The following is a 72,089-nucleotide window of genomic DNA, read 5'->3' on the forward strand; positions in this document are numbered from 1 at the left end:
CTTATTATGTAATAGACAAGGGGATGCAAGGTTGCTATGAGTGGCATGTTTTTTATTTTGTTTGTTTAGTGTGGATGGAGTATGGGTTAGGGGTGGTGGAGGACCATGTGGATCATGATGTAAGGCTCTAAATTGTGCAATGGAGGAGAGGCGAGTAAATGAAAGTTGCTGGGTTGGGGTGCTTGTGGTAGGTGTTTGTGAAGAGTGAGACAGTAGGGGTAGAGATAGGATGGAATTTGTATTCTTTGTGTAGTCCTGAGGGTGGGAGTGGGTATGACTATAAGTGTAATGTAAGTTTGTGTTGCTTTGATGCGCTGATGTTTGTGGTCTGTATTGTTTTTGTGGAATAGTGAGAAGTGATATTGGTGTAGTTTTTTTTGGTGAGGGATTTGTATGTGAGTAAGTGCTGGTGAGTGGAATTTGAGTGTTAGATGGGGTGTTGATGTGTTTTGGAGATGAATGTACGAGGTGTGTAAGAGGTGATGGATGTGTGTCAGGGGAGTTAATGTTTGTTGTGATGACTGGAAGAGGTAATATGTGAGGTGGAGTGAAATGTGGGGATTGTATGGTTGTGTGTAATTGGTGAAGAGAGGGGAAGAGTGTTTGTAGATGGTGTGTTTGAAGGCAGGGTTTGGGCATTGTTATGGTGACAGGTGGTCTGTGTGGAACACAGCGGATAGTGTTGCTGGTTAGTATGAACAGAGAGTGTGTATCTGGAAGGCTGAGACTGAGAGAAATGTATACTGTAGTTGTGTGTTGTGTGGGTGATGGCAGGTTGTGTTAGTGGGAGTGGACAGAGTAGTGTTTCCTGTGAGAATGAAGGTGTTTGACTGTTGTAGTTGTGGAGGATGTGTGTATATATGTGTTGTATAAAGGGTATTGTGTTGGATGATGGGACAATGCAATCTGTCTGCGGTCAGTTTGTGATGCATGAGTTGGATGTCTTTGTAGAATATGTGTTTGCATGTTGAGGGATGTGTAGGGGCTGGAACCTTTCCTGGTCAAATGAGAATTGGGCAGCATTTCTGGCCCTAGGCCCTAGTCCCTACTTGTCCCAAACAGGCCCAAACAGGCAGCTGCCCTTGTCCTCTCTGCCCTTTGCCTCGACGCCCGGGCTGAGAAGCCCTGAGTCCTAGCCTTTAATAGCCCTACTGGCCAATAAGCAGCTGGTCCTAACCCTAGCCAATCCAATTTCAAGCCCTGATTCAAACAACTAATGGGAGACCCAGCCCTATTCACCAATCATAGCCCTATTCCTGACCACCAATCACAGCCCCAGCCCTAAAACCAGCAACCAATCAGAATCCCAGCCCTATCCACCAATAACAGCCCTAGAACCAACAGCCAATCAGAAACTCAGCCCTAACCACCAATCACAGCCCTAGAACCAACAGCCAATCAGAATCTCAGCCCTATCCACCAATCACAGCCCTAGAACCAACAGCCAATCAGATTATCAGCCCTAGAACCAACAGACAATCAGATTCTCAGCCCTATCCACCAATCATAACCCCAGCCCTGGAGCCAGCAACCAATGGAAAGACCATCTCCCAACAACCTATCACAACTACATATGAAACAACCCATAGGAACTTATATAAGGAGCAAGTTCAATGAAGTCTAGTCCCTTTGGTTAGGGGGAAAGGCAGCTGCTGCTCTATTCAGAATCTCCTTGGATACAGACAGGCTGAATCCACACTTCCAAGCTAGCAGAGTCTACTTTCCAGGTAAGGGAGAGATTGTTTGAGAAACAAACACTGGAATACTGCTGGGCGCGCACTCTGAAATAGAGCTTTTTTAAAGGCAAAAAAACAGGGGGGCAGACAGTTTTTAAGCACAATTTAAATCACAGAAACAGATGAAATTGCAGATATAAAGCATGAGGTTCATGAAGCCTTAAGCCGTGCTCTGCTCACGCGCACCCACCTGTTGAGTTCTCCCTGTAGATGTAATGCATGAGCTTCACGAAGCTATAAGCGGTGCTCTGCTCATAAACACCCATCTGTTGAGTTCTCCCTGCAGATGTAACTCATAAGCTTCATGAAGCAGTAAGCGGTGCTGTGCTCATGCACACCCACATGTTGAGTTCCCCTTGCAGATATAAAGCATGACTTTCATGAAGCCATAAGCAGTGCTCTGTTCATGCACACCCACCTGTTGAGTTCTCCAGGCAGATGTAAGGTGTGAGCTTCATGAAGCCATTAGCGGTGCTCTGCTCATGCGCCCCCACCTGCTGGGTTCCCCCTGCAGACGTAACGCATGAGTGTCATGAAGCCTTAAGTGGTGCTCTGCTCATGATCACCCACCTGTTGAGTTCTCTGTGCAGATGTAAGGCATGAGCTTCGTGAAGCCATTAGTGGTGCTCTGTTCACACGCACCCACCTGTTGAGTTACCCCTGCAGACATAACGCATGAACATCATGAAGCCTTAAGCGGTGTTCTGCTCACACGCACCCACCTGTTGAGTTCTCCTTGCAGATGTAATGCATGCACTTCATGAAGCCTTAAGCGGTGCTCTGCTTACGCGCACCCACCTGTTGAGTTCCCCTTGCAGATGAAACGCATGAGCTTCATGAAGCCATAAGCAGTGATCTGCTCATGAGCACCCACCTGTTGAGGTGTCCCTGTAGATGCAATGCCTAAGCTTCATTAAGCTGTAAGTGGTGCTCTGGTCATGAGCACCCACCTGTTGAGTTCTCCAGGCAGATGTAAGGCGTGAGCTTCATGAAGCCATTAGTGGTGCTCTGCTCATGAGCACCCACCTGTTGAGTTCTCCATGCAGATTTAAGGTGTGAGTTTCATGAATCCGTTAGCCGTGTTCTGCTCATGCACACCCAACTGTTGAGTTCTCCCTGAAAATGTAATGCATGAGCTTCATGAAACCATAAGCGGTGCCCTGCTCATAAACACCCACCTGTTTAGTTCTCCTTCCAGATGTAACGCATAAGTTTCATGAAGCCGAAAGCAGTGCTGTGCTCATGCACACCCACCTGTTGAGTTCCCCTTGCAGATATAAAGCATGAGATTCATGAAGCCGCAAGCAGTGCTCTGCTCATGCACACCCACCTGTTGAGTTCTCCCTGTAGATGTAACGCATGAGCTTCATGAAGCCATAAGTGGTGCTCTGCTCATGAGCACCCACCTGTTGAGTTCTCCTGGCAGATGTAAGGCATGAGCTTCATGAAGCCTTTAGCGGTGCTCTGATCATGAGCACCCACCTGCTGAGTTCCCCCTGCAGATTTAATGCATGAGCTTTGTGAAGCCTTAAGTGGTGCTCTGCTCAGGATCACCCACCTGTTGAGTTATCCGTGCAGATGTAAGGTGTGAGTTTCATGAATCCGTTACCCGTGTTCTGCTCATGCACACCCAACTGTTGAGTTCTCCCTGAAGATGTAATGCATGAGCTTCATGAAGCCATAAGCGGTGCTCTGCTCATGCACACCCACCTTTTGAGTTCCCCTTGTAGATGTAACGCATGAGCTTCATGAAGCTTAAGGGGTGCTCTACTCATGCGCACTCACCTGTTGAGTTCTCCTTGCTGATATAACCCGTGAGCTTCATGAAGCTATAAGCGGTGCTCTGCTCACGTGCACACTGTTGAGTTATCCTTGGAAATTTAATGTGTGAGCTTTATGAAACCTTATGCAGTGCTCTGCTCACGTGCACCCAGCTGTTGAGTTCTCTCTGCAGATGTAACACAGGAGCTTCAAGAAGCTTAAGGCAGTGCTCCTCATGCGCACCCCCTGTTGAGTTCCACTTGCAGATGTTAACGCATGAGCTTCATGAAGCTTTAAAAGGTGCTCTGCTCATGCACACCCACCTGTTGAGTTCTCCTTGCAGATAAAAGGCGTGAGCTTCATGAAGCCTTTAGCGGTGACCTGCTCATGCACACCCACCTGTTGAGTTTTTCTTGAAGATGTAACGTGTGAGTTTCATGAAGCTATAAGCGGTGCTCTGCTCACGTGCACCCACCTTTTGAGTTCTCCTTGCAGATGTAACGCATGAGCTTCATGAAGCCGCAAGCGGTGCTCTGCTCTTACAGTGGCTCTTGCTTCCTTATGCAGGCCCACTTCCCGGCAGGGTACTGACGTTCTTTATAACCTTCATCCTTCCCAAATGACAAGAAGGGTTTTGCATCAAGACTGTGTCACAAATTTGATGCAACCCTGACGCAAAATCATAGTAAATCTGGGCCTAAGTGATTTGCCTAAAATCAAAGAAAGTTAAGCAGATGCCGAGACTCAACACTAGTTGAGTTTATAAACTATAGAGAATAAAGATGAGGTAGGTGCCACTAATGCTCAATCCTTCATCATGCAAACAAAAATTTACCTAACTTGAAAAGGGTTGTAGCAATTTCTATAAAGTGAAGCTTAGGAATCTCTCAAGCCGAGTCCCATTTTCTTTGGCCAATTGCCTGTCTGGACCTGAGCCATCATTAGACATTGCAGAGGCTTCCTGGAAAAGGTCAGGAAACTGGGGGCCTGATTTAGGAAAAGTGGTGCTACACCCAGTGCAGCACCACTTTTTTGTGCTCATTAACGTCCCCCTAATGCCACCATGTCTGTGCCGTATCTAAGATACGGCACACTATGGCGGTAGTCAGGGGAACTAGCATCAAAAATGTTGACACTAGTTAGGAGCTTTGCAGGAGTAGCGCAAAAAATGTTGACGCTAATCCTGTCGTAGTTGACTCTTGCTCTAAACAAGACTTCTGGTTTAGGGATGACAGCACTTTTGTTTGTAGGTGACTAGGTCAATCCTACAACACGTCGCAACTGTCAGCCCAGCCCTCTCGGTTCACAAGCAGTACCTCATCAAGAACCCAGACAGGAGAAGGTGATTTGTGGCAGCCTTTACACATGGACCTGAGTGCGACATCTCAGGGAAGTCATAGTTAAACGGAGATTACCCTTTTTTCACATGAGCAACAAGTCTCAGTCCCACAAAGGCAATGAATGAGCTGCAGTAATGTTTTCAATAGATTTTATTAACAAAACTGCACTCTACTGTAAAATGCAAGTGGTGCAATGATTAGGATAATAAATGTTAGAAATGGGGTTTTTGGTTGGAAGTTAGTTTACCTCCTGTCCAAGCAAAGACCCTCACTCTAGTCAGGGTAAGGGGAATCACCCTCAGTTAACCCCCGCTCACCCCCTTGGTAGTTTGGCACGAGCAGGCAGGTTTAACTTCAGAAGCAATGTGTAAAGTATTTGTACCAACATACACAGTAAGGCAGCAAAAACACTACAAAATGACACAACACAGGTTTAGAAAAATAGGCAATATTTATCTATATAAAACAAGACCAAAACAACAAAAGTCCAACATACACAAGTCAAGTTCTGAATTTTTAAAGAGTAAGAGTCTTAAATCCTTTAGAAAACAGTGAGAACACTGTTAGCATGAAAAAGTACCTGGGTTGCACGAAAATACCATTGCACAGGCGAGTGTGCATTGGAAAGGCCAGCGATGCGTTGATTTCTTACTCACAAGCGAGACCATACGCCGTTCCTCCTCTGGTCGGGTCAGCGTGCATCGTTTTTCCTTTCCGCAAGAGAGCAATGCATTGATCGGACAGGTACCTCGGGTCCAGACAGGCTTTGCGTTGATTTTCCATGCCCAGCGATGTCGTGTTGAAATCCGGTCATACGGTGTCAAGCAAACGTGCTGCGAGGGGGCTTGCGCCGTTAACAGCAGCCGCTGCAGGTGTTGCACATCATTTCTCCAGCCGCGTTGCGTCAAACTACCAACCGCGATGCAGGAGGAGTGTTGATTTTACCCGTGAGGCCAAAGGTGCATTGTTTTTCAGCCGCAAAGCGGGTGGTGTGTCGAATGTTACCACGCACGGCGGTCTTTGCGTGGATTTCTGTCCTTTTCCCCCAGCTGCACCTTTCAAGGGCCCAGAGACAGGTTAGGGCACCATGTGGCAGGCAGGACTCCCAGCAGAAAGCCCAAGTGCTGGCAGAGAGAAGTCTTTGCTGTCCCTGAGACTTCAACAACAGGAGGCAAGCTCAGTTTCAAGCCCTTGGAAATTCTTCACCAGTTGGAAGTCACACAAAAGTCAGTCTTTGTCCTCTCTCAGGCAGAAGCAGCTACTGCAGGCCAACCCAGCAAAGCACAGTCACAGGCAAAGGGGCATTACTCCTCCACCAGCTTCTCCAGCTCTTCTCCTTGGCTGAGGTTCCTCTTGGTTCCAGAAGTAATCTAATTTCCAGGGGTTTGGGTGCTCTTCCAATACCCATTTCTGCCTTTGAAGTAGGCCTACTTCAAAGAGAAGTCTCTGTTGTTTTCAAGAGCCTCACAGAAACACACCAGGAGACTGGAGACTGCATTGTGTGAGGGCAGGCACAGCCCTTTCAGGTGTAAGTGACCACTCCTCCCCTCCCCTCTGCTCAGATGGCTCATCAGGATATGCAGACTACACCCTAGCTCCCTTTGTGTCACTGTCTAGAGGAGAAGTACAAACAGCCCAACTGTTAAACTGACCCAGACAAGGAATCCACAAACAAGCAGAGTCACAGAATGGTTTAAGCAAGAAAATGCCTACTTTTTAAAAGTGGCATTTTCACACACAATCTAAAAACCAACTTCACTAAAAGATTTTGCTAGAAATGGGGTCTTTGGTTGGCAGTCAAGTTACCTCATGTCGAAGCAAGGACCCTCACTCTAGTCAGAGTAAGTCACACACAATCCAAATTATCCTATGCCCACCCTCTGGTAGCTTGGCACTGAGGAGTCAGGCTTAATTTAGAAGGCAATGTGTAAAGTACTTGTACAATAGATCATGCAATAACACAGTATAGCACCACAAAAATACACCACACAGTGTTTAGAAAAATATATGATATTTACCTGCTAAGATGCAGATAAAAACGATCAAAAGGCAAGAAGCATATGTTGAGCTATCACTGTAAAAGTGATATGAAGTGTCTTTAGTCTCTTAAAAACAATAAATGTCTCTTGCAAGTACAAAGTACCTGGTTTGTGTTAAAAATCTCTGCAAGGGACCGCAGAGGACGTGATGCGTGGAAAACGGGGAGGTGTGTGTTGGTTTCACCCTTTCGCACACAGACTTGCGTCATTATTTTTCACACAGGGGAACACTTTACGTCGATTTCCAGCGTGTGGACTTAGTTCCTCTTCAGGTTGCGGGGTTTTTGGATGCCCCGGAGACAATGCGTGGAATCCTGGGCTTGCGGAGTGAAGTCACAGGCGGTGCATCAATCCAGTGGGTGCTGAGTGGAATTTTCTCCTGCACGGCAGGCGCTGCGTCGATTCCTCTCTGGAAGTCGGGCTGCATTGTTTCGGGTCAGCTGTGCATCGATCCAGTGGGCCATGCGTCAAAGTTCCGGTTGCTACGCTGGCACTGCATAGATATTCTCATTGCAAAGTCGGGCTGCGTCATTCCGATTCGGCATGCAGTGAATTTTTCACAGCGATTCAGGCTGTGCGTCATTTTTAGCAGGCTGTGTGTCAAATTTTCGCAGCACAAGGAGTCCAGTTGCAGGAGTGAAGTCTTTTTGGTCCTGAGACTCCAGGGAACAGGAGGAAAGCTCTATCCAATCCCTTGGAGAGCACTTCTCAGCACAGCCAGAGAGCAGCAAGGCAGCAGGGCAATAGCAAGGTAGCAGTCCTTCTCAGAAAAGCGGTCCAGGTGAGTCCTTTGGGCAGCCAGGCAGTTCCTCTTAGGAGGTCTGGTTCAGGGATTCTTCACCAGCAGGTTTCTTGTCCAGAAGTGTCTGTGGGGTAGAGTGTCTACCCCAAGAAGGGTCTAATGTCTGTGGTTTTGGGTGCTCTTCTTATACCCATTTCGGCCCTTGAAGTAGCTTACTTCAAAGGAAAGTCTCACTTGTTTGTGAAATCCTCAGTTGCCCAGGCAAGGCCTCAGACACACACCAGGGGTTGGAGTCTGCATTGTGTGAGGGCAGGCATAGCCCTTTCAGGTGCGAGTGACCACTTCTCCCCTCCCTCCTAGCACAGATGGCTCATCAGGATATGCAGGCTACACCTCATCCCCCTTTGTGACACTGTCTAGAGAGAGGTGCCAACAGCCCAACTGTCAAACTGACCCAGACAGGCAATCCACAAACAGGCAGAGTCAGCGAAATGGTATAGGCAAAAAAATGCTCACTTTCTAAAAGTGGCATTTTTCAAACACACAATCCTAAAATCAACTTTACTAAAAGATGTATTTTTAAATTGTGAGCTCCGAGACCCCAAACTCCCCATGTCCATTCGCTCTCAAAGGGAATCTACACTTTCAAAGGTAGCCCCCATGTTAACGTATGAGAGGGACAGGCCTTGCAACAGTGAAAAACACATTTAGCAATATTTCACTGCCAGGACATATAAAGCACATTACTATATGTCCTACCTTCACCATACACTGCACCCTGCCCTTGGGGCTACCTAGGGCTAACCTTAGGGGGTGCCTTACATGTAAGAAAAGGGAAGGTTTAGGCCTGGCAAGTGGGTATACTTGCCAAGTCGAATTTACAGTTAAAACTGCACACACATACACTACAGTGGCAGGTCTGAGACATGATTACAGAGCTACGTATGTGGGTGGCACAACCAGTGCTGCAGGCCCACTAGTAACATTTGATTTCCAGGCCCTGGCACCTCTAGTGCACTTTACTAGGGACTTAGTAGTAAACCAAATATTCCAATCATGGATAAACCAATTACATACACATTTTGTAAAGGAGCACCTGCACTTTAGCACTGGTTAGCAGTGGTAAAGTGCCCAGAGTAACAAAAACAGCAAAAACAGAGTCCAGCACACATCAACAACCTGGGAAAAGGAGGCAAAAAGTTAAGGGAGACCACGCCAAGGATAAAAAAGTCTAACACGTGTCCCCCCCAGCTGAAAGTGGGGAGTTCTCATCACTAAAGCGGAAGAACCTGGACAGACCATCAGAATTGGCGTGTTCTGTACCAGGACGGTGTTCCATTGTGAAGTCCATACCCTGTAGGAAAATGGACCACCTCAACAGTTTTGGATTCTCACCCCTCATTGGCATTAACCATCTGAGGGGCCTGTGGTCGGTCTGAACTCAGAAGTGAGTCCCAAACAAGTAGGGTCTTAGCTTCTTCAGTGCCCAGACCACAGCAAACATTTCGCATTCTATGGCACTCCACCTAAGTTACCTGGGAAGTAACCTCCTGCTAATGAAGGCTGCAGGTTGATCTAGGCCCTGTTCATTAAGCTGTGAGAGTACTGCTCCAATACCATGCTCGGAGGTGTCTGTTTGCACAACAAACTCTTTGAGGTAGTCAGGTGCCTTCAGCACAGGTGCTTTGCACATGGCAGCCTTCAGGGCATCAAAAGTGTTCTGGCAAGCTTCTGTCTAGATCACTTTCCTGGGTTGCTTCTTCGAAGTCAACTCATTTAAGGGGGTAACAATGGTACCATATTCTTTAACAAACCTCCTGTAGTATCCTGTGAGACCTAAGAAGGCTCTCACTTCCGTCTGAGTCTTGGAATCAGGGGAAAGGGAATGGATGAGATAGAGAAAGAGAAACACATACATAACCTGGCAGAATCAGGATGGCTAGCGTTGGTCTATGAAGAGCAAATATCTCATCTGATGTATTAAGCATTTAGTGAAATAACACCTTTTATGTCACTAATATACTAAAACTACTCTTCACCAAATCCCACAAACTAGTTGTACCTGTCAGTTCCCCCTTTTCCGCTTTTTATTTTTGGCTCTCCACTGTCTCTAGGGATCTTCAAGAAACAATTATAGAACCTGCAACCAGATACAAGGTTTAGCCTTCCATACTATCTACATATATTCCCACCTTGTTAACCCCATGTTAACCTATGAGAGGGACAGGCCTTGCAACAGTGAAAAACGAATTTAGCAATATTTCACTGTCAGGACATATAAAACATATTACTATATGTCCCACCTTAACCATACACAGCACCCTGCACTTGGGGCTACCTAGGGCCTACCTTAGGGGTGCCTTACATGTAAGAAAAGGGAAGGTTTAGGCCTGGCAAGTGGGTACACTTGCCAAGTCGAATTTACAGTTAAAGGTGCACACACAGACACTGCAGTGGCAGGTCTGAGACATGATTACAGAGCTACTCATGTGAGTGGCACAACCAGTGCTGCAAGCCCACTAGTAGCATTTGATTTACAGGCCCTGGCACCTCTAGTGCACTTTACTAGGGGCTTACTAGTAAATCAAATATGCCAATCAGGGATAAACCAATTACATAACATTTTACACAGAGAGCATATGCTCTTTAGCACTGGTTAGCAGTGGTAAAGTGCTCAGAGTGCAAAAGCCAACAGCAACAGGTCAGAACAAAATAGGAGGCAGGAGGTAAAAAGATTAGGGATGACCCTGCATAAGCAAAAAAGTCCAACACTAGGCCACTTGTGGACAGTGGTTAAACATATTCTGGACTCTGGGGTAAAGGAGGGAGAAAGAGAGAATGGCTGATCAGGCAATGTAGAGGTTTGGCCACAACTCGGGAAGTTCACTCAGGGGTCTCCAAAACTGGCTTCCAGCGCAGTCCCTGGTCTGCAAAGCACGGTGGCAGGGTCGCCTTGGGACACACGCTGTTCACAGTGACGCCCAACCAAGCCAGACACTTCAATATACAAAAAGTTACCAATTCAATGCATCCCATGATTGAAGGCACCATGTCTGGGGCACGATGACTTGGGCCGCACAAGGCATCCCTGTTGCACATGAAGAGTTACCAAATCCGTACCTCTCTGGAAGGAAGCACAACATTGGAAACACAATGATTGGAGTCATACTAGACAATTTAGATCACCCGCAAGCAGTTACCAATTTCTGTGCCCTCCTGCTATGGGCACAATGTGTGGTGCGCTATGACCTGAGTTGCACCAGCTTATGCCGATCGCACAGACAAAGTGATTAATGAAGTGCCTTCCTAGATTGAGCCACAACGTCTGGTGCACCTTGGCTTGAGTCGTACCAGACAATTCCTCTAGCACACGAAAAGTTACCAATGCAGTGCCTCCCTAGAATGTAGCACAATGTTTGTTGCACGCTGACTTGAGTTGCACCAGACAATGCTGCTCGCACATAAAAAGTTACCAATGCAGCCCCTCCCTGGAATGCGGCTCAATGCCTGCTACACGATGACTTGAGGCACATCTGACAATTCCACTCACACAAGAAAAGTTACCAATGCAGGGCCTTCCTGGAATGAGGCACAAAGTCTGATGCATGATGACTTGAGTTGCACCAATTCCGAAACCACAATTTGTTCCAATCCCATACCCCCTTGGAATGATCGACAATGTCTGGTGCGCAATAACTTGAGCCACACCAGAAAAAATCATCAGAGAGAGAGAGAGAGATGCGAGTCCAGCACTGCCACATGAGGTAGAATGAGGCACTGCTCTGGGTATGTCTCCAACTCCAGGGGTCGTAACCAGTGACATGGACACCGCACACAATGAGCATGCAATCTAGAGTTGCACGAGAGAAATGCGGCACACTCAACAAAAGCGGGCAATGCAGAGTCCAATAACTGGTGACCCACTTACTACCAACTAGATGCTTTTGTGTGTCATGGCCCTACGGTGAAGGGCCACACTCCTTGAATGCAGGCAGTATTTGAAGGCTCCATTCCAGGCAAATCTAGTCTCTAGGCTCAATTACTTAGTCCTACACTCACACCGCTGCCACCAGTGGAATCCAGCAGATGTGTAGACACGTAGGAGGGCACTGCTCCCCAGATGACACAGATAGAAGGAGTAGGTCCCTTCCAGGAGGGCTCTGATGTCCCTGAGATCTCCACAAAGAACTGGGGGCAAGTCAACAAGACCTTGGAGAGCACACTTCAGAGTGCCACACTTGTTTGCACAGGCCATCCACAATGCAGGAAGGGTGTGCAGTCCCTTCCCAGGGCAGTAAATACTCCTGTGTATAACAGATTCCTTTGGCAGTGTGCACCACGCAGTTCAGGGTCTCCATTCTGCGTTCATGCAAGTGTTTCTCTTAGTTGCTGAAGTATGGTGTCCCTAGTTATATAGAAGTGTGCCTTCGCAATTGGGGGTGGTTCAAAGGATTCTCCTTTGAACCACAGATTCCCCCCCTATATTTCAGTCCTGTTTGCAATGGGGCCAGGGAATGTAGAGCCTAATCTTTAGTGGGGCCATGATGTGGCTCTGAGGGGCCAAGTGTCAAAACCTCTCTCTCCAATCTATCCAAACAGGCCCTCAAATAGCAGAGGTCTGTCGTTCCAGTTTCCCAAGTTTTATAGCTGTCACTGGGAAATGCACAGATGTGTTTTCTCCCAACCTCCAGAGGAATGAAGCTGAATTAAAAAGGCACACAAAACAAGAACATAGAAAAGTCCACTTTCTAGAAGTGAAAAGGTTTGTCATTGGGATTCCAATGATAGCAAACATTATGAGGCTGCTCCACTACAATTCACTATTGCAGCTAGGAATAATTGTAAACACTCCCCCATATTAACCTATGGGCAAAGCAGCTCTCAATGGTAGTGAAAGCATACAAGGGTATTCTTCACTCCCGGGGGCACATGTGCCCTGGCGACACACAAGCCTGCAGGGGCAGGCTGGACACAAGTTTTAAGAACAAAGGTGCAAGTCCTGTGACAGGCACAGTATATAGATGAAAACATCCCTTTGCAAGTGTGCACATACTGGTAAGCTGTACCAGTCTCAGTATATACTTGGAAACACCAATGTGCTAGTGTGCACATCCTGAAAAGTGCCACTTCCTAGTAGATGTAGGAAAGGGTCGGTCGCTTACAGTGGGAAAGTGCCCATGGTCTGAGGGCCACTCAAAGAGAGTCAGCAAAGACTCCTAGAAAAAGCAAAACAGGTTGGGGAACCACTACCACAGTGTGTCAAGTCTACCAGCTGGATAGGTCACACCCTCTGCAAGCCTGTATCAAACACCACCAGGCATGCCCTGAACTGAAACCTTTAAGGGAAAAGGAAAAGAGGAAGGCCAAGAAACAACTGGCATCGAGGCCTCAAGGCCTCAAGGCTGACTACCAGCAGATGGGACATCTAGAGTCAGACTGAAAAAAAGTCCAGGACATAGATGTCTGGAGAGTCGTGGTTGATGGCCTCTTCCCCAGGAGGGGCAGTAGGCATAAATTAGTATGTAAGAATCCCTGGGGTTGGCAACATTTCCCTAATTTTCCTTGTGTTTTTGTGAATTATGTTTTCATACTGTGGTGCATTTTCGGTTTTTGATCCTAAACTTCTGTAGGACTTTTTATTTTTAATGCATTTTTTCACATTTTTACTGCATTTGTCCTAATGATATTTTTAGGGTTGAGCGTGCAAGCGCTCTGTCCCTGTTGTAACCTCTCTGTGAGCTTTTAACCAATCCCATGTCATGCCCATCACTTTAGTTGGCTCAAGGGGTTGCCTTTTAAAATACTCTTGATTTAATTAGTGAAAGGCATGCATACGTCACGGCTTTTACGGTATTTAGCCCTCCTCGAGACCACCGTCCAACTGCTGAAAACATACGAGGCTCCATGTTTTCTGTATGGTTTCTATACTACTTTTTCTCTTTATTGCATAGGCAGAGCGATCTCGCTGGGCAGTAATCAAGCGCTTTTTATGACTACCAATTTAATGCTATTGTTTATCCTAGTGATTCTTCGCGAGTTTAATGTTTTACACAGCGCAATCGCGCTTGTTTTCTTTTTATTACTATGCAAAGGCAAAACCGGACCAGTATTTTTGTTCTGATTAGTCACCTTCACGCTCATGGCCTGGCGCTTTAAATCGGCTCTGTTGGACCTGGCCCATTTACCGGGTTATTCCCCAAACTTTTTATCTTTTTCCTCCTTATTTTTCTGATCCTTGTTGGCTGACATTATAACTCTGAGCACTTTTTCACTGCTAATCAGTGCTAAAGTACATGTGCTCTCCCTTGTAAACTTGGTATGATTGTCTTATACCTAATTGGCATATTTAATTTACCTATAAGTCCCTTGTAAAGTGGTATCCCTATACCCAGGGCCTGTAAATTAAATGCTACTAGTGGGCCTGCAGCGCTACTTGTGCCACCCACTGAAGTAGCCATTCAAACCTGTCTCAGGCCTGCTAGCGCAGGGTCTGTGTGCACAGTTTTCTGCCACAGGGACCTGCCATCTATATTTACTTGTCAGGCCCAGAACTCCCCTTTTACTACATGGAAGTCACCCCTAAGGTACGCCCTAGCTAGCCCTATGGGCAGGGTGCCATGTGTGTAGAAGGCAGGACATGTGCCTAGTAATGTGGCCTGTCCTGGTAGTGACAAACAGCCTAGTTGTTTTCTCACTGCTGGGAGCACTGCCTTCTCATGAGATTGCATTGGAAATGCCCTGCCTTATGTGTAAGGGGTAATGTCTTCTTTATGAGGGGTAGAGTAGGCATGTTTGGTATGGTTGTAATGGTGGTGGTAAGAAATGCTGCTTACTGGTGTAGGTGTATTTTTAGTTACTATTACAGAATTGCCACTTCTAGAAAGTGAGCATTTCTCTGTACTTATGACTCTGGTGTTTTGCAGCTTGACTCCAATCCACGTCTGGGCAGAGTGACAGTTAGGCTTTGTACATACTTTTCAGACAGCCTGTACACAGGGAGGGTGGAGGTCTCAAAGAGGTGTATCTACATTTTGCATGGTCTTCCTGGGCTGCGAGAAGGGAGAGGCGGGGCACCTGCATTTGTAAAGGTTGTGCACTGGCCTCACACAATAGGGTAGTTTACCCCCAACTAATGTTTGGAGCCTGTGCTGCAGGAGAGAGGGGGCACTCCAGGGACCAGTTGTAACTGGCTAGAACTTCTTCTCCCCTCCAGTTGAAAAACACACTGTAAACTGAATATAAGTACAGGGGAATTTCCCCCACAATTCAGACATTCTTGAGACTCCAGAGACTTACTAGAAACTGGACACAGGACGCTGCTGAATGGACTCACCAGGACCCACCTTGGACTGCTGCTGCTGTGCTGACCTGTGACCTGCCTGGTCACTAGGAGGTACTGCCACCATCTGCATCCCTTGTGCTGGCCTTTTGTTGAGGCCAGGTAGCACACTAGCCCCTGTTGCCAGGGAGATCACTGCTGCGACCCAGAAGGCTTACGCTTCACTCCAGAGAGGAGTGCAGCAAGTTGGGAGAGGTGACGGCCTCATCCCTCTTTACACAGGCAGCCGCACCAAAGACGAGGGCGGCTGCCTCCAGCATTGCAGGGCACGGGGTGGAAAGGGAGTTCCTTTCCCCCCGGCCACTGCCTTAGGGGTGCGGACGCCTTGGTGAACTTTGGGCATTTGTTTTAGTGCCCCCCCCACAGGAGGGTCAGACACGACCCGTGGGGGGCCCACAGAACGTGTTGGCACCTGTTTCAGGTGGAGGGCCCAGGAGGGGCCCGACACCCACCATCAGAAGGGGTGCGTACTGCCCCCCTCCCCTTCAGGATCAACACATGGCCCCCGTCTTGCACACAGGAGCGCCGGGCCCCCCATCTGTAATCCCCGTGGCACTGAGGTACCTCTCGTCATAAAACAGGTACTCTATGAGAGACGTATATAAGTCTGATGATCATGGGATGGACGTTATTGGTTTATATGTACCTGCCTATTTTTATGATGTTATATATGTTTGCTAAATGTTCCTTTTACAGGAGTGACATGCAGATATATGTTTTTATGACTTTCCATATGTTCTCTAATGTTCCTTTTATGGATATTGATGATGTGTTAATGACAAGTACATATATTTCTTTATTGTGATTCCTGACTACTACTTATGTTGCAGAATCCTGAGTACTTACGTGTTTTAATGTGACAACTGCTTATTCTTGCAGAGTATTAGTAACTTGTGTAATGTTCTGCTAAGATAGCAGAGTATTACTGACATGTAATGTTTGATCTAATTATGTTTTGTGCAATACAGTTTTTTATTACATAGCTCAGTGTTATGTTTACTTTGTGGTGTACATATTGTGTCACGTGTGTGTGTTGTGCAACCATTTTACACATTGCCTCTGGGTTAGGCATGAATGCTTGTGCTAAGCTACCAAGGGGGTGAGCAGGGGTTATCTTGGACGTGTAACTCCCTTGCCCTGACTAGAGTGGGTGAGTTCTGCCTGGCTTTGGTGCATACCCTAGCCGACCAGAAACCCCATTTCTAACAGGCTCCCTTATATGAAAATGTATTACTTTTCATTTTCAGTTGATGTGGCAAGAAAAGTCTGGGTGAAAGTTGACAATGCTAATAGCTCTAACTCTGCAAACGTGAGACCCATTGCATAGCAAAAGCTTGTTTATTATTCTAGGCTCTTGTGAATGCTTTGTAAGCATGTCAAATTAAATTTTTTTGCCCTCATGTACCTGTTGGAGGCCAGAGCCTAGGTAGCTCCAGAGGTCCAGGCATGTGTTCCTTTGTTCTTCCCCATGTGCTTGTCCACTATTTAGTGTGTGTGTACCCAAGTCCCCACAAGGGAATGAAACATCTGTCAATTTGTCATGTGTGCTTATTTTGTTTTGCAACACAAAAGGATGATGGACGGAGTGCTTTGGAAATTTGTCCTGGAAGGTATGCCTCACTTGCTCACTGTGCCACCGGTTTGAAGCCAGCCTGGCTGATGAAAGGTGATACTCTGAAACTGGTCCCAGGATGCTTGTTTCCAGTCCAGGGAGCACCCGGTCTGGCAGTTCGGACTGGACTGTTCATGGGGAACAGAGTCAAGACTGATTTGCCTATTGCTGGAGTCAGACTTGGGTGGCATGATGAGCAAATGAATAATGGATTTAGCCCATGTCTGTGACTGGGGGTGAGTGAAAAGTTTCCGCACTCTGCCCAACATCTTGTTGTGTTGGTATGTTTGCCCTAAGTGGCAAGGGTATGCCCAGACGTGGGTCCCTTGCTCACTTTGCCACTGGATTCAAGCTGGCCTGGCTGATGAGGGGTGATACCGCAAAACCTGTCCATGATGCTTGTTTCCAGTCCATGGATGACCTGGTCTGGCAGTTTGGACTGGACTGTTCCCCTGGAAAACAGGGTCAATGCTGATTTGCATATGGTTGGGTCCAAACTGAGGTAGAAGGGTGAGCAAAAGAACAATGGCTTTAACCAGATCAGTGACTGGGGGTTAGTGTTTGAAAAGTTTCAGCAATCCGTCCATCACCATGTTTTGCTGCTTTGTTTACTCTATTTGTTCAATTCTGACCCTGTAGACAGGATGTGGTATTCCAAGCCGTAACACACCAAGGAATCTGAACACACTTCAGCAATTTGATTCCCAGGTTAGGAGCAGACACATTGAAATTGAAAGGTAGCATAACTTTCACCTGCTATTTGTAACCAACTTTTCTCCCTCATCTAAGATTTTCCTATTGAAATGAATCTTAAATCAAATGAAGTAATGTACACACTGTGGTCAAAATTTACAAAAAATAAAGCAGCAAAGCACTAAAACAAAACAAAATACTGACTTTAGGGAATGGGAGAAAATTGTAGTGCAAACAAATTTATCTAGAGGCAAACACAAATGATGTCATCGTATATGTGCAAAAAGTGTTGCTTTAGAACAATGATGAATGTTATCCGAGACTTAAAAACAACCAAGCAGTGTCTTAAGTGAGATTTTTCATTGAGGCATACCTTCCAGGACAAATGTCCATGTACTTCTATATGCAGACTGCTGCACAAGGGTAAACCACATAAAATGTGCAAGAAAAAATGTTACAAGTTAAAATATATAGCAATAGTACACGTGCACATTCTTTTCTCCTTGTTCCACCTGGTGTTAGGATTTCAGATCGAGCTAGATCACTCAACTTTAGTAGATGTAGCTTTGCATGAGATTTTAGGCATGTGTGGTGTTGCCCCTCCCATCCTCACATTTACATCCACGTTTCTAGTATAAGCTGCTGCCCAGAGCCAATTGGTTACCTATGTCAGACGTCTGATTCTCCTCTAGGTAACTGTGCCCACCTCAAAATGAGGCATTCCACTCCCTGGTTAGGCTTCCACCATGTTCAATGTGCCTTGTGTATAGTTCCCCATTAGACTTAATTCTCCAACAAATACTTCTCATTATTTGGTCAACTCTGGTGAAGCCCTGATTAAATTTGACTTAAACCTCAATTGTATTTCACACATTGTGCATAACTTGTGTTTGTCTTCCTTACATGCATATTCACATGCTTTTGTACCCTGGGAAAATAGTTTGATCAGAAGATGTGTTGTAACTGACAATAAGCTTCTGCCCTTGCACAAGACTACTTTAAAAACTACTAAGAAAATAAATTGAGCTAGTGTATTACATTACTTTTGTATGAGTGAGCATACCACATGTAGAAATTTAAGCAGATGACCTTTTGTGTAATATATACATACATACATGCATCTGCCTAATTTGTGTATTTTTAATGAAAACGTATGCTTTTTACACTTGAAAACAAATCACATCTTTGGCCAGTCCTAATCTGGTTCATCTTTACAGTATTTTTTATGAATGTCCTCATCTCAGACAAGTCTTTCTTTTCTGCACCACACACTCCAGCCTTGAGAACCCTCTGCGCCCAATAATACAAAGTTTTACAGCTTGAAGTATTTGTTGTACCCAGTAGTGTGCAAGGCGCCAAGCACTAATTTAGAACCAAGCCAATAGTTCATCATTTAAGTAAGAAAAGAACATTATTTTCACAAACATTGTGTAAAGGGACGTGCAAGCCCCCTGGAATAATGAGGTAGTGGATGACACATTTATGAGGCAGAGTTAATTATGTAATGTGTCAAGAAAAGGTGAATCATGTTTTAGGGAAAGACGACGTATGTGGCACTGTATGTAATCAAAGGAAATTTAAAAAAGGAAACTATTGTGGCATTTTTAACTAGTGATTACATTAAAAACGAAATCTCCTAATAATTAAAACTAGACTCCCAAAGCAAATCTTGAATAAACTAAAAACTTTCCATTATAACACATCTCACTGTAACATCATAATTTCTAAGCCCCATAAACAATATAATAGAAAATATTATATTATTTACTTCATATTTGAGAGGAAAGAGTTTAGTTCGCTGAGCGGTCTGGTGCTTGTTATTTGCCAATAATCATTTATTTTACCTTACGCATGAGATCACAAACAGCTTTTTTTCTACCTCTCTAGGGACATTGTTTGTGTACAACATACAGAGATGCATTCAGCAGAAAACATACTTGTGCAGACGTTTTAGAACGGTATGTTTTGAAGATTTCAAAATTGGTTTACCTTCTAATCACATGAAAGGGCATCATGCAGCGCCCCTTTCGTTTACGTTTACAAGCGTCCCTGCAGAACTATATTGTGATTCCATATGTACTTTCTGCTTGTCTTTGTAGAGCACACTTTAAAAATTAAGACATTACACTTTTCTTACATCTGGGATGAAACCACAAATCATTAGCCTCTCTGAATTAACTCCAGAATAGAGAGTATTGTCAAATTTATTTCTTAAGGAAACAAAACAATCTAATACCGAAAACGAACAGGTGCGATGTGACTGAGCTACGAACTTGAAAATATGAATGCTCATTCCCACTGGAATAATAAAATGAGGTTCCCGAAAATCTCACTTTGTCAATCATGTGAAATCATGGGGAAGCCAGGGAGTGAGACAAAGTAAATTACTCGATAAGAGCAAGGGCTGCACAATAACTTTTATTAGGTCAGCACGTTCTGTAATCATTTCCTCACTTTGTCTACTGGTAGGTTAATATATTACATACACAAGCTTCTTAAAATGACTTATTGCTTCTAAGAAAAAAAAATGCCATCATAGAACAAGCATTCGCAAAGTCAATAGGCCTGGCCTTGGAAAATAATTGCAATGGTTAATTGTTATTATTTTTGATTGCAAGCATACGCCACAAACATTTTTAAACAATGTTGCCATCTGAAGGTTGAAGGACAATGCTTGCAGTATTTTTTTAATAACAAATGCACATACAGTTCTGCTAGTGCACTTCTGCCCTAACTTGCACAGATGCTGTGCAAATGCAGCTCTGCCTGCATCCTTCAACACTGACCTGCACATATCCTGTTCACACACAGTTTTGTCAGAGCATATCAGACTTAGGGCCTGATTCTTACCTTGGCGGTCGGCGGAGAGGCGGCGGTTGGACCGCGAACAGACCGGCGGTCCAAAAAATGGCATTCTGACCGCGGCGGTCACCGCCGCGATCGACCGCCACTTCCCCACTCCGACCGCCACGGCGGTCATGACCGACGGGCTGGAGTTCGCACACTCCGGCCCGGCGGTCGACCCAAGACCGCCAACCGCATCATGACCCTGCTTACCGCCGCGGTTTTTGGCGGTCGGGAACCGCCATGCGAACCATGGCGGTAGGCACTATCGGGGCCAGGGAATTCCTTCCCTGGCACTGATAGGGGTCTCCCCCACCCCCCACTGCCCCCCACGAGTCCTCCCCCCACACCCTCCACCCCCCTGCCACCCCCCAGAGGTGGTACGAACCCCCTGCCCCCCCCACCCCGACATGCACATACACGCACCCCGACATGCACGCACCCCCAACATGCACATATGCACACCCCCTACACACACACATACACAACGGGGGCACATACCCGCACACATACATGCCGACATGCGCACCCGCCGAACTACACACATTGTCCAAAGGCACAGCAGCACCCCCCGCCCACATGCACGCACTCACACACCCCCTCTACTCACCCCCATGCACGCACACATCACACAACACCCCCCCACCCCCTCCCCTCACGGACGATCAACTTACCTTGTGCGTTGGTCCTCCGGGAGGCGACGGGAGCCATAGGGACGTGACCGCCAACAGGAGACCGCCAACAGAAGACCGCCACACAGAAATGTGGGTCGTAATTCTGGGGGCGGTGTTCTGCTGGCGTGGCGGTGGAGGTTGACCCGTCTCCACTTTCCCGCCGACCGCCAGTGTGGCTGCTGGCGGTATTCCGGCGGAACGCTCCCAGCGGTCGGAATACGCGCAGCGGCATACCGCCGCGGTCGGCGGTCTTTGCCGCGGCGGTAACTCGGCGGTCTTGCGAAAAGACCGCCAAGGTCAGAATCAGGCCCTTAGACTGTACCTATCATTTGTTCATACAGCTGTGCCATATGGCTTGCATATTCCTTATATACTCACATTTCTGCCTTTTCATATACAGCGTGGACACACAACTCTACCAATGCACCTCAATCTTGATCTGTTAGCGTAACTCATTCCAAAACCTTACATCCCAGATGTACTAACAGTTCACCCACATCTTAATCTGCACACATACAGCCAACGTTGCAGGACAGTGACAAAATAAGTGCAAATAAAGCCATTTTTAAATCCTCATATTCACATAGGATGTGCAAACAAAACTCTCTCAGTGCTCTTCAGTATTGACCTGCGGGCGCTCTGTGCACATCTGACTCAACCCTTTTTGAGGAAGAGCATCTAGACACCGAGTGATGACTTGGGGTTAGCAGGAGCTTCTAGGAACTCAGGAAGTTATTAGGAACCTGAGTTGAATGCTTTTGAAAATTGGGGCAGGGGGTGAAATGGGGAGGGTGAGTCAGACCTTTGGAGTTTTGGTATTGAGCAGGACCCTTATGACCTTATGTTGAGCAGGGCACGAATGGAGCTGAGGGTAAAGAAAATGTTCATGGAGGTTCATGCCTACGGTTAACATGATCCTTACAGATCTGAGTATACCACAGAGCTTCACATGGCATAAGAGTGAGCGGGTCAAAGGACCTGAGGGTGGAAATGTTATTAGGGACCTGAAAGCGAGGCAATAGTTTGGGTACAACTTTTTTTGTGTTGTAATTTTTTATTGAATGGGTGTAACAATGATGTTTAAGTACATTGTTCTACAGAACAGTACATATTAACAGAAACGAAAAAACAAAAGATATGGGGAGGGGAGTAGAGGGGGAGGGAAGAGGAAAGAGGGCCATACATTGTGTATGATACTGTAAGACAATTTAAATATGAGGATATGAAAACATAGAAAATTGAAAAACTGAAAAGCCCTGACATTGGTGAAGTGGGGTTCTAGGTACCCTATTGGGAAAGGCTGAGCTTTGAAGTGTCCGATAGGGGGGGAGGTTTTGCAGAGGTCTTGGGTCAATAGTAAATGGGTTTCCAGCAATGTGGTAACAGGGGCGCATACTGGGGTTAACGGTCAAAAACAATGATGGAGGTGTTGGTAAATGCATTGAAACATGGCAAACCTGGAGCAAAACAAGGCGTTCGGTGGGTCTGAAGTGTGTGGGGGAGGATAGGGAGGGGTGGTGGGATTGAGGAAGGGAGCGAAGGAGGGAAAGAGGTCATGAGAGAACTGCAGTAGAGGAAGGTGGAGTGGGGGCCGGGGGAGAAGTGCTAGAAAAAGGGTGGGAAAGAGGTAGAGAGGGGGTGGTTGAGGATGTAGGGGAGGAAGAAGGTGACTGGGTGGGATGAGAGAGAAGGGGAGGGTGGGTAAGATAAGGCAAATGTGGTGGTAGGGTATCAGCGATGTCTTTAGTCACAGTGGCAACTTTTGCAACTGTGGTAATGGGAGATGATAATTATACTATGAGCTGTCTGTGATGAAGGGCGCCCATGTGTACATGAATAACACTGACTGATCTTGCAGATGGTAAGTGATGTGTTCATGGACTGCAGTCTGGATCATTGCCACCATCCATTCCTCTGGTGTGGGTGGAGTAGGGGATCTCCTGTGGCGAAGGATGCAGATCTTAGCAGTCGCAGGGGTCGTGTGCAGAATGTGACATTGTGGGTGAGATAGGTCCAGGAAATCCCCAATGTCCTGGAGGAGGATTAGGGAGGGGAAGAGGGGTGTTTGAAGAGTCATGGAGGCCACTAGGGTGGATCCCACCACCTTCCAGAAGGGTTGGATCGAAGAGCATTCACAGAGGATTTGCGCTAGGTCACACAGAGTGCCTGTGCACCGCCAACAATTCTCATTAGGTAGGAGTCCTGTTCTATTCAGTGTTGAAGGTGTCCAGTGTCATTCGTGGAGCATTTTCAAGAGACAAACTTCAAGGGGGCTTCCCTTCTGCCCCTGTCCAAGGCCTCCACGTTGTATGTCCAATCCTCCTTCTCGATTTCTATCTGGAGATGAGCTCACCACTTAGTACGGAGATTTTCGAGGAGGAGTTGGGTTATGAGAAAAGATGGTGCATGGGAAATTCATGGAGGCCCAATTTCACGCCCTTAAAATGCTCCCAGGTTCTAAGATAGGACTACACGGGTGAGGTCTGAAGGTTCTGAGGACCAATTTCCATGCAGTATTGCAAACAGTGCTTCAAATGCAGGTGTCGCCACACTCTTTCGGGTTGGAGGCCAAATTCCTCTTGTAAGTACTCAAATGTCTTGAGGTCACCGTTGGCTAGGACCTTGTCCAGGCTGTTGATATCAGCTGGGCGCCATTGCGCCCAGTTAAGGGTCTCCCCTCCTAAGTAGTTGTTGCCCCAAAGAGGGAACCATGTGTGAAGACAAGGGTGCACATCGAGAAGGTGGTGCGTCCTGCGCCAAGCTTTATGCATAGCTATTAGCATTGGAGTGACAGGGCGAAACTGGAAGGGGTTGTCCTTGTACAAGGGGCAGAGGCCGCCCTGACTGGAGAGTAACAGTCATTCAGTGGTCACCCAATGCGTTGGGTCCAGTGGCTCAGGAAGCATGCATGCCTTTTGGGAGAGATAGAGGGCCAGGGCATAATGTTCTACCAATGGGAGTCCTAGTCGTCAGCATGAGTGGTGCACCATAAGCTTGGCAGATGTCAAAAGTGGATGAAAAACCCCATACAAAGGTTTGGACCCTTGCATCGATAAGGCGGAGGGTCAATAAGGGCACCAGGAGGGGGAGCAAGTTTAGCACATATGTAAATCTTGGTAGCGTAACCATTTGTATCGCTTGCACGTGGCTCCACATGTAGAGTCCCAGATGCGACAACTTCTTGTCCGCTGTCATATTTTCTAATCTACTATTGACGAGGATCCCCAGATATTTAAGATGGAACAGTGACCATTGAATGGGGAAGCGGTGGATCGCTGCTCATGTGGTAATGGTGGACAGAGGCAGTGCCTTACTCTAGTCCCAGTTCAACCAGTAACTTGTAGGGTCGGGAAGCCATTGATGATCTCTAATAAGGCTGGGATGGAACGGCTCTGGTCTGTCAAGGTAAGTTGGATATCGTCCTCATATAACTAGAGTGTGGATACACCCTCTTGTATCCCAGTGAGGAGAGAAGAAGGGCGGATGGTGGCCCCTATTTGTTCCATTTCCAACAGAAAAAGGAGTGGTGAGAGAGGGCAGCCTTGCCTTATCCCTCTTCTTATTAGGAAGGGATCAGATAAGAAGCCACCACAGTTAACCTCTGCTGTGGGGCCATCATGTACCAGGTGCATCTTGGTGATGATTTGGTCTCCCAGGCCAAATTTCAGTAAGGTTGCCCCATTGTATACAATCAAACGCTTTTATATGGTCAAGAGATAGGTCTAGAGCTTCGTCTGTCAAGTCTCTGGCTACCCAAAGGGCATGGGACAGGGTGCAAGATGGTTTCTGGAGATGCATCCCGGAACAAATCCCACTTGGATAGGATGCATTAAAGACGGGGTGACTTTACGGAGATGAGCCGCTAGGACACTGGTGAGGATTTTTACATCCCCATTCAGAAGGGATATGGGTCAATAGCTGCCACAGAGGAGGGGGTCTATCCCAGGTTTAGGGATGACCGCTATAATTTCTCTGTTTGAGATAAAGCCCAGGGACCCCTCTTGACTAGCCCCCTGAAGGCCTCTTATAAGGAATCAATGACCTACTCTCCAGCCCTTCTGTAAAATTCTGCAGGGAAGCCATCTTCCCCAGGGGATTTATGGTATGGGAGTTTGGATATGGTCTGTGCTATCTCTGCCTTTCTGATCTCCCTGTCCGGCAGATCTGGACCCTTGTCCGACAAACGGGGTATGTGTACGTCGTCCAGGAAGGTCTCTATTTGGTTTGTACTGACTTCTGTTTCTGGGGTGTACATCTTTTGGTAGAATGTTGCAAATTCATTGACAATATCCTGTGGGCGGGTGAGGATCTTTCCACTTGAGGAACGAATAGCAGGCATGGCTTGTGCGACTTCTTGTTGGTGGAATTGGGCTGCTAGAGGTCATCTGTCCTTTTCTCCCTGTTTATAGTGGTAGCCCTTCAACAGTTGTGGTGCATTTTCTGCCATGGATGTGTACAGTTTGTTAATAGCTACGCAAGCTTGTTGCAAGCAGCGGTAACTGGGCAGTGAAAGGGTGGGCCATGTACGAGCAGGTGAGGAGTGCAATGTTGTTTTCAAATTCGTTTCGGCGAACTATCTCCTGTTTATTAGCCAGTGCTGCATCTCGCATCATTTGCCCCCATATGGTTGCTTTTGCTGGTGCCCACAGTACCCTCTGAGATGAAATTGAGCCATGGTTGTCCTCCAGACAGGTGATGCATGCTAGTAGTTGGGATTTACCCTGGGGAGTGCGATAGCGGTGTATGTTAGGCGCTAGCGTTTGTGGCCTAGGGTAGTAAGACTCATGTCCCCAGATATCAGGATCGGAGTGTGGTCAGAGAGAGCAATTTCCAAGATACAGCAGTCCCGGACATGGGGCGCCACATTCTGCAATACGAGGAAAAAGTCCAGTTGTGACTGAGAGCCATGTACTGATGAGAAGAAAGTATATTCTCTGTCTGCGGGGTGGGTTAGCCTCCAACAGTCCACTAGTCTGTGGTCCAAGGTCAAGTCTCTGAATATGGCCCTGTCCCGGTTATTGCTGTGGTCTATGGGGCCAGTCCTGTCAAGCACTGCATCTCGGGCTAGATCCCAATTGCCCTCTATTAGGTATCGGGAGGCTCCAATCTCAATGAGGACTTATTTGAGTTGGAGCAGGAACGAGCATTTAGATCCCGTGGGTGCGTAGATAGAGCCTACACAGAGCGAGCTATCCCCGATCAGTTTGACAAAAACATACCTCCCTTCGGGGTCAAACTAAATGACTAAAAGTGACAGGTATTGTTTTATGTAGCAGGATCGCAATACCATACTTCCTGGTCGTCCCACCCCTGTTGGTGGTGGCTCCAGACAGTTGCTATAGATCGCCTTTTCTACCCAGTTCAGCGCAGTTGAAGCAAGGTCGTCAAGATGAGTCTCCTGTAACAGGGCCACATCTGCTTGTTTCGACTGCAGATAGGACAGCATCTTTTTGCATTTCACGTTATGTGTCAGTCTGCAGATGTTCCATGAGAAAATGTGGAGGGGTTGAGGGATGAGGGGGGTTGGACTAGTCAGTGATGTAGTGTGGTGTGTCAGAAAGGAAGGTAAGTGGTAGGAATAGGAGAGGGGAGCACCAACTGGTGAGGAGGGGAGAGTGATGTGGAAGGGAGGGGTAGGTCAGGAGCCGGGGGGGAGGGATTCCTTCAGACCTAGTCCATGGAGAGAGGAAGGGAAGCCACGGGATGCATTCAGAGATAAGCAGGTATGGAATAAAGTAAAATAGAGCAGAAAAGGGAGCGAAGGGGAAGAGATGGAAGTGGGGCGGGAGGTGGGAAGGAGAGGAAACAGGAAACCAATAAAGGAGACTGAAAGCCTCGCTCTAGGCTAGAGCAAAGCCCCAAGGGCTTAGGTCTGTAGACCACGGGTCCAAACTTGTGGAGTCAGCGCACCAGGAGAGGCACCATCAAGAGGCAGGGCACACGGAGTGGGTGAAGTAAGGGATGATAATGTGGGTGGAGAGATAGAGAGGGACTGGCAGAGATGGGCTATTAATCACGGAGGCCCATTGGGGTGTCACTAGTTCGGCACCTGATTGGGGAGTTTTAGCATCTTTTTAAGCCATCTGTGAGACAAAGGATACTTGTTAATTATTTTTTCTGAGAATAGCAGTGGTGGGGTGGAGAAGGCCATAGAGGGAGTGTGGGGCAGAGGAGAATATTATGGTTAGGTAGGGCAGCTGAACATTCGTGTGGGTTGGGGCAAGTCAGGTCTCGCTGAGGTGCGAGCTCTGGGTGAGCTGGGGAGCAGGGAGCCCTGGGATGTACCAGCTCATTGACAAAGTGATACAGCAGTCTATTAAGTGTGATGCAGCCACCTAGAGCGGCACTACCCAAAGCAGCTCGATACTCAGCCTTTCCTCAGGAGAGGAATACAGTTCAGTTCTCCCGGCCCCACCTCGAAGCGTGGATGCAGATAGGATGTGCAGGTGCATAGTGGTCTTAGCTTGAAGTGGGTGTGGGTTTAAGAGGAGATTGTAGCTCCTCTCCGTCTGGGGGCTAAGTTCCATATGTACAAACACATTTTCCCATAGACACAGAATGGGCAAAACTGCTTGCTACATCTGGCCCAAAGTGTGGTGCACCACTGCTTGGAGCACCTGATCCCTGTTGCTGTGGGGTCACAATAGTCTCTCATGATCTCTGCCTTTGTGGTGCGATTCACCTTGATTGTACCATTGTCCATCTGGAGGAGTGTGGTGTGGCAGTCCTGCCAAGGGAGCATCAGTCAATAGAGAGGGTGAGTCCGGAGGGTCCGAGTCGATGGTCCTAGACCATCCAGGAAAAGACGCAGGTCCTCTGGGTCAACTGGGGGGACTTGCCGTCTTTTGTGATCCACATTCACACTGGCTTAAATAGGCTATATTTTATGCCATTTCACAGAGCAGCGTTCGGAGAGACAAAAATGCTCTCCGGTGTTCGTTGGTCTCTTTTGGAAAGTCAGCACTAATGTGAATCTCATGTCCCTCATTTTTGAAGAGGCCGTGGGAGCAAGCCACAGTGAGGAGTTGACATACCTGCTTGTGGTACAGGAAGCAGGCGATGATGGAACGGGGCCATGAGGCGCTGTCCTGCCATTTTGGACCCATGCAGTGAACCGTTGAAGTTCCATCGGGGGTCAATGGTGAGTCCAGTGAGCATAAGGGGGTTGTTGTGGAGGAAGGGTTTGACATCTAGTCCCTCATAATTTTCCGGGAAGCCCAAAAAAACAGACATTGTCTCTGGGCTCCTGTCTTCCAGGTCAATAAGCTTGCTCAGGAGAAATAGAAGTTCCTGATCCTGCTCTGGCATGTGATTAAGGAGGTCTTCCACCACTGTGACATGTTGTTCCAGACCCGTCACACGATTCTAGAATCCTGTGATGTCCAGACAAACAGATTTGATCTTGACCACCAGCGCAGAGATATTGGAATCCATACCTTCCAGTTTTTGGCCCACTTTGTGACTTCCTGAAGGATACGCTTCATGGTGGTATCCTGCGCTGTGTCTGCCGGGGTAGCAGCCAGATCCGTCATCTGCGTTCCTTTTGCAGTAGTCATGGATTGGGGCTGTTAGAGGGCTTCTGAGAAGAGATGTTGTCACATGGGTTTGCTTGTGGATTTGCTGTTGTGTATGCATGTGGGCATCTCCAGTCTGGGCTCCTGGGATCAAGGCCATGCACCTTTGCGCTAAGACCCTGATGTCTGCGCCCGGGTTGGAGGTGCAAGTTCCTGTACGTTTGGAGGAGAGCTTCACAATTCATAGTGACAGAGGGGGCTTCACAGTGGATTAGGACTTGAATTGGTCCCACACCACACAGCAGATCGGCTGGAAGCCTGATTCCGTGTGGGTAACGGAAGGGGCAATCAGCCCCGTGCCTTCAAATGTGAGAGCAATTTGGGAGCTCTGTGAATCACCCTCAGGTCTGCAGGGTAGTTCTGGTCCCCACGGTTCAGGTAAGGTTGCCATAAGTGTGTGGGGGTTGAGTCCACACACTTCTGTGCAGTTGATAGTGGTGCCGGTGTATGTGGGTCCTGGTCCATGTAGGGTCACATGGGTAGACGTGAGGTGCAAGGAGCGTTGGGAGGAAGCTAGTGCAGGGTAGCAGGCAACCAGGGCTTGAATGGTTGGGATGGTCTGGCTGATGTGCACATTTCCCTGGCATCCATACCTGTTGACATTCGTTGGGGTTCTCGGAGATGGTGGGGGACGTTTTCAGAACACCCTGAGCCAAGCAGATGTCTGGCGTGGGGGTTGACTTGGTGGCTGCCTCCTCAGTCGTGGATGTTCCTGGCCCCCAGTGACGGGCTGGAACCCGTTCGCCCGCAATCGGACTTCGCTTGTGCTGACGCTGCCACTGGTGGCCACAGGCAGCCCGGCTTCCCATCCCGTGATTGGCTGGACGATCGGGAGTGGCGGGATGGCAGAAAGTCAAAACCGCCGCTGCCAGAACAAACGGCATTCGGTGGTTGTGAGGAAGGAGTTGGAGGCGAGAGAGGAACCGTGAACCATTCCTCGAAGGTGGAGTCTGGAGAAAGAAAGGCGGACGACGGAAGCAGAGAACGGAGTCCAAGTAGGAGCCGGAGACAGCGGGAACTTTCGTATACCGGAGGAGACGGCTGGAGACGATTGCCGGAAGCCCCGATACCCAGCAACTGGGAGGACGAGCCGCTGTATCCCGCCACGCTTCCGGAGAAGCGTGGCAGTACAGGTGCGTGGGACCACGTCCCTGAATCCGAGTGAGAGATTAGGGTGAAGAGGGGGTGGGGGGAAGAGAGAGAGTGACAGACAAGGGGCATGAGCACAACACAAAAGGGAGGAGGGGGGAAAAAGGAACGGACTCGAACTGGGGTTGACATAGAACTTACCACTGAACACTTTAGAGCACAATAACCAGAATAGGCCACCGAAGGCACCGCTCACAGGATAATGAGCACTGCAGAGGAATAACAAGACAGGAAACACATGCGTTAAAAGTAAGAACCACCCAGAGAAATGTACCCGTGAAAAGAACAGTGAGATAGGAAAGAAATATAAGGAAGACTTAAAAGTAATGAGCAAATAGACAAGAGTACCTAGCCCACTTACCGATATTGTTCTCTTCTCTCCACATGTGCCTCCCGGGGAGCACCCTATGGAAAGGGAACAGAAAAGAGAAGAGTGAAGACCAGACCGCGAAGAACACCCCACCACCCTATACCCAGCATTCAAAGACTAACAAACACGTACCTGCTCATTTTCACCTAAATTACTCAAAATAAAACTTCCTTGTTGTCACAACTGGAACGCAGTCAGAGTATTTCATCCACTACCATACGGTCACACCCCCATATCACTGTTGTCCCGTATGGCGGAGGTCGGGCAGCGTATATGGGGAAATGGTGGGTGGGCTCAGTGGGTTCCAGGTGTAGTTTGTTTCCATCCAATAAAGCATCTGAGTCCACACCCCCGGGAGGAGACGGCGGCAGCACTTGAACCCCAAAGCCGCCACCCCTCTCAGTCGGCCAGGCCAGGACAGACAAAAATCTCTAGGCCTGAGGGTCAGTGTGATATTCTTGGATCCTTAGAGGATGATGGCAAGAAAGGCATTCATGGATCTCAGGGTGAGTAAAAACTGAGGGGCCTAAGCATGAGCAGTAGATTCAAGGAGGTGAGGGTGACATTGAGATGTGTGAAGCTGAGAGTGAGGAAACCTGTGGGTAAATTGTAGTGTAATAATGCCATTTTGAATCTTGACCAATGTTATTCACCTTACAAGACGTAAAACAATTAATTTAAAGCAAATATCTCCCAAAATTGGTCCCTTCATACAAGGATTGTTTCGCACAAAGTCACAATCTGCAAATGTGGGCCACATTTTTGGATGTGCAGTCTATTTATTGTGATGACTAGGACGCAGATTTACAAAGAGCTTGTGCAAGTAAACGGGGGTGCAAAGTGACACAAAGTCTTCCATGGGTATTTACGTCAAGTTCAATAGATATTTTGTGCTGGGAATGTGCCTTTTCTCAATGCAAAAATATCTTTGTGATGTTTTGCGTCCCTTTGGGTCGAGGGAGCTTTACTTGGGTGCACAAGCTCCCATATTTCTTTACATAAAGTCCAATCTTCAAAAAGAGCCAGACCAGCGTTTTGCACCAAAATCAATGCCTCTTTGAATCAGGAGTTAAAAAGAAGAAATGTTTTCATTTGTCCAACTATTCTACACATTGCAATTACAATGTGTGAAATGTTCCTGTAATTGTCTAGGCATAGGAATATGTCCTGGAAGGGCATACTTCTAGTATAAATCCTATGCTACACAGGATGCACATCCATCTGCATCATGATGCAAAGGTTGTGTGTGGTGCTAGGCAGCCATTCTAATCTGCCAGTGCAAGGGATGGCAGCTGCAGTATGCATTTTTTAAAAATATGGATCTCCCCTGCATTTTTCATTTGCTGAATACAGCACAGCAACTTCATTTGTTCTTCTGTTTCCCTAAAGAATAATCAATCTGCCCCTAGGTTTAGTTAGATCATAGAAACTGTGACATATTTTGTTTTATGACTGCTTTAATAATAGTTGTCCTCCTTGCTGCTCTCCAGAAAATTATATAAAATTGTATGACTTGTAATGTATCTTTGCCTGCTCACTGGTCCACTCGCCATTGCTACTCCAGATTTCTGATTGTTTGTCTTAGGTTTTGAGCTGTAAGACATTCCAAGTGTAATATTGTAATGGTGTTTGTTGTATGACAACTGTAGAGGCGTACACTCAAACCTTGTGTACAAAAGTTCTGGTTAACTTGCTTGTATAACATTACTTTCACTATTAAAAGAAAATATACCAGAATTGTTCTTCCTTCTCCACCTTTTACCAGCTGGAGAATGGTTTTCCTACATCTCATTGTCTTTCAGATGCACTTAATGCCAACGTTTGCTGCACATAATCTCTCATTTCACTCGCATAAACTGTGTCTGGGTACACAAATCTTTACGATCTTGGCAGTTTGCAAAAAACTCATCAGCACATCACCTACCGCTAATACTGAACCACATATCAGAAATTGGTAATGGGCAAACTTATTGTGTTATGGTTTTCAAATGGGAGTTCTCGACTTGGGGCAACCAATTCCACTCATCATCTACTTCCTGACCCTTATGCAAGCTAGAAGTTGATTCCCATCTTATTCTTGTCCCATATATAATATATTATAATTTTGATGTGCTGACTCCTGTTTTCGGGATCCATCTCTCCCTATGTGGAGTATGTCCACATACATATGTTGTGTTTTTATAGGATATTTAGGACTTGCACTTAAATTGTTTCACCCAGAGTTCCTTTCCACCAATAAATATATACCTGCAATAGGTCACTTTGTATTCCCTCTCCTTTTTGTCTAACATTAATAACTGGATGTAAATATCAATATGCTTGCACAGACAGTCATTGTTTTAGTTGAATATCTCACCATCTAAATGATTGGGCTGCCTTTATTGTCATCTGGTATTGTGGATAGTCTATTTCTTCACTGGTTATAGTGCTGATTTATTAATCATTATCGTTGGACACCCATTGCCATGCATGCGTACTTCCTGCGTACTTCCTGCTCTGTGGTTTTTTTAGGAGTATTGCAGCTTGCTGGGGATCATTGAAGATATGCACCTTGCCTTACAGTCTGAAATGCATGCATGTTGAATATAGCACAGACTATTAGACATTCATTTGGTGTAGTTTCTTTATTGGTGCAAATAGCTTCCTATCATCCTTTACTGACTTTATAAAGTCTGGATAAATGGACACTGCAGATCCCGGACAGATATGTTTTTTCACGCTATGATTGGACATGCTGGGACACCTGGGATGGATCAGAAGGCAAATTTATAGTGGCCCTTTCATTTTAAATTGTATGTTTCATTGTTGTGTGAGGAGACTGGATGTATGATCTGTGTGCCGGGGTGTCATTTTGATTAATGCCTATGCTTGGAAGACAGGTGAAGAATCCATCCCCTTCGGCAAACATCTGCTCATTGCTGTATCATTAGATTTGTCAGCCTTAGGATGGTCTTTCTCCAGTCTTTTTGCCTTTCTCCTCCATATTTTTCTGATTTAATTGATGTTGGCCTTAGTACTCCCTAACCAGGGCTAAAGTGTGTGTTAATTTCTTAAAACATGTGCCCAATTGTCATAATTAGTTTACATATAAGACCCTAGTAAAGTGATACTACATGTACTCAGGGCATGTACATTAAATGCTACTAGTGGGCCTTCAGCATTTGTTGTGCCACCCATTTAATTAGCCTTGCAAACCTGTCTCAGGCCTGTCGCTGCAGCATGTGTATGCAGTTTTAAACTACCATTTCGAGCTGGAAAAATAAACCATTTTACATTTGTTTTTCACTATTGCGAGGCCTACCTCTCCCATAGGATGACACTTGAGCTACCTTATTGCACTTAATTAGAGAAGGTGAAGATTCGTTTGGTGTCTTTTAATGCTAATGAACAATCTTGTATTATGATAAAGTCATATTTTCAATTACAATGTTGAAAATGCCACTTTTAGAAAGTTGCCATTTTCCTGCCTTAAACATTTAGGGGCATATTTACAAGAGAGTGTTGCATCGGTCCAGAAGCGCCACTTTTCTTGCGTCGCTCCTGCCCCACCTAACGACACCATGGTTGTTCCTATTTACAATACAGTGCACCATGGTGGTCATTAGGACAATAGTGTCAACATTTTTTACTCTATTGTGGTGCTTTGCTACACTAGCATCAAACAATTGGATGCTAGTGCAGCAAAACAGAGGGAGACCAATTGATGTTAATGGGTGTTTCATTTTAATGCCTGCCTTGAGCAGGCGTTAAAAAATTATGGAAAAAATGGCACAGTGAAATCTAGTAAATTTCATTGCAACATTTTTTCAGGCCTCCCTGAGTCGGACCCTCCCCTTGCATACATTATTCCTGGGGCAGGCATAATGTGGTGCAAGGGTTTACAAATTGGTGCAATGTAAGCAGTGCAGAACTGTGTCAATACAGAACAGGAGAAAGGACTTCCTGAAGCCACCCTGGCTTTAAAAATTATGCTAGGGTAGGGTCAGTTGTCCAATTCTTATACCCAGTTGTGTCTTAGAAGTAGATGTGATTTCAGACATGAGTCATTGAAGTGCACAGAGATCCTCTCTTCCTGGACTAGCTCCAGACTCACTACAAGGGATTGAGCAATCCTTTGTATGGGAGCAGGACACTGCCTATTCAGATGTAATTGTCTGCTCCTCACTCCCATCTTGTCCAAGATGACCTATCAACAGGCCACTCAGCCACACCTACCTGTCAGGGATTCCCTGGCCCTGCCCTGCGCAATTTGCTAACATGTCCATGGGCCATTAGTCAATCATGTGCTAATTCGACCCTCACACTATGTTATTCCTTTGTTAACTCTTGTGGTGACCAATCCTTGTTTCTTAATTAAACAGTTATGCCTGCCATTGATTCTAATAATGCTTTTGTGTAACTATCTTACACTGGCCAATGCTTGTGTGTTTGGGGCCTTGCAATGTCCAATGCTTGTTGAATTCTTGGGTCCACGTTTTACCTTGTAGCGCCACATGTTGCCTAACGCAGCTGTTAACACATTTTTAGGCAACTCCCCACGTTTCCTCCTGTCAGATGAACTTGAGGCCATGTGCGCGGCAACTATCTCCCAGCCAGAAATAAATAGCTACTCCCAAAACAGAGCATTGATTGTCATTTTGTTTGGTTTACCGCCCTGTTCCTTGGAAGGATGCTCTCCAGCTGACTCTCTCATTCTCTCGCCTCCAGTCTACGAACCTCTCCAGCCCCGCTTGACAGCTAAGTGCAGCACTTGCCGACAAGCCTTCTGCAGTGTGTTTAGGTTTCTGGACTCCTCACTTGTCAGCTAAGTGGAGCTCTTGCTGATAAAACCTGCTGCAGGGTGTATTATTTTCGAGGCATTCTGGATGTCAGATAAGCAAAGCAAGTTGCCCAATGAGTTGTGGCATTTGAAACGTTGTTGCTGGACAACTATTACACACTTGGTGCTACAAAAATAGGGTGCTCAAAACTGATTGAACTAGAAAATCGACTGTGATTGTGTGTGTGTTTGGAACATTTTGGGACAAAGGCGCATTGCACTAAAAACAATCCTTGTGATTATGCATAAATATTGTTATGGTGTTCAGAACGTTGAGCGTCATTAATATTTAGGTTAGTTTCCCATTATGATTATGTTTAATATTTGAATGTTATGTGATATTGGCATATATAATAGTGACTGCTTTCCTAAAGACCAAGACCTCAGACCAAGGCTAGTAAACCCATCTTAAGTGAATCATTGGAAACTCTTACCTACGCTATCTGAGTGAGAAAAGTCAACCCCAGTGTGAATAACTCTAATGTGAGAAGAGTTGATGCGTAAGAAAGATCTTTGATAAGGTGCCAGGTGATTGCAGATTGTTCTTAACACCGTGCATTACACATAGTCAGTAGACCTCTCTCTTAGTGTGTCACTAATACCAGTTTTTGTTCCTCATACCAGACCCTGCAGAACACGCAGCCTGACAGAACACTAGACAGTGACCCATTGCCTACCCAAGAACTGGGTGCCTGGAAGGACCAGGCATCAAAGCGAGCAGTTTCTCTCTCTCTTTTATCTCTTCCAATCCCCCTTCCCTTCTAGAACACCTGCTGAGTCTCCTGAGAACTAAATTGAAGTCTTGAGAGGTGTCCTAGGAGGTCAGGGGGCCATTCATCACCCCTGAAGACGTCCCTGCATTTCACATAAGTGGTCACAACACTACCCTTCCTTTGTGTGAGGCTTTCTAGAGGGAATGCAGGAAACAAGCTGTCACTGCAGCCCAGATGTGTATTGGATACAAGCTACAGGCACACAGAGTATGAACAGGAAAATGTGAACTTTCTAAAAGTGGTATTTTCAAAATTGTAATAGTAAATCCGACTTTACCATTAAAGAGGATTTATCATTATAATTCCATAGGTACTAAACATGATAGGTCTACTGCTTCTCAATCACAAATTACTCTTTAATAAATGTAATAAGGAATCCCCAATGTTAACCTATGAGAGAGGTATGCCTGAAAGTAATGAAAAACGAATTTGGGAGTTTTTCACTACCACGACATGTAAAATCTAAACGTATACATCCTGCCTTTTAAATGCATAGCATCTTGCCCTGTGGGATACCCAAGGCCTACCCTAGGGGCAGCTTAGATATCATGAAAAGGGTGTTAAAACTTGGCAAGGGATTTTATATGCCAAGTGGACATGACAGTCAAACCGCACCCACAAGCTTTGCAGTGGCAGGCCTGAGACACGTTTAAAGGGCTACTTAAGTGGGTGGCATAATCAGTGCTGCAGTCCTATTAGTAGAACTTCCTTTACAGGCCCTGGACATATATAGTGTAATTTACTAGGGACATTTAAGGTAATGAAATGTGCCAATTTTGGTTACAGCAATATTACAATGTTTTAGGAGAGTGAGCACATGCACTTTAGCACTGATTAGCAGTGGTAAAGTTCCCAGAGTCCTAAGGTTGACAAAAACAGATTGGCAAAACTGAGGCAAAGCAGGCAAAAAGTTTGGGGTAAGACCACCCTAAGACTGACAGCTCTAGCAGTTGAGCACAGGCTAACCTACGGTTTGCTTGTGACTTCACCCTGACAAGGATTGTGGCTGCTTCTTGAGTAGGGTTTCACATAGTCAACCAGGAACTACATTTTTTACATGGATTTACTAGGCTAGTTTGCACAAAGCAAAAGTAGGCATGGTGTTCTTTCTTGTTATTTTATCAAAAAGTGCAGAACTTATAGGACTACATGGATTTATGAACCATCAGTACCTCTAGACCCCGGAGATGCAATATTCTGGTAATATAATGACATATTATTTGTCTGTTTCTGACTTTCAGATACAATTCTGATTTGTATTTGTTGGACTAGTTGATATATGTGGGCCGTAGTTCCTCTGTTACGTTGGGTGCCAATCTACAAAGTCATTTACGTGTATATCAAGTAGTACTACAGGAGTATTACTCTACGGACTCAAATGTCTTTGTGAATTGAACACACAGCTTTGCACATTGTGAGGGATAAATTTGCCACCCCAGAAATCCTCCTTCAAAGCCCCATGCAGTCCCCTGTCCCTCTAACTTATGTTTTAGCACTGGTGGATTGGGTCTCCAGGGCCGAATTAGGCTTCGGAAGGGGTGGGCAAGTGACATCCTATCTTATTATTTTGCCTTTGGGACACACCTTTTTTCTTGGCCCTAGCTTGACAGATCATCCTGAAACATTCCATGCACAAACTAGTCAAAAAGTAGCACTTCTATGGAAAGTTTTATGTAGATTCCTCAAACTAAGCCAAAGTCATTAGCAACACAAAAAATGTATTTCCTATGGAAACACGAGCACTCTGATTGGCTGTCTGCAACATGAGAAAAATGCTGCTGACAGCCATTGCAGGGCTCCAGGATTTAGTCCCCTAGACTGAAGGAAATAAATAACAATATAAAGGGGCAGGGTAGAGATACCCTGACCACCTATGGCCCTGGGGGGGACCCAGCAGGATCCCTAGGACTTCCACTGGATCGAAAACAATGGTTGCTGGGCGCATTTAGGAAGCTTATGCCCTGGGGACCCCCGCCCCGGGGATGTATTCATAAAAGAGAGGGGGGGCACGTGGCAGGGCCACACAAGATGGCCTTGCGTTGCTTGATAAATCTCACTTAGACTTTACGTGGCCCATATGCCTACTTGGGTGGTTCAAGGGCAGCACAAAACCTTGACAAACCTAGCCATAAGTATTGTAAACAGCCTCGAGTAATTAGCCAGAATCGTCTCAGCATGTTAATTTCTACTTAACATAGAAGATTGTGTGCACCAGCTATTAAGCTGTGTACATGTGCTTCTTTGCTTCAGACGATGGTTTCAATAAAGTTTTCACCAGAGTATGACGGCTGCAGGTAGTCTCATCTTTAGCTCCTTTATGAATTACTTATGTAACGTGAATAGCGTCTGTTTTGCCAAGTGTTGCACAAGATGTACACTGTTCTCAGTAGAGACTGTTTAATACTCTGTGGTGTATTTCTCAAGAGAGTTTAACTGTCTGTAAAAGTCTGGTACAGAGTAAATGCTCTCCATACAGTGAATACTGTATACAGTACTCACTTCTCTACTCTTGTCAGCTTCATTTTTCAATGTAGGTTTGGTGGCAGTCATGGGTTTTATATAGAGAAAAGCTTTCCATGCTACCTACATCTAAGGGAGTAGTATCTGTGGTGTCATTAAGAATTCCATCTATTCTTCTGAGCTATCTTGTACTTACTTTCAGGCAGCTAACACCATAATAATTTATACAGCAGCATGTGAAAAAACGAAGCTTGGAAGATACCAGTTATGTCATCAGTGATGTATTAAATAATGTCAAAGAATATGTCATGCGTGATGTAATATGTGAGGTCATAAGCAGTGCATGGCAGGAGCACAACATATAGGTAGCTCTGCTAACTATAACTGGTGAATTTCTGTGTTTTGTTTAGTTCAAAACGCTATTGTTGTTACTGACATGTTCAACTAACTATATTGTCACTTTAACCTTTGTTTTTTCAGTAAATTTCTAAGTTGTTTTTTCTTTTTTTAAAACAGATCTTTTTACCACACCTAAATATAATGTTACTTTAACCTTTGTGTTTTTAAAGTGATTTTTTAGGGTTTTTTAACATAAGGTAATATATTATTACCATAGATAAAGCCAACCCCTCACCACAAATGGCCTTTGATCATGCACAGCTGGGCTTGGCCACAGTGTCGGACCTGCAGCCAGGCCTAGTAGCTTACCCCCCACATGGCCTTATTTTTTTAAATGGGAGGGGGCATGGTGGTCCCTCTCCCCAAGCTTCATTAAACTCATTAGGGCTGGGTTTCAAATCGGGGGGGCACCTTGAGAATTATTAACCCATCCCTCACAACACTACACTTTGTGCCGCTTCTCTGTACACTCCACCACACTACACTGTATGTCACTCCAGTCATAGACAATCCACTGTACGTTATTCTACTGTATGCCACTCCTTTCGACACCACGCCACATTACAACATTCTACTGAATGGTACTCACCCCTATGTTACTCCACTATAGGCCACTCCACAGTGCTGAATTCTACTCCATGCCTCTCCACTCTACACCACTCTGCTATACCATACTCCACTGTACACCACTCCACTTTACCACATTCTGTACTTCTCCAATTCATTCTACTCTACTCTATGATGCTTTATTCTATGACAGTATACTTTGTGACATTCTCCTCCACTCTACTGTACCACAGACTACTTAATGACTCTACCCTCGACAACAGTAAAAGCCACAATTTAAAAATACTAGTAATTAAAAAAAAATTAAATTACATTTTTTTAAAACAAAGGCTAGGCCTAAGTTATAGTTAGGAAAAATGTATTCTTTCTATACACACCCAACGTAACCCCTTCAGTGCATGTGTCAGCCAATAGCTCAAACACGCACACCCTCCCTGGTGCGCTGACGTCCCAGTTTTTCCCACCGGAGCCGAGGAAGGTGCAGGTAAGCCTAATCTCCACTCTGGAGGTCAGCCCATGCACAGGAGGGCCCCTATTTTTTTTTAAATATGCGAATCCCCTGTGTGGCCGATCACAGAACCCAGGGGGACCACACATTTAAACAAAAAGTAAAATAATATAGAGTGGCCATATATGTAGATGTATGTATGTATATGATATGTATAAATATATAACTTTTTTTTTATGTGTACTGACCCACTCCCTCACTCAACTATGCAGATGACTCCATACCATAAAGAACGCAGCAGGCATCCTCCTCCCTCAACATCCCAGAACGCACACACCCAGACCCTAAAACATCTTCACTTGCTTGCAGTCCACAGCTTTTTTCAAACACCTAAAAATCACATTAAAAATCTTACAGAGAACTGGCCCAGCATACCCCAATATCATCTTAGACTTCAACAACCGTTGAGGCAGCACCGGAGCAAGGAAAATAGTCTTCTCCTAATTGGCTGCAAAATGGCAGAATGACCTGCCTCTACATTGTCTCTAAAATTAATGCATTTTGCACAAAGCTTAACACTTGGCTGCTCTTGTATTGGTGACAGAATACACTCTCGGGCCATGGTGAATTTTACAAAAAAAAACTACCATTACAGAGAACTCTGCACCCAATGCTACATGAATGGAAAAAATGTTTGACCTGCTTGCAATGTTCATCCTCCATCAGAACTTCGTAGATATTCAGTTTGCTGTATGACATGTGCATTACAGTCACAGCACTGTACATAACGGTGGATGGGACTTATAGTACGTTCTCACAGACTACCCTGTGTATAAAAAACTACTGTTCATCACATTTTATGACATTCTCAAAGATATATTTGTTCACTCAGTTTGAGGAATGACATCTCAGAGGCATAGTCGGGCACCCCAAACTTGCATCCACAGACCCAAAGGAGTTGGTTTTACTACAATGAGCGCGCTAAAGATGCCTGTAAGACATGCCTTCCCGAGCCTCATGTGGCTGTAATGGGAGCCATTAGTAAAGGTTCACTAGGCATCAAATTGGTAATGTTCAGAAAGAAAGAGGTGGTTACTTGACAGGTTGTAAAATGTAGTCAAACTGATTCCGCCATGTGGCATATGAATGTAATGGACCCTCGCATGATGTCGGTATGTTGATGTGAGTGCACTGATCTTTTTGATTGGGCCCACGGCTGGTGGTATGACAGACTTGTGTGTGGTGCGTGAGTGGATCATAAAGCGTTGGTGCCTTGACGTGACTTCTTGGCTCACCTTCAGAAGTCTTGGTTTTAATATTCAGATATTTTGATAAGTATTTGTGCTCTGAAGACAGCATTTCTGGAGGTGCTAAGACCAACAAGTCTAAGTGGTGGATTAACTTAAAAAATTATTACCATTTTTATATTTGTGGCAGTAATGGTGGGTAGCTGTGGATGTTTAGCCCTAGCATAGCTGACACATATTTTTGAAAGCTAGTCAAATCCGGGAGTCCAGGGATGCATGACTTGCCTGGCTCTCACCACGTAATATTAACCAGAAGCCCTTGTAAATATCATACTTTGGTAAGAAACACATATTTTTATCACATTTCTGTGATGGAAAGACATGGAATTTGCATGAAGCCACAGGTTTCATACCACCCTGAGGTTCCACATGTCTCCCAATAAGAACAATGCCCTACTTGCGACGGTGACCCAAGAGAAAACAACACAAATGTTTTTGGGGTCATGCTGTGGTGCCACATATGCAAACCTACAAACCACAGACATTTTTGTAAACTAGACAACTAAGAGAGTCCGGGGTGGGTCCCATTAGGGTTTCTTACCCACAATGCACAACAAACCTTAAACTCAGACTGAACTCACAAATTTTCCTTTCATTTCTGTGATGGAAAATTCAGGAATCTGCAGGAAGCCACAAAATTCTTCCCACTCCCTCCTCCCACCTGTACCAATACAAATGGCACCACACCTGTATGGCTGGGCTAAGTGCCCACTACAGGAACAGCTCAAACTAAGGTCAACTGGAGCCCTCGCCAGGGTACTCCCATTTACCCTGTATTGATCTGTTTCAGTCACTGACACTAGGCCTACCCACACAAGTGAGATAACATTTTAATTGGGAGACTTGGGGGAATGCTGTGCGGAAAGACGTTTGTGGCCTCCAGAAATTCCAGAACTTTCTATCACAGAAATGTGGGGAAATTGTATTTTTTAGGTCAAAGTATGAGGTTTTTAAGGGATATTAGGCCTAAAGAAAGCCTAGTGAGCACACTCTGAATACCCGTAGGTGTCTAGTTTTCAAACATGTACAGGATGGCTAGGTTTCCCTAGATGTCAGCTGACCTGGGGTCCAAGATCTAGAGCTACCTATACTGAATAAAATAGCCAGTTTTCAGTAGAAAAATGAGATGTGTCGATGTTGTGTTTTGGGCCGTTTCCTGTTACAGGCACTAGGCCTACCCACACAAGGGAGGCACCATTTTTATGGGAGACTCTGTGGAGTGCGGGATGGATAGAAGTTTATGGCTCCCTTTACATTTGCAAACTTTCCATGACAGAAATGCGAGGAAATTGTGTTTTTCTAGTCAAAGTTTGAGGGATTCTGGGTTAAAAAAAACCTAATGAAAGCCACAATAGTCAGCCCACTATGGATACCCCTAGATGTCTAGTTTTTTAAAATGTACTTGTTTGGTTGGTTTCCTTGGGTGCTGCCTGAGCTAGGTTCCAAAGTCTCCAACTACCCACATCAGAAAAAAATTATCAGTTTTCGATGGAAAAATGCAATGTGGCTATGGTGCGTTTTGGGCCATTTCCTCTTGTGGGCTCTTGGCCTACCCACACAAGTTAGGTACCAGTTGTATAAAGAGAATTGAGGGAATGCCGGGTGGGTGGAAGAGGGTGGCCTCTTCAGATTCCAGAAATGTGAGGAAAATGTGTTTGAGGTTTGTAAGGGATTGTGGCTAGGTTTCACTAGGCACCGGCTGAGCTAGGGTCAAAACATAGAGCTATTCAGATTGAAAACAGTGTCAATTTTCATTGTAAAAAATTGATTTGTTCATGTTGTGTTTTGTCCCATTCCCTGTCACTGGCAGCAATCCTTCCCACAGAAACAAGGCACCATATATATCAGAAGACTTCTGGGAGCACAGAATAGTGGAACATTACTCATTACCAATTAGAGTTCTCTGCGTTTGTGCCTTTCAAATGCAAGCCAGTGTATTAGAATGAAAACATTTTGAAAAATACCCTGTAAATCATTAGTACAGGTTGTAAGGAAATGCCTCCTTGGCATGGTTACCCCCTGACGTTTTGCCTTTGCTGATGCTAAGTTATAATTTGAAAGTGTGCTGGGACTCTGCTAACCAGGCCCCAGCACCAGTGTTCTTTCCCCAAACTGTACTTTAGTCTCCACAATTGGCACAACTCTGGTACCCAGGTAAGTCCCTTGTAACTGGAACCCCTGGTACCAAGGGCCCTGATGCCAGGGAAGGTCTCTAAGGGCTGCAGCATGTCTTATGCCACCCTGGGGACCCCTCACCCAGCACATGCACACTGCCTCACAACTTGTGTGTGCTGGTGGGGAGAAAATGACTAAGTCGACATGGCACTCCCCTCTGAGTGCCATGCCAACCTCACACTGCCTGTGGCATAGGTAAGTCACCCCTCTAGCAAACCTTACATCCCTAAGGCAGGGTGCACTATACCACAGGTGAGGGCATATGTGCATAAGCACTATGCCCCTGCAGCGTCTAAGCAAAACCTTAGATATTGTAAGTGCAGGGTATCCATTAGAGCATATGGTCTGGGAGTTTGTCAAACACGAACTCCACAGTACCAAAATGGCTAAACGGAAAACTGGGAAGTTTGGTATCAAACTTCTCAGCACAATAAATGCACACTGTTTCCAGTGTGCAATTTATTGTAAAAATACACCCAGAGGGCATCTTAGAGATGCCCCCTGAAAAAATACCCGACTTCCAGTGTAGGATGACCAGTTTCTGCCAGCCTGACACACACCAGACATGTTGCTGGCCACATGGGGAGAGTGCCTTTGTCACTCTGTGGCCAGGAACAAAGCCTGTACTGGGTGGAGGTGCTTCTCACCTCCCCCTGCAAGAACTGTAGCACCTGGCGGTGAGCCTTAAAGGCTCACCCCTTTTGTTACAGCACCACAGGGCATCCCAGCTAGTGGAGATGCCCGCCCCTCCGGCCACTGCCCCCACTTTTGGCGGTAAGGCTGGAGGAGATAATTAGAAAAACAAGGAGGAGCCACCCACTAGTCAGGACAGCCCCTAAGGTGTCCTGAGCTGAGGTGACCCTTACTTTTAGAAATCCTCCATCTGAGGATTCCCCCAATAGAATTAGGGATGTACCCCCTCCCTACAGGGAGGAGACACAAAGAGAATGTAGCCAGGGAGGAGACACAAAGAGGGTGTAGCCACCCTCAAGAACAGTAGCCATTGGCTACTGCCCTTCCAGACCTAAACACACCCTTAAATTCAGTATTTAGGGGCTCCCCATGACCTAGGAAACTAGATTCCTGCAACCTTAACAAGAAGAAGGACTGCTGACCTGAAGCCCTGCAGTGAAGACGGAGATGACAACTGCTTTGGCCCCAGCCCTACCGGCCTGTCTACCAACTTCGAAGAAAACTGCAACAGCAACGCATCCAACAGGGACCAGCAACCTCTGAAGCCTCAGAGGACTTCCCTGTAACCAAGGACCAAGAAACTCCCATGATCAGCGGCCTGTTCAACCACCTGCAGCTGTCTTGCAACAAAGAAACAACTTTAAAGACTTCACGTTTCCCGCCGTAAGCCCAAGACTTTCCACTCTGCACCCGACGCCCCAGGCTCGAACTGCGGAAAACCAACACTTCAGGGAGGACTCCCTGGAAACTGCGAGCCTGTGAGTAGCCAGAGACGACCCTCCTGAGCTCCCACAGGGACGCCTGCAGAGAAATCCAGAGGCTCCCCCGACCGCGACTGCCTGTAATAAGGGACCCGACGCCTGGAACCAACACTGCACCCGCAGCCCCCAGGACCTGAAGGAACCGAACTCTAGTGCAGGAGCTACCCCCAGGCAACCCTCTGCCTAGCCCAGGTAGTGGCTACCCTGTACCTGCCTGCATCGCTGAAGTGACCCATGGGTCCCTCATTACTTCCTATCTAAAACCTGATGCCTGTTTGCACACTGCACCTGGCCACCCCTGCTGAGGGTGTACTTTCTGTGCCTTCTTGTGTCCCCCCGGTGCCCTACAAAACTCCCCTGGTCTGCCCCCCGAGGACGTGGGTACTTACCTGCTAGCAGACTGGAACTGGGGCACCCCTGTTCTCCATTGAAGCCTATGTGTTTTGGGCACCTCTTTGACCTCTGCATCTGACCGGCCCTGAGCTGCTGGTGTGGTAACTTTGGGGTTGCCTTGAACCCCCAACGGTGGGCTATCTATGCCCCAACTTTGAGACTTGTAAGTGTTTTACTTACCTGTAAAACTAACCTTTACTTACCTCCCCCAGGAACTGTGGATTTTTGCAGTGCCCACTTTCAAAATAGCTTATTGCCATTTTTACAAAGACTGTACATGATATTGTGTTACTTCAAAGTTCCTGGAGTATCTAAGTGAAATACCTTTCATTTGAAGTATTACTTGTAGATCTTGAACCTGTGGTTCTTAAAATAAACTAAGAAAAGGTATTTTTCAATATAAAAACATATTGGCCTGGAGTAAGTCTTTGAGTGTGTTTTCCTCATTCATTGCCTATGTGTGTACAACAAATGCTTAACACTACCCGCTGATAAGCCTACTGCTCGACCACACTACCACAAATTAGAGCATTAGAATTATCTCTTTTTGCAACTATATTTCCTCTATGGTGAACCCTTGGACTCTGTGCACACTATTTCTTACTTTGAAATAGTATATACAGAGCCAACTTCCTACACAGGTGTACATAAGTTCAGAGATATTCAAATAACCACTGTTCTTTAACTCCATATCTTATGTCCATTTCAGAAATACATAGATTTCCCATTTTTTCACGCTGCCTATTTTAATATGTGAATTGGTCTATACCCGGTGCTCAATGAAAAAGCATTGTACATTGCAGCTCAGTTTATTAGCTCTGGGTACCTTGGGTTTTTGGAGAACCTACAAACTGATATATCGCTGTAACCAGAAGAGTCTAGCAGATGTAATGCTATATTGATTTTGTTAATCAGTTATTGCATCAAAAAGTTACAGATTAAAATATTGTCACAAATGGCTGTTTTTTCCTATTCAGTATCAATATTTCTTAATTTCAACAGTTATTTTCCTTAAGGGAAACTTGAGGCATCTACACAAATGCCCCCTTCTGATTTTGAAATATTGTCTACTTTTTAGAAATCTTTAGCTTTTCTGGATCACCTATGGATTAAACACTGTTTTTTACCACAAACTGGAGGTAGGTTGAAAGCAAGAAAAATAGGAAAAATGGGATACCTCTTTAAAAACTATTCAGCTCTGAATGTTCCTGAAAGCTGGGAACATGTTGACTTTATTACAGTCAATCATTCATTGATGCTATATTTAGGAAAAAAACAAAACACTTATCTGGAGTGCTTTTTCTCTATTTTTAAAATAATAACTTATGCTATAGGTGTCTATTTTCTCGGTTCTCTTCAGTGAAAATCACAAACCCCCTTTAGAATTCTCAGGATGTTGGAAAAAAGGTCCACAAAGTTAGCTTGGATACCTTATGTGGAAAAAATGTTATGGAGCCCTAAGCACTAACTACCACAAATAGGAAAAAAAGGTCTCAGCAGTGGGGGTCAGGAGGCTTGAGGCCCAGTTGCCAAGGTGTTAAACTACACAAGCAATTCTAAAGTTAAAGTTATAACTTAAATTTATAATTTACGCACTACCTTCAAATTACTATAACTTGCTCATCTACTTATCCAGTGTTTTCACCTAACTCACCACACTACAATAACTATAACTCATATCACCTCAACCTACTGTATTATGACAAATTATGTCATTTGAGATGCCATAGGTATTGTTATGAATGCTATAATTATTTCACATGATTTGAGTGATGTAATATGGCAGGGTACAACCAGTGCATGGAAAAAGCAAAAATTCCAACATTATCTTTGTGGGAACTTGAGCATGCATATAACTACACACTAGGGCCCTCATAATAACCGTGGTGGTCAGTGATAAAGTGGCAGTAATACCGCCAACAGGCCGGCAGTAAATAGCGCCAAATTATGACCATGGCAGAAAGTGCTCAGACAGACAGCCACTTTACCACACCGACCGCCAGGGCGGAATCGACATGCACCATGTCAGTAGCCGCCAACAGCCAGACGGAAGTCAAAGTTCCGGCCAATGTATTATGACAGGCCAATCCGCCACCTTTTCCAGGGCAGTACCAATGACATCAAAAGCTTGGCGGAAACACTGCACAGAAGGGAAACGACTCACAATAGGAGAAACAGGGAAGAACCACGCCGCCATGGAGCCCGAACTGCAGATCTTCCCAGTGCTTTTCTATGTCCTGCTCTACCACGCACACCAAAGGTGGCAAATACGATCACGGTGAGTACAGCCGAAAAGCACACAGGGGAGGAGAGAGGAAAAATGGAGTGACACACACATACACAACACGCAACACCCCCACCCCCAACACCATACACACAAGCAGATGCAGTAAGAAAACATATTTACCCCATGTCCCTTAGGGATAATGCAAGGACCACAGGAATGCATGAAAGTGAGTGTAATTAATTAAACAGTAGAAATATGAAAATTAAATCTAAAAGTATATACATATGTACAAACAAGGGACATTGCCCAGTCCTCAATCTGCATGGGCCACAGGGCCACATTACAAAGTACAAGGCCACACTTGACTCCTCCAACAACACGGAGAGAACACTGCAGGGGCATCAGTTTGAAAATAGGCAGGCAACTCGGGGGCACAGGGAACGGGGGCACCTCAGCCGACGGATGGTACAACACCACTGGTCCTGGAGGGGGCAACATGCCCTGTGCTCTGTCCTGGGGAGTGCAAGGCCACAGTCTCTCAAGTGGGTGACTTGCCAACATGCTCTGGAGGGGGCAACATGCCCTGTGCTCTGTTCTGGTGAGAGCAAGGCCATAGTTTCTCAAGTGGGTGACTTGCCCACATGCTCTGGAGGGGGCAACATGCACTGTGCTCTGTCCTGGGGAGTGCAAGTCCACAGTCTCCCAAGTGGTTGACTTGCCCACATGCTCTGGAGGGGGCGTTGTGCCCTGTGATTTTCATCCTGGGGAGGATGGCGTGAGTGGGTGCCATACCCACTGGTTCTGGAGGGGGCATTGGGCCCTCTGCTTCTGATCCTAGGGAGTGCAAGGTCACAGTCTCTCAGGTGGGTGTCATAACCACAGGATTTGCGGGGGCAGGCTGCACAACAGCCTATGGAGGCAGGACTACAGACTGTCCACCAGCGGTGACGGCTGTCAGTTGTGGTACTGCTGCTGCTGGTGGTGGTGGGGGGAGGCTCCTGCCCATCCCCTGCAGCCTTGGATGGCTTCCCACTGCTGCTGGTGGTGCTGCAGATGCTGGTGGGGGGAGTCTCAAACCGATCCCCTGCAGCCTCAGATGGCTGCCCACTGCTGGTGGTACTACTGCTGATGCTGGTGGAGCGAGGATTAAGCCCATTCCCTGCTGCCTCGGATGGCTGCCACTGCTGCTGGTGGTGCTGGTGGTGGTGCTGATGCTGCTGCTGATGCTGCTGCTGCTGCTGGTGGGCGGAGACTCCTGCCCATCCCCTGCAACCTCTGATGGTTGCACCACCATGGTTGGTGGTGGGGACTCCGACTGAGTCCCAGCATCAGGCCCCTTGTCCTTTCTGCCTGCTGGTGCAGACCCCTTGTCCTTTCTGGCAGCACTTGGGGCAGGCTCCTTGCCCTTCCTGGCAGCAGCTGGGGATTGCTCTTTGCCCTTCCTGGCAGCAGGTGGGGGTGTCGCCTTGCCCTTCCTGGCAGCACAAGGGACAGGCACCCATTCCGTGTGGTTGGTTGGTGGCCTGGATCCTTTACTACCACGAGATGCTGTGGAAACTACTGTGCCCGTGGACTGGGTGGCTGAGGTGTTTGCCTGGGTGTTACACACCCTGGCCAGACATGAAGAACATAGCTGGAGGGGTAGGGAAGAGGTCACTGGTGGAGAGGAAAAACTTTTTAGGGACATTGGGGTGAGAAGAGGGAGAAGGTTTGGGAGTGGAGGAAGAGGGAGAGGTTGTAGGAGGTATCTGTCTGCTGTGTTTTGGTGCAGGTGCATGGGCTGGATGCTGTTGTGAGGTGGATGGCTGTTGGGTGTCTGAGTGCTTGCGTTTGTGTACCTTGGGAGGGGGGGCACAGACACAGTGGGAGAGGACACAGGGGACGTGTGCATGGATGTGGGGGTGGTGACTGCCAGTGAGGTGATTGTTATGAAAGGTGTGCTGGTGATGGAGGTAGTGGATGAGGATGTTGTGCGTGCAGGTGTGAGTGTAGATGCAACTGGGAGGGAGGTGGAGGACGAGGAGGAGGGAGCCACAGTGGAGGCAGTGGAGGTTGGTATGCATGCATCTGGATGGTGTTTGTATGAGTGCCTGTGGGATGATTTGTGGTGCTTGTTTTTGCCATGTCCACTCTTGTGTGTTGTCCCGTGTGCATGCTCGTCTGTCTGTCTGCTTGGGATAGGTTGGGTTTGAGGGGAATGGGATAGGGCAGAGGAGGATGGAGGGGGGAGGGTAAAAACAGGGACAATGGTTGCCATCAGAGAGGCGGAGAGAGCCTGGATTGCTCTCTATTGGGCCGCCAAGCCAATGTGAATGTCCTCCAGAAATGCATTGGTCTGTGGCATTTGGGCTGCCAGCCCATGGATGCATTAACAATGGTTGACTGCCCAACAGCGATGGATATCAGGAGGTCAATAGCCTCCTCACTCAGGGCAGCAGGGTTCACTGGGGCAGGGCCTGAGGTGCCTGGGGCGAAGGAGATGCCCACCCTCCTGGGTGGGCTGGCACAGGCAACTCAGTGAGGGGCTGCTGGGAGGCCGTTGCTGGTACAGAGGGATGCGGCTATAGCTGGGGTGGTCATAGAGGTGTCTGCCACCACCAGGGAGCTTCCATCTGAGGAGGTATCCGCGTCCAAACTGTCCCCTTCAGTCTCCGCCGTGGTGCTCCCTTACCCTCCGTCCCACTGGTGCCCTCAGCATCAGTGCACTCTGCCTCCTGGGTCCTGTGGAATGCATCTCCTTCCATCACCGGTGCCTTTGCTCCTCCGCCAGATGATGCTAATGCACATAAGGACAGGATGACAAAACAAACACTTGGTCGATGGCTACACTAATACCAACATTGCCGTACATACCACCGTCAGACACAGGGAACAGCCCTACGCACTATGCAATGCACTACCAGTAACAATGCTAGTCACCATGGCATGGGGAGGAACACATACCGCCAACTGCAGCATACCTGGGACCCACACAGCCCTGCCCAGTAGTGGTTGCCTACTAGCTAGGTTGGAGGAATTTCCCATCAGAACCATGCCCAACATGGGACTTGCTCTGCTATGTCAGGCCTGGTCTAAAGGCACCCACAGACACACATCCCCCACCCGGATACCATCCCACCAGGTGTAAGTTGTAATGATGGGCAATGTACTCACCCCCTTGTGGCTGCTGTGATGCCCTCAAACGCTCATCCAGCTCTGGATAGGCCACCGCCAGAATGTGGGCCATCAGGGGGATCAGGGTTCGACGGGATCCCCTTCCTCGTTGGGAGGGCATCCCCAGCTGGGCCGCTCCCGTCTTCCGTGCCCAGCGTCTCAGGTCCTCCCACCGTTTCCGACAGTGGGTGCTCCGCCTGCCGTAGACCCCCAGGGTCCACATGTCCTTGGCGATGGCACGCCATATACCTTTCTTTTGATGGGCACTGACTGTAGGAGGCTGGCCTAGCTTCTAGTGGGTACCTGCTGGTACTTACACTTTGTGCCAGGTCCAGTTATCCCTTATTAGTAGAGTAGTGGTGTTCTAGCAGCTTAGGCTGATAGAGGTAGCTATAGCAGAGCAGCTTAGACTGAACTAGGAGACATGCAGAGCTCCTACTATACCACTTATATCAGATAGCGCTATATCATAAGAAACACAATACTCAGAGTTACTAAAAATAAAGGTACTTTATTTTAGTGACAATGTGCCAAAAGTATCTCAGAGGATATACTCCCTTAGGAGGTAAGTAATATACACAAAATATACACACAAACCAAAGTCAGGTAAGTAAAACACTTAGAAAAGTAGTGCAAACACTGTAGAACACAATAGAATGCAATAGGAGACAATAGGCCTAGGGGCAACACAAACCATATACTCCAAAACTGGAATGCAAACCACGAATGGACCCCAGGCCTAGTGTAGTGTGTAGAGGGTCACTGGGAGTGTAAGAAAACACTAAGGGTGTCCAAGATGCCCCACCCCAAGACCCTGAAAAGTAGGAGTAAAGTTACCCTACTTCCCCAGAAAGACAGTAAAGTCGAGATAGGGGATTCTGCAAAGACAACAACTGACTGCAAAGCACTGAAGATGGATTCCTGGACCTGAGGACCTGCAAAGGAAGGGGACCAAGTCCAAGAGTCATGCAAGTGTCCGAGGGGGCAGTAGCCCACTGAACCCCGGATGAAGGTGCAAAAGGGCTGCCTCTGGGTGGAAGAAGCCAAAGATTCTGCAACAACGGAAGGCACCACAAACTTCTCCTTTGGTCAGAAGATGTCTCATGGCGTGCTGGACGATGCAGAGTTGTTTCCACGCAGAAAGACTGCAAACAAGCCTTGCTAGCTGCAAGAGTCACGGTTAAAGATTTTGGGTGCTGCCAGGGCCCAGGAAGGACCAAGAGGTCACCCCTTGGAGGAGGAGAAAGAGGGGGCACTCAGCAACAGAGAGAGCCCATGCAGAAGACATCACCTGCTGGCACTGGCCACTCAGAGGTCTACATTGTACCCTCACGCCTCTGCATTCAAGATGGCAGAGGTCTGGGACACACTGGAGGAGCTCTGGGCACCACCCCTGGGGTGGTGATGGACAGGGCAGTGATCACTCCCCTTTCCTTTGTCCAGTTTCGCACCAGAGCAGGGGCTGGGGGCTCCCTGAACCGGTGTAGACTGGCTTATGCAAGGAGGGCACCATCTGTGCCCTTCACAGCATTTGCAGAGACTGGGGGAGGCTACTCCTCCCCAACCCTTAACACCTATTTACAAAGGGAGAGGGTGTAACACCTTCTCTCAGTGGAAATCCTTTGTTCTGCCTTCCTGGGCTGCCCAGACCCCAGGAGGGCAGAAACCTGCCTGAGGGTTGGCAGAGAGCTAGTTTGGCAGTACCAGGGGTCCATGCTGGAGCCCCGGGGATGCATGGGATTGTCACCCCAATACCAGAATGGTATTGGGGTGACAATTCCATAATCTTAGACATGTTACATGGCCATGTTCGGAGTTACCGTTGTGAAGCTACATATAGGTATTGACCTATATGTAGTTCACGCATGTAATGGTGTCCCCGCACTCACAAAGTCTGGGGAAATGGCCCTGAACAATGTGGGGGCACCTTGGCTAGTGAGGGTTAGACATATAGGTGACTTATAAGTTACTTAAGGGCAGTGAAAAATGGCTGTGAAATAACGTGGACGTTATTTCACACAGGCTGCAGTGGCAGTCCTGTGTAATAATTTTCTGAGCTCCCTATGGGTGGCAAAAGAAATGCTGCCGCCCATAGGGATCTCCTGGAACCCCAATACCCTGGGTACCTAGGTACCATATACTAGGGAATTATAAGGGTGTTCCAGTGTGCCAATCAGAGTTGGTCAAATTAGTCACTAGGCTGCAGTGACAATTTTAAAAGCAGAGAGAGCATAAACACTGAGGTTCTAGTTAGCAGAGCCTCAGTGATACAGTTAGGCACCATACAGGGAACACATACAGGGCACACATTATGAGTACTGGGGTCCTGGCTAGCAGGATCCCAGTGACACAGGCAAAAACAAACATACATACAAGTAAAAAATGGGGGTAACATGCCAGACAAGATGGTACTTTCCTACACAACCCCCCCAAACAAGGGACAATAAGGCTAACCTTGCCCAGATGAGTCTTCATTGTCTAAGTGGAAATATCTGGAGAGTCCATCTGCATTGGAGTGGGTACTCCCAGGTCTATGTTCCACTGTATAGTCCATTCCCTGTGGGGATATGTACCACCTCAACAATTTAGGGTTTTCACCTTTCATTTGTTTTAGCCAAAGTAGAGGTTTCAACTTTTTCATTGCCCAGACCACAGCAAAGGCCTCCCTCTCTATGGCAGACCAACGCTTTTCTCTACGGATCAACCTCCTGCTGATAAAAGCAACAGGTTGATCCTGGCCCTCAGTATTAAGCTGTGATAGCACTGCCCCAACCCCGAATTCAGAAGCATCAGTCTGGACTATGAACTTTTTGGAGTAGCAAGGGCTTTTTAGGACAGGTGCAGAGCACATGGGCTGTTTGAGCTCATCAAAAGCTTTTTGACAGCTGGATGTCCACAATACCTTTTTAGGCATCTTCCTACTACTGAGGTCATTAAGAGGAGCTGCAATGGAGCCATAATTCTTAATAAACCTCCTATAGTACACTGTGAAGCCTAGAAAGGCTCTCACCTGGGTTTGAGTTGTAGGGGGAGCCCATTCCATAATGGTCTGGATCTTCCCCTGCAGTGGTGCAATCTGATCACCACCTACCAGGTGGCCCAGGTAAACCACTTTTCCCTGCCCCATCTGGCACTTTGAGGCCTTGATAGTGATGCCTGCCATTTGCAGGGCCTCCAAAACTTTCCACAGGTAGACCAGGTGATCATCCCAGGTGGAGCTAAAGACAGCTATATCATCCAGATATGCTGCACTAAAGGCTTCCAACCCTTGCAGAACTGTGTTCACCAACCTTTGAAAAGTGACAGGTGCATTCTTCAGACCAAAGGGCATCACAATGAATTGATAGTGCCCTCCAATGGTTCAAAATGCAGTCTTGGGTTTAGCATCTTCTGCTAATTTAATCTGCCAATACCCTGCAGTTAAATCAAAAGTGCTTAGATACTTGGCAGAAGCCAGTGTATCTATCAGCTCATCTGCCCTGGGTATAGGGTGAGCATCTGTCCTGGTTACTTGGTTGAGCCCTCTATAGTCAACACAAAACGTCATCTCTCTTTTACCATCCTTACTGTGAGGTTTTGGAACAAGCACCACTGGGCTAGACCATGGGCTTTCTGAAGGCCCAATCACTCCTAAGTCTAACATTTTCTGCACCTCTTGTTTTATGCAGTCCCTGACATGGTCAGACTGCCTATAAATCTTACTTTTGACAGGTAAACTGTCTCCAGTATTGAGAGTATTGAGTGTATGCTCACACCACGTAGTGGTACCTGGTATTAGTGAGAAGAGTTCAGAAAACTGCCTTAAGAGATTTACACAGTTGTCCTTCTGCTCTGCAGTAAGACAATCTGCAAGTACTACTCCGTACACTAAGCCATCAGCTTCAGTGGTGGAGAAGAGATTAGGGAGAGGGTCACTTTCTTCTTCCTGTCCCTCATCAGTTGCCATGAGCAGGGTGAGATCAGCCCTGTCATAGTAGGGTTTTAGGCGGTTGACATGGAGCACCCTAAGGGGACTCCTGGGAGTGCATAGATCAACCAAGTAGGTAATCTCACCCTTTTTTCTCAACAATTAGATGGGGTCCACTCCATTTGTCTTGGAGTGCTCTTGGGGCCACAGGCTCCAATACCCACACCTTCTGTCCTGGGTGGTACTGCGTCAGGACAGCCTTCTGGTCATACTATTACTTTTGCAGCTCCTGGCTGACCTGAAGGTTTTTACTGGCCTTTTTCATGTACTCAGCCATTCTTTATCTTAGGCCAAGTACATAATCCACAATGTCCTGTTTAGGAGCTTTTAAAGGTTGTTCCCAACCCTCCTTAACAAGTGCAAGGGGACTTTTCACAGGGTGCCCAAAGAGGAGTTCAAAAGGGCTAAAGCCCACTCCTTTTTGGGGTACCTCCCTGTAAGCAAAAAGGAGGCAAGGTAACAGGACATCCCATATCCTTCTGAGTTTTTTAGGGAGTCCCATTATCATACCTTTAAGAGTTTTATTAAACCTCTCAACCAGACCATTTGTTTGTGGATGATACGGAGTAGTGAACTTGTATGTTACACCACACTCCTTCCACATTGCTTTGAGGTATGCAGACATGGAGTTACTACCTCTGTCTGACATCACTTCCTTAGGGAAACCCACCCTGGAAAGATTCCCAGGAGGGCCTTTGCCACAGCTGTAGTGGTCCTTAAGGGGATAGCTTCAGGATACCTAGTGGCATGGTCCACTACCACAAGGATAAACCTATTGGCTGAAGCTGTTGGAGGGTCAAGGTGGCCAACTAAGTCAACTCCTACCCTTTGAAAGGGCACCCCAACCACAGGAAGTGGAATTAAGGGGGCCTTTGGGGTGCCACCAGTCTTGTCACTGGCTTGGCAGGTAACACAAGAGCGATAAAACCCTTTGGTGTCCTCTGACATATGAGCCCAGTAAAACAGGGGAACAAGCCTGTCCCAAGTTTTACTTTGGCCCAAATGCCAAGCCAAAGGAATGTCATGTGCCAAGGTAAGAAGAAACTCTCTGTATTGCAAAGGGATGACCAATCTCCTGGCAGCTCCAGGTTTAGGGTCCCTTGATTCAGTATACAGGAGGTTGTCTTCCCAATACACCTTATGGCTATCCCTGACATCCACATTCTGCTGTTTGACAGCTTGCTGTCTCAAACCCTCTACTGTGGAACAGGTCTGCTGTGCCACACTCAGCTCTTCCCTAGCAGATCCCACTGCACCCAAAAGCTCAGCAGTGTCTGCTGCCAGCACATCTGGTGTAGGTTCTGCACGGGGAGAGGATTCCTCTTCCTTGAAAGGGGAATTTTCTGGTGAGGGAGGGATAGTAGGCAAGGATTTACCCTTCCTACCCCTAGCTTTTGGGAGCACTTGGTCCATTGTTCCAGGATCCATGTTTTCCTGTCCTTTTTGCTTTTTGGCCTGAGCCCTTGTCAAAGCATAAATATGCCCAGGAATGCCCAGCATTGCAGCATGAGCCTCCAACTCCACTTCAGCCCAAGCTGATGTCTCCAAATCATTGCCTAGTAAGCAATCTACAGGTAATTCAGTGGCTACAACAACTTTCTTTGGAACAGTAAACCCCCCCCCCCCCCAGTTGAGATTCACATCAGCCATGCCAGGTCCAGTTATCCCTTATTAGTAGAGTAGTAGTGTTCTAGCAGCTTAGGCTGATAGAGGTAACTATAGCAGAACAGCTTAGGCTGAACTAGGAGACATGCAAAGCTCCTACTATACCACTTATATCATATAGCACTATATCATAAGAGACACAATACGGAGAATTACTAAAAATAAAGGTACTTTATTTTAGTGACAATATGCCAAAAGTATCTCAGAGGATACACTCTCTTAGGAGGTAAGTGATATACACAAAATATACACACAAACGAAAATCAGGTAAGTAAAACACTTAGTAAAGTAGTGCAAGCACTGTAGAATACAATAGAACGCAATAGGAGACAATAGGCCTAGAGGCAAGACAAACCATATACTCCAAAAGTGGAATGCAAACCACGCATGGACCCCAGGTCTAGTGTTGTGTATAGAGGGTCGCTGGGAGTGTAAGAAAACACTAAGGGTGTCCAAGATACCCCACCCCAAGACCCTGAAAAGTAGGAGTAAAGTTACCCTTCTGTCCCAGAAAGACAGTAAAGTCGAGAGAGAGGATTCTGCAAAGACAACAACTGACTGCAAATCACTGATGACGGATTCCTGGACTTGAGGACCTGCAAAGGAAGGGGACCAAGTCCAAGAGTCATGCATGTGTACAGGGGGGGCAGGAGCCCACTGAACCCCCGATGAAGGTGCAAAAGAGCTGCCTCTGGGTGGAAGAAGCTGAAGATTCTGCAACAACTGAAGGTGCCAGGATTTTCTCCTTTGTTCAGAAGATGTCTCATGGCGTGCTGGACGATGCAGAGTTGTTTTCACACAGAAATACCACAAATAAGCCTTGCTAGCTGCAAGAGTCACAGTTGAAGATTTTGGGTACTGCCAGGGCCCAGGAAGGACCAGGAGGTCGCCCCTTTGGGGGAGGAGAAAGAGGGGGCGCTCAGCAACAGCCCACACAGAAGCAGGCAGCACCTGCAGAAGCACCTGAACAGGCATTTAAAAAATCCGAGCACAGCGGTTGTCTCAGCACAACAAAAGAGGGTCCCACGAAGTCAGAGTCCAACTCAGCGGGTTGGGCAATGCAGGAAGGAGTGCTGGGGACCTGGGCTGTGCTGTGCATGAAGGAAGTCTGGCAAAAGTGCACAGAAGCCCTAGCAGCTGCAGTTCATGCAGTACACAGGATTACTGTCTGGTGTGGGGAGGCAAGGACTTACCGCCACCAAATTTAGACAGAAGGACCACTGTACTGTCGTGGTCACTTGGATCCAGATCGTGTGCTCCAGGGACCACGCTCGTCAAGATGAGAGGGGACCCAGAGACCGGTGATGCAGAAGTTTGGTGCCTGCATTAGCAGGGGTAAGATTCCGTCGACCCACGGGAGATTTCTTCTTGGCTTCCAGTGCAGGGTGAAGGCAGACAGCCCTCAGAGCATGCACCACCAGGAAACAGTTGAGAAAGCCGGCAGGATTAGGTGCTACAATGTTGCTGGTAATCTTCTTGCTACTTTGTTGTGGTTTTACAGGCGTCCTGGAGCAGTCAGCAGTCGATCCTAGGCATAAGTCGAAAAGAGAGAAGTGCAGAGGAACTCTGGTGAGCTCTTGCATTCGTTCTCTCAAGAGAAACCCACAGGAGAGACCCTTAATAGCCCTCAGAGGATTGGCTACCTAACCAGGTAAGAGCTTATCAGGAGGGGTCTCTGACATCACCTGCTGGCACTGGTCACTCAGAGGTCTCCATTGTGCCCTCACACCTCTGCATTCAAGATGGCAGAGGTCTGGGACACACTGGAGGAGCTCTGGGCACCACCCCTGGGGTGGTGGTGGACAGGGGAGTGATCACTCCCCTTTCCTTTGTCCAGTTTTGCACCAGAGCAGGGGATGGGGGGGCTCCCTGAACCGGTGTAGACTGGCTTATGCAAGGAGGGCACCATCTGTGCCTTTCAAAGCATTTCCAGAGGCTGGGGAAGGCTACTCCTCCCAAGCCCTTAACACCTTTTTCCAAAGGAAGAGGAAATCCTTTGTTCTGCCTTCCTGGGACTGGGCTGCCCAGACCCCAGGAGGGCAAAAACCTGCCTGAGGGTTGGCAGAGAGCTAGTTTGGCAGTACCCAGGGTCCATGCTGGAGCCCCGGGGATGCATGGGATTGTCACCCCCATACCAGAATGGTATGGGGGGGACAATTCCATGATCTTAGACAAGTTACATGGCCATGTTCGGAGTTACCATTGTGAAGCTACACATAGGTATTGACCTATATGTAGTTCACAGGTGTAATGATGTTCCCACACTTACAAAGTCTGGGGAAATTGCCCTGAAAAATGTGGGGACACCTTGGCTAGTGCCAGGGTGCCCTCAAACTTAGTAACTTTGCACCTAACCTTCACTAAGTGAGGGTTAGACATATGGGTGACTTATAAGTTACTTAAGTGCAGTGAAAAATGGCTGTGAAATAACGTGGACGTTATTTCACACAGGCTGCAGTGGCAGTCCTGTGTAATAATTGTCTGAGCTCCCTAAGGGTGGCAAAAGAAATGCTGCAGCCCATAGGGATCTCCTGGAACCCCAATACCCTGGGTACCTAGTTACCATATACTAGGGAATTGTAAGGGTATTCCAGTGTGCCAATCAGAATTGGTAAAATTAGTCACTAGCTGTTTTAAATGCGGAGAGAGCATAAACACTGACAGGTGGGAGACCACACCGAGACCGGTCATGTCTCAACCATTCAAACATTATACATCTACACATCCATGACTAATTCTGCAAGGACACAATACAAGATGCCATTATTTGCGTTAGAGAATAAAACACTCTCTGGCCGTATTTATTACATAACATAAACACGACAAATTTTATTTTCTCATGTTAAGGTACATTATGTATGGAATAGCAGCATAATTATCACATGTACATAACTAATACATGAAATTCCTAACAAATATTCAATACTAATATATGAACAATTTTAGCAAATACCAAATACATGAGGAATCATGATTGACCACTGCCCAGGCCCCTTGTGGCATTGACTGATTGCATTGACTTGGACCCGGGATGAAACCCTGCTGGTCCCCCAATAAGCTGTCCTTTACAAGGCGAACTCACTTGTCCCCTCAAGATAGAGGGAGCTTGGGCCAGCATGACAGATGGTCCCCCAAACAACCATGCCAGAGCAACCCAATAAATGGGACTCCCCCTGGCACCCATTGGGAGATAGGCTTTGTCAACCGGGCTATACCTCGGTCCCCTGGTGCTGCCCATCATCCCCCAGTATCCCCAGGGCCGTGTAATGGAGTACCCTGGCCAGCTATGGACAATCGCTGTAGCGTACGTCCTCAGCCTTTCAATAAAGACCGCAGTACCCCTGCCCCGGCTTCAGTTAAAGGCTTAAAAACTGATTCCATCCTGAATTCGCCTGCACTTATATCCTTGATGCCAAGGTTGTCTACCTGTTTTTGTGGCCAAACATGACTCTTCCTCCGCCTCCACCAGTGGACTTAATACAGGGATGGGAGGGTGGGAAAAGAAGAAATCCAGTCTGGAAAAAGGGGTGGGGGTTGCGTCCTAGTCACCAGCGGCAGCCAGCATCAAAAAGAGGGCGAACAGGCAGACCTGCTCATTATTTAACTGGCGTGGCTGCCCCTGATACCTGACCGGACGCCCCCGCCCATCACCTAGCAGCCAATGGCTGCTGACCCTGGGTGACCGCCAAAACTCCAACTAAGGCCACCACTAACTTACTGCCCCTGACCGGCCCGATCCGGCCCACACCTGTCTCCGGGGCCTGCGAGCTACTGCCTTGTCCCCTTGCCCACAGGTGGGGGACCACACCGAGACCGGTCATATCTCAACCATTCAAACATTATACATCTACATATCCATTACTAATTCTGCAAGGACACAATACAAGATGCCATTATTGCGTTAGAGAATAAAACATTCTCCGGCCGTATTTATTACATCCCATAAACATGACAATTTTTTTTTCTCATGTTAAGGTACATTATGTATAGAATTGCATCATAATTATCACATGTACATAACTAATACATGAAATTCCTAACAAATATTCAATACTAATATATCAAAAATTTGAGCAAATACCAAATACATGAGGAATCATGATTGTCCACTCCCCAGGCCCCTTGTGGCATTGACTGATTGCATTGACTTGGACCCGGGATGAAAACCTGCTGGTCCCACAATAAGCTGTCCTTTACAAGGCAAACTCACTTGTTCCCTCAAGACAGAGGGAGCTTGGGCCAGCATGACAGATGGTCCCCCAAACAACCATGCCAGAGCAACCCAATAAATGGGACTCCCCCTGGCACCCATTGGGAGATGGGCCTTGTCAACCGGGCTATACCTCGGTCCCCTGGCGCAGCCCATCATCCCCTAGTATCCCCAGGGCCGTGTAATGGAGTACCCTGGCCAGCTATGGACAATCGCAGTAGCGGATGTCCTCAGCCTTTCAATAAAGACCGCAGTACCCCTGCCCCGGCTACAGTTAAAGGCTTAAAAACTGATTCCATCCTGAATTCGCCTGCACTTAAATCCTTGATGCCAAGGTTGTCTACCTGTTTTTGTGGCCAAACATGGCTCCTCCTCCACCTCCACCAGTGGACTTAATACAGGGATGGGAGGGTGGGAAAAGAAGAAATCTGGTCTTGACAAAGGGGTGGTGGTTGCGTCCGTAGTCACCAGGGGCAGCAAGCAGAAAAAAAGAGGCCGAACAGGCAGCCCTGCTCATTATTTAACTGGTGTTGCTGCCCCAGATGCCTGCCCGGACGCCCCCGCTCATCACCTAGCAGCCAATGGCTGCTGACCCTGGGTGACCGCCCAAACTCCAACAAAGGCCACCGTTAACTTACTGCCCCTGACCGGCCCGATCCGGCCCACACCTGTCTCCGAGGCCTGCGAGCTACTGCCTTGTCCCCTGCCCACAGGTGAGGGACCACACCGAGACCGCTCATACCTCAACCATTCAAACATTATGAATCTACACATCCATGACTAATTCAGCAAGGACACAATACAAGATGCCATTATTGCGTTAGAGAATAAAACATTCTCCAGCCGTATTTATTACATCCCATAAACACGACAAATTTATTTTCTCATGTTAAGGTATATTATGTATAGAATAGCATCATAATTATCACATGTACATAACTAATACATGAAATTCCTAACAAATATTCAATACTAATATATGAACAATTTTAGCAAATACCAAATACATGAGGAATCATGATTGACCACTCCCCAGGCCCCTTGTGGCATTGACTGATTGCATTGACTTGGACCCGGGATGAAACCCGGCTGGTCCCTCAATAAGCTGACCTTTACAAGGCAAACTCACTTGTTCCCTCAAGACAGAGGGAGCTTGGGCCAGCATGACAGCTGGTCCCCCAAACAACCATGCCAGAGCAACCCAATAAATGGGACTCCCCCTGGCACCCATTGGGAGATGGGCCCTGTCAACCGGGCTATACCTCGGTCCCCTGGCGCAGCCCATCATCCCCTAGTATCCCCTGGGCCGTGTAATGGAGAACCCTGGCCAGCTATGGACAATCGCGGTAGCGGACATCCTCAGCCTTTCAATAAAGACCGCAGTACCCCTGCCCCGGCTACAGTTTAAGGCTTAAAAACGGATTCCATCCTGAATTCGCCTGCACTTATATCCTTGATGCCAAGGTTGTCTAACTGTTTTTGTGGCCAAACATGACTCCTCCTACTCCACAGGCCTGGATGGTTTCCCGACCAGCCAGGCCTCCCCCAAAGTCCTGTATGTTGCTGTATATTGTAAAACAATGTCAAACATAACAAGTGACACCGATTTCTTCATGGACCGCTTGTCGCCCTATGTATGTGAAGAACAACTCACCTGGAGGCACCACACTAAACCAACATTTACAACCTGTGTTTTAGCAACTGTTGCTTGGTCAAGATGCTTGATTACGATCAGTCCCGCCTCCAGACTATCCTTCAGGCTGACATGGGTCCCCACAAAAACCAAACCCAGACACCTTTCAGCCCACAGTGGCATTCTCCTTGAAGTTTCAACTAATATTCTCCTGATAACATGCCTGTGTGGTAAACTGGTGCTGAGCATGTTGACCTTGCACTCCCAACGAAGGAAAGACCGAGGATCTAAGCACTGGTGTAAGCCATGTGACCTAATGGAAAAAACTGATAGAGACAGAATACAAGTCATTACTAATGTGCATCGATTGTATCCGCTTTATGTTAAGGCGCACATAGGGCCAGATGTAGGAAGGCATTTGCGCCTTGCAAACGGCGAAAAACACCGTTTGCGAGGCGCAAATGCCCTCACGCGATACAGAAACACATATTGCGAGTCGGTACCGACTCTCAAAATGTGTTTCCGACTCGCAAATAGGAAGGGGTGTGCCCTTCCTATTTGCGAGTCGCACCGCGATGTAGAGTTGATTTGTGACTGCGAAAGCGGTCGCAAATCAACTCGCAGTTACCATCCACTTGAAGTGGATGGTAACTCATTCGCAAACGGGAAGGGGTCCCCAGGGGACCCCTTCCCCTTTGTGAATGCTCACAAATATATTTTTTCAGAGCAGGCAGTGATCCCATGGACCACTGCCTACTCTGAAAAAAACCGAAACAAAAAGGTTTCGGTATTTTTTCTATTTGCAGCTCGTTTTCCTTTAAGGAAAACGGGCTGCAAAGAGAAAAAAAAAACTGCTTTGTTGAAAAGCAGTCACGGACATGGTGGTCTGCTGTCTCCAGCAGGCCACCATCCCCGTGAGTGCCTAGACTCGCTATGGGGTCGCAAACTGCGACCCACCTCATAAATATTTATGAGGTGGGTCTTTGCGACCCCATAGCGAGTCGCAGAAGGTGTCTGAGGCACCTTTCTGCATCGTGAATTGCGAGTTGCAATTTGCGAGTCGCTCTGACTCGCAAATTGCAAGTTGCAATTTGCCACCTACCTATATCTGGCCCCTAGTGCCCTTCGAAGCCTGTTTTTCCTTTACTGACCCTCCTTTCTGTCTATCTGGGTTATTGCCGTCCAATATTAAGGAAAGGTGGAAAGTTATTTGGTGAGCAGCCTGCCTGTGGTGTTGACTTATATGGGGTCAGGGGGGATGCTGCCCGACATATCTGCAGGGTTTTGCAATGTGACACCCGTGGAACTCACCATTTATAATAGCTTCCTTTGGTCCCCCCCCCCATTCCCTCTAATTAATAGGATAGCAATATTGTTTTGAATTCCTTCATACCATATACCCCATCGAGGGGCGGGTTAAAGGATAACATGTTGTCATGAACAGAATAAATGAGACAGGGAACCAACATCCCACTGAAGTACTTTGAGCAACTGGTCACTCTGACCGGACAATGTTTTGGAAGGAAAGTCTGTCACATGGTAGGAGCATGACACTGTAGTTACCAAATTACCCTGCTGTGTTGCAAACGTTTACCACACACCTATTCAAAGTCATTGACAACACTTGAAGTCAACAAACACGGAGTTAAGAAAGGTATCCGACTTGACCCAGTGCAAAAAAGAACAGTGATGGAATCCTTCATTAATACAAACCTTCTTCCAAAGAGTGCCTGTTATAGCACACACACACACATATATATATATATATATATATATATATATATATATATATATATATACATACACATATATATACATACCCACACATACATACACATATGCACATGCACACATAAAAATACATACCTATATATACATACCCATATGCATATATATATATATATATATAAGTATATATATATATATATACACAAGCATTCATATACCAACACTTGTAATATATAAAATAGTCTACTGTACATTCCATAGTGCCCATGCGCTCACTTCTTGAGAGCCTTCTGCCAGATAGAAACTGCTAGGCTCTCTATTGATCATCCATTAAGGAGGTCCATAATAAGCTGGCGTCCCTTCCTCTCTCCTTCCTACATTCTCGGGGACCCTCAAGGGACATTAACCTGTGAGCCTCAACATTCTTCTAGGCCAATTGGTATAAGGCTGTAAACTCCATTCCAGTGACTATGCCCTTGCTCAGGTTGAGCCAGGGAGTGTTTCATGGGTACATGCCTGAGACCCTTCTTCAAGACAGACGTTACCAGAGACTCTCCCGGTCATCCGTTAAAGATGCCCATAATAAGCAGACATCCCTTCCTTCTCCCCCCTACACTCTTGGGGAGCCTCATGGGATATTCCTGAAAACCTCAACCTTCCCCATTGCCAATTGGCCCAAGGCTGAAATCTGGAAATGTAGTTGACACTTTTAAAGCCTGAATGTGGTAAGAGAACAATCTCCTCATTATAAGAATCTTAACTGCACACCCAAAGTCTACTGACACTCTCCGTTGCTTCAAATGATCTATGGCATAGTAAATTTGCTGGAAATTTATCTCTTTCCCAAATTCTGGAGAAGCGGTTGGCTGGCAAAAGAAATCCCAGGAAAGGATAACGGCATTTTCTGACTTGTGTCATAGTAAATGAATAAACTCAATTCACCTTTTATGGCATCGCATGTTTCACGTTTGAAGGTGCAGAAAGGGTACTTCATCAAATAAGTATGCAAAAGTAATAAAGTTGGGCCTAACTGCCCTAGGAGATGTGCTGGGGGATTGTGCCGCGCCAGACCTTTCAAATAGCGCCTTGACCCCTTGTCCATATATTTGCTACTTCCCCTTTCAGGCAGACTCTGTAGATGTTTCAATAATTAAAATAGGTATTTGTAACACACCATAGTGTTTGCAGAGGGGCCGGCCTGACATGACTGGGAGACTGGTCGCCAGCTTGAGCAAGGCTGCACGCCAAAGCCATTGATGAAGTGTTTAGTTTTCATTTGTGAACCTCCTTAAAGACACTCGTGCCGTGAAATATTGAATAATAAAGCTGAGCTGACCTTGTGAAATGATTCTCTTCTCAGCTGTTCAATCAACTTTGAAATATGTTGACTTGTTTTTCAGGAAATGTATGCAAGTTTATATTTACACATGTATTTTTATAATCAACTTGTGTTTCTATCCTTATACTAAGACATCTAGGGCACAGGCAGTACCGGCGCCGGTTACAAATTATCCAGCTTAGGGATGGTGCCTCAGTACATTAACTTTGCAGCAGTACAAACAACGGTGCAAAATCATTGTTTGGGGCAGGTTTGCTACTGGTGTAATAAAGAACTGGGCGAAGGGGATTTGCAGAAGAGTATATGCGCATATTTTGACCTATAGAATTCAACCTCTAATTGTGCGTATGCAGTAGTTTGTCCAAACAATGGACACACACCTCTGCCCCGCGAGTTCCCCAGTGCTCCCCACTTCTCTGCTGTGCAGATGCTGCAGACCCAAACAGAAAGGTGACTTTGGTGCCATTTTCCTTCACATTCAAGGCTTACTTTCTCAAAATCAACCGATGTTAAAGCATGTTTGGAATGCACCTCTCTAGCTCGGAGTGCAGACAAATACAACACTTGCACGGGGAAGTAAAATGTATTTTCTGAAATCGATGCGCTCGCCTGTATGTACTCGGTAACACTTGTTAGAATATGAACTGCAGACGAAAACAGCTCAGAAAAAACAGACTGGCCTAACCAAAATATAAATATCTTTACCCCTCCCTCTAATCCTGTGGAACCTCCATGTTCTGCCTGTGTTTTCCTCAGAGGACATCTTGAATGCCATCCCCTAGCGAGAGGCACACTTGTGCCACCTACTTACACAGGCCGCGCCATACATAGGAAAAGGAACACTGCAAGAAGCAAGCAAAATGATTCGATCCGGAAAAGAACCCAATTAGTTGGATTACGGTGCAGGGACTGAAACGAGCACTGTTCACATCTAATGAAGGGCTAACTGACTTTTAACGATTATAATTTAACTACCAAATGACTATGATCGCAAGGGGCAACACTGAATGTCCGATATTCACCGGGAATTTTCTAAATTTCGCCGCACATTTCGTTTTTCCCGCTTATAATGAAAAAATTAGGGAAAGAGAAGCGGCACATTTCGAGAAGACAATAGTTTTTAAACATCCTCCCTGATTCTGTAAGTAGTATGAAGGCAATACTCACACTGCGCTGCGCGAAAAAATTGCCCCAGAGTTGTTTTACCAAGGCTGGATTAAAACCCCTTGCTTGGGGGTGGGGGTTTAAGGCACCAAAGGCCGTTGGCCATGCCTCTGAATTACCGCTCCCCACGTTTCAGTTCTTGTTTTCTGTTTCGCCACATCCCTGTCAACTTCTGTTTGATCACAAGGACCTGAGTGTAAGGCCTTTGTGTTAAAAGTTACCCGATAGCACCACCTATGGCCCTGTTGAAGCAAAAGTGATTAAAATGATCGAACACACAAATTAATATGAGGCCACAATGAAACATAAAGAAAGCTCCGACCAGACAGGAAACCTCACGCTGCCCTGGAGGCGCTACCGCCGCATCCCCCACCAACTCTACAGCCCCCAGCCAGACCTTCCCTGCCTCACCTGCTCCTGCACCGGCCGCCTCCCTACGCGGTCCCTGACACGGCAACCAGTGGCACCTCCGAACATTAAATGAAAAAGGATTTCACCCATCGCCGTAGCCAGAGTCCCCGGGAGGCGACCTCAAGCAGGCTCCTAGAGAGAAGAAACCTGGTCCTGAAAAAGGGGTGGGGGTTGCGTCCGCAGTCACCAGGGGCAGCCAGCAGCAAAAAGAGGGTGAACAGGCAGCCCTGCTCATTATTTAACTGGTGTGGCTGCCCCTGATGCCTGCCCGGACGCCCCTGCCCATCACCTAGCAGCCAATGGCTGCTGACCCTGGGTGACCGCCCAAACTCCAACAAAGGCCACCGTTAACTTACTGCCCCTGACCGGCCCGATCCGGCCCACACCTGTCTCCGGGGCCTGCGAGCTACTGCCTTGTCCCCTTGCCCAGGTTCTGGTTAGCAGAGGGTCAGTGATACAGTTAGGCACCACACAGGGAACACATACAGGGCACACATTATGAGTACTGGGGCCCTGGCTAGCAGGATCCCAGTGATTCAGGCAAAAACAAACATACATACAAGTAAAAAATGGGGGTAACATGCCAGGCAAGATGTTACTTTCCTACACTGACATGCAGAGGAAACATACACAGGGAAAGATATTAGTGAGACCTTCCTGCCTGTTACACTCATAGCCCATCATAGCTCTTCCCATCCTCGTTTGCACAGACATGGCCCAGCATACATGCTGGACGCTGCCCAGGGCCCATCCACCAACACCCCCTTCACGAGGCCTTCACACACAGCACACCATGCATGCCCCATGTATCGTGCTCACAGTGTACTCACCTGTTGGTCTGGAGGCCCATACAGCAGTCTGTACTGGGGTAGGACCCCATCCACTAGTCTCGCCAACTCCGCCGAGGTGAAGGCAGGGGCCCTTTCCCCAGTCACAAGGGCCATGGTAGGTCACAGCAGCACATGCAGTGTAGGCCCTCTCCTGTTAAAGGTCAGGTAGCAAGTGAGTGAACAGATAGAAAATGGCGGTCAAGTCTGCGGTGGTGCATACCGTTACTGCCGGCGTACATCACCACTGGCCACTGTAACCAATAGGGCCCAATTATAATCAGTGAGGAGTTGTACGGAGGTTCCCGACTGCCTCCCACAACGGTGCACAATGTCAGCGGAATTACCTCACTTCCACCTGCCCCTCCATACAGGACAGGCGGACGCCTTTTCAGGGATGTGGCAGTGCATGTAACATAACTGCATCACAGATCACAATTGTACATACAGGACATATGCCAGTAATACATTTAAAATTCACATCATGCATTGAACTTTAGTGGCTACAATGTACATTTTATGACCAGCTCCTCACTCTTTTGCCCCATAGATTGCAACCACTGCGGATGAATAGGAGATGGAGCCATGCCCCCCTGTACAGACCCCTGGTGGACTTGGCAGCAATGGAGGACAGGCACATTATCCTCACCTACAGACTTGACAGGGCTACTATCACAGAGCTGTGAGCCCAATTGGAGCCAGACCTGATATCTGTCACTCCACTGGGATCCCCCCTCTTGTGCGAGTACTATCTGTGCTCTATTTCTTGGCAACTGGTTCTTTCCAAGTGACAGTGGGCTTGGCAGCAGGAATGTCACAGCCAATGTTCTCAATAGTGCTGACAAGAGTGTTGGGTGCCCTGATTAAACACAGCTACATTGTTTTCCCCCAGATGGGGGATTTGCGCACGGTGAAGGTTGACTTCTATGCAATGGGACAAATCCCCAACATAATTGGGGTGATTGATTAAACACATATTGCATTTGTCCTCCCCCCAGCAAAATGAACAGGTTTTCAGAAATTGAAAATAATTTCACTCAGTGAATGTGCAGATGATGTGTTTGATGGACCAGTACATCTCCAACGTAAATTCTAAGTATCCTGGGTGGGTGCATGATGCCTTTTTCCTGAAGAATAGCAGCATCCCAAATTTGATGGCCCACCTGCAGAGGTACAGTGTGTGGCTAATAGGTGAGCCCTGGTTCCCACCCAGTGGATGTTGGTATATAGGTATGGTATGGGACATAAGGGATAGTGTGTGGCTAACAGTTGTCCCTAGATATTTGCAGGTGACTCAGGTTACCCCAACATATCATGGCTACTGACCCATGTCAGGAAGGCCAGGACAAGGGCTGAGGAATGTTACAATGAGGCACATGGGTGACCAAGAAGGATTACTGAACGTACCTTTGGCCTCCTGAAGGCCAGGTTCCGGTGCCTCCATCTGACTGGTGGATCCCTGTGCTACTCACCTAAGAAGGTCTGCCAGATAATCGTGGCATGCTGCATGTTGCATAACCTTGCCTTGAGACACCATGTGCCTTTTCTGCAGGAGGAGGAGGCTGAAGATGGCCATGTGGCAGCAGTGGACCCTGTGGCAGTGAAGATGAGGAGGCAGAGGATGAGGACAACAGATCTGCAGTGATTAAACAATGCTTCCAATGACACACAGGTAAGACAGTATTACTTCACATTTCATTGTCAGATTTGTGTTTCACATTGTCACTGGCAGGCTGTGATTTCCCACTTCTATGCCCACTCACTGTACCCTTTGACAACTCTTTTTGCAGATGTTGGTGCCCCACTATTGCTCCTGGTGTTGTCACTGCAGCCAAATACAGTTCTTTCCTATGTTAACATTACTCTACAGTTGAATTGCAATGTTTAAACCTTGTTAAACGAATTCATACTTCAATCATTTGACATACTCCATACTTGTAGTTTTCAAAGTGTGTTTATTGCAGTGCTATGAAGAAAAGTGAGAAGGGCAATGGGCTGGGGTGATGTTGGAGGAAAGTCCAGGGTTTAGTTCCAGTCTATTTATAGCACAGGTGCATTGTCCAAGGGGGCATAGGAAGGGGCGCAATGGCAGTTCAACGTGGACAGGGTGACAGAGTGGGACACAAGGGTGACAATCAGGAGAGTCTTATTTCCTGGAGGGGGTCTTGGCAATAGTCTCTGCCTTCTGCCTGGATCTCAGGGAATGTTTTCGGGGTGGTTCTCCTTCTGTAAGGGGGGTGCTGGTAGCCTGTTGATCCTGTGGCAGGGCCTCCTGTTCACTAGTGGCAGCAGAGGAGGAGGGCTGTTCAGTAGTCTGGTTAGTGGCAGGGACCCGCTGTTGTGACACTGCCTCTTTCATAATGTTGGCCATGTCTGCCAGCACCCCTGCAATGGTGACCAGGGTGGTGTTAATGGCCTTCAAGTCCTCCCTGGTACTGTCCCTCCTACAGCCACCTCTTCTCCTGCACGTTGTCCAGGATCTGGCCCAAGGTATTCTGGGAATGTTGGTATGCTCCCAGGATTTCAGTGAGTGCCTCCTGGAGAGTTAGTTTCCTTGGCCTGTCCTTCCCCTGGAGCACAGCAGTCCTCCCAGCTTCCCTGTTGTCCTGTGCCTCTGTCCCCTGAACCGTGTGCCCACTGCCACTGACCCCAGGTCCCTGATTGTCTTGTGTTTGTGGTGTGCCCTGGAGACCCTGTAGTGGTGGACACACTGCTGATTGACATGTCCTGGGGAGAGAGGTATGGGCACTCTGGGTGGGTACTGTGGTGGTGTTTCCTGAGGGGGGAGGCTCAGTGGAGGTGTGTGACTGTGGCTGGAGTCCCTGATGGGCCTGGTTGGACATCCATATCTAGGCGAGCAAAGTCCTCTGGACGACCTCTTCTGTGGGGGGACTGGATGCTGCTAGTACCTCTTCTCCGGTGACATTGGCTGGGATACCTGTGAGGATGTAAATGCAGTATTATTGTTTCTGTGTGTGACATATTGTGCATGGAAGGGTTGCCCTCTATGTTTTTTTTTGCCCTGGATGCATTCACTTGTGCATGTCAGTGTATGGTGGGATGATTAGTTCTCTCTAGTGTGCATGCTTTAGTGATAGTTGTCCATGCAGGTGTGTGGTAGGTGTCCATGCATTGGTGGTGCATGCAGGGCTTGGCATTGGGATGGGTGAGATGTGATGGTGGGGGTGTGTGGGTAGTGGTGGAGTGATAGGAGTGAGGGTGGCGGTATGTGATGGCATGGAAGAAGGGGTATGATAGAAATGGACAGTTGACTTTCCAGAGTCCAGTCCTCCTGCTACTCCTGCCAGGCCCTCTACGCCGGCACCACACTCAAACTCAAACGCAAACTCCAAAGAATCCAGAACACAGCCGCGCGCCTCGTCCTTGGCCTCCCCGCCACGAACAAATCTCACCACACCTCAAATCCCTTCACTGGCTCCCCATAGACAAGAGAATCACATTCAAGATCCTCATCCACGCACACAAATCCCTCCACAACACCGGCACAACCTACCTCAATGAAAGAGTAAACTTCCACACTCCCACACGCAACCTCCCATCAGCCGACCTCGCCTTAGCCACAGTCCCCCGCATCCAGCACACCACCAGAGGAGGCAGGTCTTTCTCCTACCTCGCCCCCAAAACCTGGAACTCCCTCCCCACTGACCTTCGCAAAATCAAAGACCTACTGGTCTTCAGAAAGAACCTCAAGACTTGGCTGTTCGACCAGTGACACCCCCCGCCCCCCCCTGTTTCAACACCCAGTGCCTTGAGACCCTTGCGGGTGAGTAGCGCGCTCTACAAATTTCTTTGATTGATTGATTGATGATTGTCAAGACTTGCTCCTCCCATGTTGTTAGTTGTGGGGGAGGAGGTGGGGGTCCACCGCCAGTCCTCTGTACAGCGAGTTTGTGTCTTGCTGCAATGGAATGCACCTTCCCCCGTAGTTCGTTCCACCTCTTCCTGATGTCATCCCTTGTTCTGGGGTACTGTCCCAAGGCGCTGACCCTGACCACGATGCCCCAACTTGAATCCTGCCTGCTAAATTACCGCCACCGGTAGGGGCACAAAGGGGGCAGGCGGGCACCTCAGAAAAAAGGGAGGGAGGTGAGGGTTTGGGCCTAAGTTTGGGAGGGGGGTCTTTGGGCTTGGGTTTGGGAGGTGGGGCTTCGGACGTGGCTTAGGGAAGTGCTGAGAACACTTTGGAGGGGTTGGAAACTTGAAGGAGGGCAGGGGAGGACTTGGAGGTGGTAGGTCTGGACTTGGGGTGGAAAACAGAACTTTTTGGGGTCACACGAGGTGGACGAGGAGTAGGGAAAAATTTCAACTCAGAGAATTTCAACTCAGAGAGGAAAAACCTGTTAGACACACGGGGACGCTAATAGCAAAAGGGTTTGGGAGTGGAAGGACGGGGAGTGATTGTAGGACATATCTTGGTGGAAGTTTTGGGTGCATGTGAATGCGAGGAATGCTTGTGTGTGCAGGGTGTCCGTTGGGTGGGTGAGTATGGGCATTTATGTGTCCTGGGAGGAGCAGGGTGGAGGAGCTAGGAAATGCTGTTCTAGATGGGTGAGTATCTGTTGGGGTGGTGACTGCAGGTATTGTGGATGTGCTGCATGTAGGTGTGTCTGTGGTTGTAGTGGCTGTGGTTGTGGTGACTTGGGTGGATTTCTGAGGGTCTGCTATTGTGCTGACTGTGGGTAGGACTGGAGTTGTGGCTGGATCTGTGAATTATGGCATGGTGTCTGCTGGTGTGTGAGGTGTAGTGTATGTGAAGGTGGGGTTGCGGGGGAATCTGTGCAGGTAGTGGGTGTTGATGTGTCTGCAGATGGGTGTTGTCTCTGTGCATGCCAGTGGTGGGTCTTGTGGTGCTTGTTTTTGATTGCAGTATCCTTGTCTGATGAGGTGGATGCGTGCTTGTCTGTCTTTGTGCTCTGGCTGGAAAAGGGAATAGGGGTGTGGGATTGGGTAGAGGAAGATGGAGGGGGGATGAAAGACAAAGGCTGACTGGCTGCCATCAGTGCAGAGGCCAGAGCCTGAAAGGATCTCTGTAGGCCTGAATGCCCTCCAGGAATACATTGCTCTGTTGGACTTGAG

This window comes from Pleurodeles waltl, chromosome 7 (assembly GCF_031143425.1).
Source record: "Pleurodeles waltl isolate 20211129_DDA chromosome 7, aPleWal1.hap1.20221129, whole genome shotgun sequence".
Taxonomy (NCBI): Eukaryota; Metazoa; Chordata; class Amphibia; order Caudata; family Salamandridae; genus Pleurodeles; species Pleurodeles waltl.